A 72,089-nucleotide genomic window follows, 5' to 3' on the forward strand; every position below is an offset into this window, starting at 1 on the left:
TGGCAAGTATTGACGTTCAATACTTGTCGTCGGTTGGTGTTTTCCAATTCAAGGGAGTAGTGGTATAGAAAAGTCGTAGAATTTTGCGCTGAAATAAACATTTGAATTCCTCATCTGGCATCTTATGATCTACACTTTGTAAAATAATGGGTTTGACTTTGACAAAGTGATTACATTGCTTTATTTATTTGCCCAATAAAGACCACACTGCGATAGGTTGTAATTGTGCTATCAGAATCATCACATCATCTCATATATTCGTGTCATAGGGGCAGTCTTCTCATCCGGATGATAGTTATATAAAATGAGAAACCAATGCTCTTATCTTTTATTCTATGTCCAGTTGGAGTTGCATCTGTAAGCTACTGACTCAACAGCCGGTTCTGATAAGTATCAAGGAAATATTCGTTCGATTGAGGTATTTTTCCATAACCTATGCTAAATTATATTTTGGTTTGTCGGGAACTATTCTCGAACATGATTATTTTTATTGTAAACTCATAGATACAGTCGCTAACCTAAGGACTTTTTAATTGCTTTGTTTAATATGAAATGTTGTAACTTTTCCCCGTAAAGAATTGTGTTGATTCGTTGATGGAAACCGATAGGAATCCAACTGGATGCAACTCCAACTGCAATCAAATTGTATTGTCTCCCGCTTTGTTTCTTTTTTTGTTTTCCCTTTTGATTAATATGTCATTGTTCACAGAGCGCGATATTAGCGCGAAAACAGTCGTTTTTATCAAATCCACACGGTCGAACAAGTGGTCACTGTTTCTTCAAGTTGCAAGTTTCACACAGTTTTTTGTTGTGTTAATAGTGGCATATAAAAACATTCTGTCCATTTGATGTTCCGTTTGAAGTATCGCCATACACACCCCACTGTACAAGACCATGTTGTGTTGTGCCTTGTACAGTAATTGGGCAATTACTAAAACAAAAAATAAACATTTAAAAAACTGCAAGGAGAATTTTTGGAAGTAAATTATCGTGGAGTATGTGAGGGCTCGAAACATGCTCAATTTTTTTCGCCATAAACGACGAAGAATTTTAATATCACCTTAACCTCCAAAGATGCATCTGTTATGAAAACTTCTGAAAGTTTTTACATTGAAATATTATCACAGGAATTACTTAAGATTTCCACCCTCAGCTATTTCGCCTCGAGTTAAACATGAAGTTTAGGAACGTATTTGAAGGTGTTTCGGGTACTGTTGCTGCATTTTAGACGCCTACATCGAAAATGCAGCAAAGTTTTACTTTGCCCGTACCGAACTGGAACACTTTGAAGAGGCTCTAAGCTCTGATTCACAGTGTTCATATTGAGTGTTCACAAATCAAATGGTCCTTTAATTTTCAGTTCCGCTAAATAATCCAAAGAGAGATTAGAACGCGCCTCGGGGACAGATATTCGGACTCTCGAGTTTCTACATTTCTTTTATAATTCACCACTTGTGGGGGCCTCATTTTGAAGTTATTAGAGAAAGAAAAACTTTCACAGTTCTAGTTCCAAAAATCGAAGATTAATTTTCTCTGATAAATTTAGCACAGGGATGGAGACCATTTTGAATTTCAAATATCGCAAAACGTTGATTTCAAACTTTGCACCGTGACCCCTGACTTTTATTGCTATGTTGGTAAGAGAATCGTTGAAAATGTGTAAGTTAGGAAAGTTTGAGCAAAGTTTAAGTCTTTCACTTTCGAGGCGCATACTACCTTAAAATATTAGATCGAACGCGTTTGTATTTGTCACTGCGATGCATTCACGCGACCTGACGTCACGTTCGCAACATTGTGAACACTAGCTAAACTGCCGACCAACTATTTTACCGCAAATTTTATGTCTACATTTAATCCTCCTACAAGTCTATCTATAAGTGTATCCATTATTGTGAAGTGCTTGATTGTGCAATGGTTTAAATGAAATTGGACGGGGCAAAATGCTTGATGTACGACAATATACACACATATACTAATTCGTAGACAATTGTCAAATACGTGAAGTATACACGAAAATACACGTATGTATACAAATAAAATGTACAAGTACAGTGTGCAGTTTGTCAGCGATGATCTGCGTTACGTATACGCTTCTTTCGCAAAACCTTTTTGCAAAGGTATACGTTACGTATATGGACGTATTGACGTATATCAACGTATTGATGTTCCATATACAAAGATATACGTTACGTACACCACTGGTGTGATGTTCTATATACGTGTACAGATCACCTGAACAAGCATTTTACCTGGTGTTGTCTGGAAGAAAAATGTGAATATCGTTGGGAAAAAAACATGAAGTCAGCAAACATTTTCTTGAGAGAAGCCCACGCAGAAAATCGCTGCTTTCACTTTAGCGCGTTCCCGATACGTCTTATCGCGAGTCTCAGCTAAACTAAGCGCAGCCAGACGCATGATGGCGCTATTGCATGATATCTGTAGATGAGTTGAGCACGGCAGTTTTTCATTGGGCAATTGTAATCCTAAGTCATCTTGTTCCTATTTGGATAAAGTCCCTCTGACTGAAACATGTAATTGCAGTGCCTGTAACTGACCTTTAAACTTTGACCTCTATGACTTGATAATCTTTAGTACAGAGATCGGTCTGGACCTTTCGTAGGGACAGCTTAATTATGATTATCAATAGCCGATGAAGTGTTTGACAATATGAAGGCACTGCATATAGTAGCATCAAACCATTTTGAAGTTACCTTCTACCAATATCGAATACCAAAAAGCCTACTTTTCCCCTGAATAAATGAAGTAATTCAACATTTCTATCCAAATGTGATAACCTATAAATAGGTGTATCACGGCAATAAAAGTAGGAAACTAAGAAATAAAGAAAGACAAAAAGGAATAAAGGTATAACATACTTGAAAGTGTTCCCTTTTGGAGACCTTGAAGGGCTTATAACATGCTGACATTCCAACGAAATGTCACAACTCTAGCTCTTGCTTGATATTCGCCGAATGTTTTACCGAAAATCTTAAGATAAGTAGCGTATAGCGGTATCTAGAACTGTAACATAAGTCGCGGCTTACTACGTATTTTGTTTGTAGAATTTCACGCGGCAATTTTAACCCACATGTGGGCCGGGACAAACTCACTATGAGTGAAACATACAATTGCAGTGATATGTACGTGACTTGACCTTTGGTACAGAGATTTTTCGGAACTTTCAGGTAGTTTGCTCATTGAAACTTCAAACACTTTTGTTAAACGATAGAGAATAGGAATTATGGGGACAACGTGCAAAAATTGGTACTATAGCAACAAATTACTCAATGCTTACCGACACTTAAAAGTCAAAATGTTTTACTGTGAAAGCAATGCAACCTGTTCGTTACGAGCAGGGGAAGTGCGTCGCCCAGTCTTCGTTCATCATCGGAGTTACCATTAAATTGTGAATTTCTTGCGTAATAGAAGACGAACATGCAGGCAGAGACGAAGTTGACGGCTTTTGCAAGTAATAATTCTTACAAGCTTTGCCTTAACTGCCTGGACGATTTCTTGAACGCGGTGGAGAGTTCAGCATTTAAGTAAGATTTCCCAGTCGTTCTTTAAGGTATGACATAGTGTTAGCTGTTTTCATTGGTGTTACATGTATGTGGAATGCAGTCAACAGTATCTGTCATATACAATTATCATCTTCATCATGGTGTGTTGACGTCTACTAATATTATCTTGAGTAACGATTTAATGCCAAAATATGCAGAATTTTGGATGAATGTTTTATATTTGCATCATTGTGATCAATATCCATTCCTGACAAATATGGGAATTGGCTTAACTGCCGACCAATTGTTTACTGCATATTTTTACCTTCAGTTCTTAAGAGGCACTTTAATTTTATTGCTTGCCGTGCTCGAAATTTTCATCAGTCCTACCCTCCTTCAAGGTAAACAAAAATAGACACTGAAATAAAGGACTTTGTGAAGACACATACTAATTTTTCAATGTATTCCATGTGTAGGATTAAGAAAGTACTATTGCTGTGTCTGTTTTTTCAACGTTTTGCATGTAAACCTACCCTCCGTGGACGGCAAACGAAGAATTGTTATCTGACTATCCAAAAGTGTACCGACTGAGACCATTAAAGAGATATTGATTGTGCAATTATGGTTGAATGTCACAGAAACTTTTTTTTGCTGAGCTTTGTTAAGAAGTATCCATACGGTGAATCTCAAAAGTTACATGACATAGGTAAAATCGTTTTAGTCTTGTCTTGCAAAGCTAGTCGTAGCCAGCCGCATGGTGGCGCCATTACCTAAAATCGGAGTAGCGCACAGCAGTATTTGAAATTCGTAACGTATTTTGTTTGTTGAATTTCAAGCGGCAATTCCGGGAAAAACTCACTCTGTGTGTCTGTAGCAGTGTATGCAAGTGACTTGATCTTCCGTACAGAAATTGGTTCGCAACTTTCAGGTAGTTCGTTCATTGAAAGATTCAAAACTTTTGTTAAACCATTTCTTTCCTCAGCCTGGAGAGAATAAAAGTAATGGAGCACCATGCCAAAATAGGTACTAGAGAAACAAATTACTGAATGCTTTATACCGGTACTTTAAATTCAAAATGGCCGCAATCCCTATAATGTTAACTCTATGGAGAAATATCCACAAAAATAAGCTGGTGTAAAATATTTTTACTTATTGAGCTTCAAAATGAGCCCTAACGAGTGCTAGATCAAAAGGTATTTTAAACGTTTTAGAGTACAAATGTCTGTCACCCAGCACCAATTTTCAAACAGAAACATCAGAGTACAGCCTGTGTTTTTATTGAGAAAACCCTTGTTTTCTCTCGACAGTACGATTGCACAAAGAGCGTATTCAAACTTTTGCTCTGCTCTGAAACTGTGAAGGTTTCCTAAACTGAAAACAGTGATCGTTAAACGTTATACTCTAAAGATTGACTGAACATCGTCTGACGTCCTATCCTGTGATAATGACCAACGTGACGGTACCCGTTAATTCGCTGTTGTTTCTATTGATATCGTCCACCAGAAAAGTAAAAACACGTCTATCATTCTGCTTCGATGACGTATGTGATGTGGAGTGTACGCACCAAAAATGAAAGAACAAACATACAAAAACAACACCACAACCTAGCAAATGATGCTATGTGGTTTGGTCTCCATGAACACTTGTGCAATTGAAAGCAGCACTGGAAACTGTAATATATGAATAGTGGAATGACGCGTTCTCTAAGGGAACGAGCACAATTAACGGCAGGGGGGAGGGCTGGAAGAGAAAATATGTGGTGCATATATTTTTACAGGCCCCCTAACACCAGGAAAATTTTAGTGCCCCCCCCCCCCATCACCGGCAACAAAATTTTTGTGGCCCCCCTCCCCAAAAAAGAAAGATTACATAGGTACAAAGTTGTACACATATATATAGTCCTTATAACTTTTAATATATGCTTTAGTGAAAACAACTTTCTTACATTCTTGAAATAAATAATAACAAATAAATATATATAATAAACAAACAAAATAACATATGTTCAAGCTTTATTACTTGTAACACCTACAGCTACTTTTCAGTATTGTGTTGTGCTATTTTAATCTCAAAGAATGGTGAAATTACCAAATACCTTATAAACAATCTACAATTCATTCAGTGCTGTTATAGTTGTTACAGTTGAAGCATTTATTTCGACATGAATTATTTTTAATGATGACAGTGTTCACCGCACATCTCCAAGTTAGTCTAACAAGCTCAATTGTGCATTCATCATACTCTGAGTAAAATAAGAACTTCAATTACACATAGAACACAAAATACTAAAAAAATAGCCAAATTATGTACAGCTACTGATGCATAATCCAAGGCAGGAGATCAAAATAGAACACACTTTGAACAAAAAGAGCAACAATTGTCACTAAAGCAAATATAAACATGAATGGTCTGGAAGAGGTACACAGCATAAAGCAGATACCAAGTACAATGGTCTTTTGTTTACTATGACATAATAAGTATGTATGTCTATGCTTTACTTCAACTGAGTATCTGTATGATATTTTCAGATGTTGGTGATTTCAATGCACTTTCAAAAACCCAGTGTCTGCCTTTCTATGACTACCCAAGATATTCAATGTTACTCCACTGTAATGACAGTCTGCCATTGGAATAGTCCTTCATGGGCTAACTATAAAAGACCCATTAATGCCATTTTTCTCCTTTTTTCAGTATTTTTTTCCTGTATGTCCACTACGTATTCTAGCTCTTCCTATAGCATGATGAAATAACCAGTTTCAACCTAGCCTCTGTATCATTACCAACCATTATTATTGTTTTCAATAATAATATTGCTCATTTTACACACAACTGCATTGTGAGTTTAAGACTTGGTATTTCATCATGCTAGAAGAAGTTTAACAAGGAACTCCAGCTTCAACAAGGAACAAAAATGCTGAAAAATATTCTCTTTCTGTCATGGTGTAAAAAATTTTGGTGGCCCATCCCCTACCTTCCCTGGAATTTTCATGGCCCACCCCAAGAACACTCTTTTTTTTCGTGTCCCCCCCCACCCATTTTCTCTTCCGGCCCCCATGCCGTTAATTGTGCTCGGTCCCTAAGAGTTAAAGTCTGCCCTTTACTTTGATGAATAGGACACAATTCGCTTTTTTCCATGAACGCAAAGAAAAAACAAAAAAACCTTCCAAATACTGAAATACTACCCAAAAGAATACCCTGTATTGGAAAGTCATCATGCGTACGCACTGATTGAATGAATGAATGTAAAAGAACATTGTATTTTGCTCAGCTTCTTAGAGAGCTATTCACTCGATGAATGGTATTCGAAAAACAACGGTGAAATTGACAAAATGTTTTTGTTTAACCATGGCTATTCAGGCACTGTGCCGGAGGCCAGGCCACGCGCAGCCAGACTGGCCGTATGGTGGCGCTGTTACATAAAATCTACCGATGTGCGTAACTGCATCGTGACTGAAGCAGACGAACGAGTAGTCTTCATTTGTTTGTGAGGTTTTTGATGAGAAAATATTCCACGATTTTACGTGACGGTTCATTCTTTGAAAAGAAAAGAAAATCTTACCTTGAAAATGTTGCTTTTAGAAGAGCACCTTCAAGACTCTTTGAAAGTGATGCTAGTGTCACCAAACTGCCATTGCGTCACAGACGGATTGGAGAATTCGTAATGAAACCTTTAATGAATGTACACCCAGCCTATTGGTGGCACTCACAGGAAACGCTGGGTACCTTTGCTTGTTCCGAAAATTTCAAAACACCCCTTATCTGAGATTTTCGAACAAGAAAGACACCTTCATTATGAGAAAATTGGAGGTAAATAAACCAGAACCGCGTGACGCCCGCGCAAATTTATAAAATCTATACTACCGGTATATGCATAATTTATCTATATTCCGGTGAATGTTATTGGAAAAGTAACAATGGAATTGACCAGGTTTTTTAACATGGCAATAATATTTCCGCTAGAGTGCTATATACGGACAACATTCATCTTGGATTTGGAGAAATGATTGAAAATACAGTTCGTACAACCACTATCTTTCAGCTTGTATAGAACAATAAGATTGTCTTGACACATTATTGTACCTGTAGTCTAATGTCGTCGTCTGTAAAAGCTTACCTCCATTACAGTTTGGAGCATTATGATAACTTTTGGGAAGAGAGTGTACGTGATGACGCCCTTAGAAATCTAATTTTCAATTCAGAGCTGACATGACTGAACATCTAAGAAATCAGTTACCAAATTTCTAAGGGGCGTTCTATTCCTTTCAAGGGCCAGTTCTTCCAAAAACTCACCCATTTTCGTGCTTTCACAGACCTAGATAATGAACCCAAAACTCCCCGTTTTTCATGATTTAGCGTTAACGCGTTGGTAGCCTACCAATTTTCCCTGAAAGCGCCTTTACCAGGATATACAGAGAGTTGAGACACTGCGTCCGTCGAAGTTACAGCACACGGCACAGTGTTGAGGTTTAGGGCAAATGTAAAGCATTCATCCGTAAACCTACGCATGTTTTCATATTAAGGTAGAACGCACCTCGGGGACAGACATTCGGACTCTCAAACTTTTACAATTCTCTTCTGATATACCACATGTAGGGGTTCATTTTAAGCTCTTGGTGAAAGAAAACTTTTCGTAGGCTTAATTTTTCGAAATTCGAAAATTTTTATTTTTCTCCATATAGTTAACACTGGGATGGCGGCCATTTTGAATTTCTAATATCGGTAAATCTTGGGTAATTTGTTTCTCTAGTACCAAAATTAGCACGGTGAACCCTTTTTTATTCTTGATTTTGAAAGAGATGGTTGAAAGATCCCATGAGGAAAGTTAGAGCAAAAGTTTAAGTCTTTCATTTTCGAGGTGCATACTACCTTAACTGACAACTCAGAGGTGAAAACGAAGTAAATCGCACACTCGCCGTTGTGAATATGAAGATTGTATTTGACGGATTAATGTTGTTATCGACAATCCCCATTTTACACCTATCTATAAATAGCTCACCCTATGTGTCCCACGGTATCGTTATTCAACATGAAAAAAACTAATCGAAGAATGTAATTAAACTCTCTGCTTTCACAATTTCGTCTGACCGAACTCATAGTCAAAATCATAGCTCGGGGCAGCGTTCACATTCCATAAAAATCCACAAACCTCCATTAGTACATGCCCGTCTTCAGTTACGGTAGCGACTATCGAATTGTGTCTATGGACAAAAAATGCTTGCCGACACGATGATCGTGTGGATAACGTGGTTTTTCTTACCTATCCTCACGATGGTTGTGTCAATAAGCTTGTCCTTTTTACTTATTGACACGATGATCGTGTCTATAAGACGCATTTTCGGCTTATTTGCACGATGATCGTGCAAATAAACGGGAGAATCTTACAATCGACAAGTTCATATGAACCTGCTTTTTACGATCATCAAACACAGCAAGAACCCGTAATGTTAATGTCTCATCGGTCAAGCAAATTTACTTTAATATGTATCGGCGCACTTGTCTTCCTTTTAGCCAAAGGCATGATATATACTTTGTAATATTTAAAGTTCTGAATCTCCGTCAAAGATCAGCGGAGATTGTCAAATGCAATGAATGTAGCGAGAAAAGAGAAAAATGGGAAAGAAGAGTGGGGAGAGAAAAATTACAGAATAACAGACAGAATGAAAGAGAAAAAAGAAAAAAAATGTACGTCCAGAGTGGGATTCGAACTCACTCGCTATAGAAGACCACTATTGTCCGCACCCCTCGTATGACCTATAAGCTTACACCACATTAGAAGCTGCATTAGAGGCAGCAAGTTTTATAATTAAAACAAATCTTGTTGTATGTGTGAAGCTGCAATTTTGTTTGTTATGCTCACTAATTCATTTTTGGGGACAGTTTGAGTCTCGAACACGATTTCATTGGTTGTTTGTTATGAAACGGCGATTGGATTTTAGCAAGCAATGTCAGCAATTCAATTGTCAATTGAACACGTGGGCCTAAGGCTAAATATGGAGAACACACTTTTTGCCACTCGAGGAAACTTTATTTCAACTCGAAAGCCGTACATTTGAGACCATTTGATAAAGGAAAATGGTGACATAAGTGTACAATGTGCTTTTAATCGCAAGTTATCATGATCGTGTCGATAAGGTGCCTTTTCTTGCTTACTGACAAGATGATCGTGTCGGTAGCCACAACACTTCAGTTACACATTGCATTTTAATTCCATTGACCGATGGTGTCTGTTCTGACGGATGATGACTACGTGACTGTTCACAACAAAAGATTTGAGGAATTCCGCAGTAAACCACAGTTACGAGTGTAGTGATACATAGCGGCCGCCGCGTAGTATGCATAGAATATATTCTATGCATATATTCTATGTTCACTCATTTTTGTAAACCTTCAAGAAACGTAAAGAAAACTGCTGAGTAGTTCCCCACTTACTCGCCATGTTACCTTGCACTCTGTGTAATTGACGGCATGCACGAATACGCTGGTAGTATCTAGATTGCAACAACATTTTTTTATTTGCTATTGTGTACTCTGACAGAGCTGTAACTTCAACTCGTTTTGCCAGTTCAACAAATCTATGAGTGAAAGGTGCAGTTTTTTTCCAGTGCTCCGCGAAGCATGGGCACGTAAATTGGGGTCACTGCTAAAGGTCAGGATGCTACCTTTGTTATGGAAAATCAAGATAGCGGGAGAGTGAACTTAACAACTACCGCTAAATGTCCAAGGTTGATCTGATGAGAATTCTTAAGACGATATGGCGTTGACTAGACTGTGATCGTAGAGATCCACTGTGATTGATAGTGATTTCGATTGGTGAACTTGATTGATAAGTTGGTACTGCAATCACCGTAAAAGATTGCTGAAAAGGCAAAGCTCAACAAGGTAATTGCATTTCTATTCTGGGTATGAATTGTCGGTACACAGCACAACAGCTGATCGTGATCTTAGCAAAGAAACGGGGCAGTAAACGTTTCTTTCAGGATTCGGCCATAATCACCTTCATTCGCTACATTTACATTGCCAGAGGCACGTGCTGACACGCGCCGTCAGCCTGTACGCGTGGATATTTCATTTAGTATGTGTAGGCCTGCTCTCAGTCAAGGACCTCCACTCAATGCGTCTAGATTTCTTTGACTTCGGTGTATGGACGAAAGCCGAAAGACGGATTCAAGGTCGTAGACTAGCCTGCTCTTCAAACGATTGGATGAATGATGTCTCAAGTTAAGTTCCCCCTTTATTTATCTGTCAAGCCCGTAGACGCCACTTGGATTGCTATGTTATCCACATTTTAGTTTGCTTTGATGGGAATAAAGGTGACAAGTTGCTTGTACAGTAATTAAAATGTCAACAAAACGTGGTTTTGAAACTTCGAAATAGCAAATCTAATATTTACAAGATGATTGGTAACTGACGTCACGTCGCCGTTGGGATGACTTTTTGATAAATTAAATGAACCAAATAGCACATGACAATATTTACTAAAGAAAGATACTTTTCTCGACAATTTTGTCGACATATCAATGTGAATACCTAAACTTATATGAATCTTTTGAAGTAGTTATAGTGATTACAGTAGTTATAGTGATTACAGTGTCTGATGTAGGGTGTTCATGTTGCACGTTATTTCGAAAAAAAAGAATGCTGAGATTCCTAATTAATCATTAAAAAAAAGATCAGGAAATATTGGACAGAGAGGGCGCTAAACTTAGTGATCTATAACTTGTGACGTCATGATGCATTTACGAGATGCTCCTGTTTGATTGGCTAACTATTGCTCCACTGAGAAAGCCCACTTCTTTTGAAGATCAAAACAGTGCGCAAGATCTGGAACTACTGCTGCTCTGGGAAATGGTCACGGGCATATCCTACCGATACTGGTAAAATGAATGAAGGTTACAGAAATGGAAGCATGATCGATTGATATACCATGGTAAGGGATGCAGTAGTTTTTCACAGTTTGTGCAAATGAAGTTCTGAAGGGTGCGTCGCGAAGTCACCGTTGACTAATGCACAGGCGCTTGGCACATTGCTGGATAGTAATCGTATTTAATATGTAGAATGTCTATATACGACTTGATTATTCAGAAAAAGAATCACCGTACGTGAGATATTAGTGTAGGCCTATAGGCCTACTAGCTGCAAAATTGTAGCGCTACGGTGAGGCGGTCGGTGATTTTTGGTTTTTGCGACTTCGCTCACCAGTAGCGCTACAAGCCGATGGCGCTGGGGAGTATCATATAAGCGCGTCGTACTCGACCAGGCGTTTTGATGTGGAATGCAACATATTTACTGCATTTGGTCGTACCGATTTATCACTACTGAAGACTAAACAGTATACTGCACTAACTTTGTCATTTATGGGGTTTGGAATTTGTTCAAACACGACGATCGCGTTCCGAAACATTTCTTGGAGCCGTCATTACCAACTTCCGGTAATGGCGGCTCCCACAAACACCGACGCCCCACGCTCAATGTTTTCAGAACGCGATCGTCGTGTTTGAACAAATTCCAAACCCCATAAATGACAAAGTTAGTGCAGTATACTGTTTAGTCTTCAGTAGTGATAAATCGGTACGACCAAATGCAGTAAATATGTTGCATTCCACATCAAAACGCCTGGTCGAGTACGACGCGCTTATATGATACTCCCCAGGGCCATCGGCCTTGTAGCGCTACTGGTGAGCGAAGTCGCAAAAACCAAAAATCACCGACCGCCTCACCGTAGCGCTACAATTTTGCAGCTAATAGGCCTACATGTTGACTGGCATTATACCGAGTGGCTATGGCTGCCTGGCTCGGGCCAGGCGAACGCACTGCATAATCATCAATGAGTAGAATGTCTACATGACTTGACTATTTAATAAAGAATAACGGTACGTGATATTACTGTACATATCGGCTAGCTTAATCGAGTGGCTGTAGAGCTCTGCAGGGCTTGGGCCCGTTGTCCACTGCTGCACAGACAAAATGAAAAGGCCAGAAAGCTTAATTTTCACCGCCCGATTTCATAAATCAGCGAATTCACGAACTCTGAGCGTTTCCGGTGATAAAAACTGGTCAACGGTCAGATGGTTGCATAAACAATCGATCGACTGGTCTCTTTTGCCTAAAATCATACCTTACCCTATGCTACTGGCGAGAAATCGTCCTGAAATCGGCTGGGCACACCAACCCAGCGCCGGCCATTTTGAATTGAAGTCTGCAAAGTGCGCGCATGCGCATACAACCCTTGGCAAATGACGTATTTCTTTCCAGTTGCCTTCTCTTGCTGGAATATTTTGATTTGCGCATGCGCGAGCTGTAACTTCCCTCCAATAGGGTAATAAATGTATGTAATCACATGTAAACTAAGTATAGAATGATCAATCCGAGGAAATGGACGGAATTCAGAAATATGCCGTTGAAAAAGCCATTTTTGGTCATAGTTTTCTCTTGGCTGGTCAAGCAGGTACTGGTAAAACAAGAACACTGTATGAAATAATACGAAGTCTGAAGAAGCTGCAGAATGTTCAGGTGACTGCAAGCACTGGCATAGCTGCCACACAATTTGCAGATTTTCAAGCTACAACAATCCACCAATTTGCTGGACTGTTAGATGGTCGTTTCACAGATGAAGAGCTGGTCAACCGGGTAACAAGAAGTGATGAGATGACAACAGTAAGACAAAAGATAGAACGTATGGATACGCTGGTAATAGATGAAGTCTCCATGGTTTCTGCATCTATATTTCATCAGCTAGATCTTGTTATTAGAACTGTGAGAAATAGCAATTTGCCTTTTGGCGGCGTACAATGTATCGTGTCTGGTGACTTTAATCAACTGCCTCCAGTACCAAATGCAGCCTATGGAGATAAGGGCCATATGCTTTTGAAACTGAACTGTGGGAGAAGGCTATACCACATGTGATAACTTTGACAAAAATTCATCGACAGAGGGATGATGATCTGATTACAGCAGTTCATGAAATAGCTGCAGGAAATGCATCACAGTCTACAATCAATTTGATGTACAGACTTTCAAGGCCACTGCCACCTGGAGAGCGACCTACACTACTCTATGCGCTGAATTATGATGTTGACAAGACAAATTCAGAACTATTGTTGGATATGCCTGGTGAGTACCTCTTGTATAGCTCCAAAATAGAGTGAAAAAAGAGCATTGAATCTAATTTTAATTGAAACATCCATCTTAAAAATACAACATACTTATTTCTTACTACATGTATTTACTGCAAATGACAACTTTTACTGCCAAGATGAAAATTAAGAACATTCATTTTGATTTGCACATAATAAATCACTGAAACAAAAATATTTGTAAGATTTAATGAAGCAGTAGTAACATGTATGATAAATAATTCCTGATTAGCACACTTTAAGCTACATGCATAAAATTCATTTAAACAGTCGGGCTAAAATACTATTCAGTGATATCATCCAAGCTAAAAAAATGAATTCACTGAAATATTTTGAAAATTATGTGTAATTTATGAGCAACAACAGATTATGCTAAGGTAAGTATCCAAACAATATGCAATCATAGACAAAGAGCATTAAGATGCAATTCATCAGACAAAAAATGAATGGTAAAAAATTCTTTGAATTCTCCTCTTCATGGATTTAATGATGATTACTTGTACAGTAATATGATGCAATACATTTGATTGATAAACAGGATGCTGGACACATTTAAGAGCATGCTATTTGGAGTAGAACAATGAAATGTAGGTGATAAGCAGAACCAGAATATTGAAAAAATGCTTAAAGTCAAAGCTTATTCATTTTTACTGATATCTAATTTAAGACAAGTTCCTGGTTTTTCAAGGTTCATCTCTTCATCTATTGACAGGCTGTAGTGCCCTTTTCTTCTTTGCAAGTGTCTCTGCAGGGCATTGTATATCAGTGACACTCTTCCGTGGTCTTTTCTTCTGTACAAGGGGCTTTCTACAACTTTGTGAATATAATGGCACTGTTGAACCCCTTGTGTTTGATTTCCTAGACTTTGTTGTTTGGCAGAGTATGGTACTGGTAACAGTCTTTGCATAAGCAGAATAGGTAGGGTTTGTTGTGTTCCCATTGAATAGCCCTCTCTCTTGACAGAAGTGATTTTCTACAATATCACTATTGAATCGAGATGGAACCAAACCCCAACCAGGATATTCACATGTGAAGGATTTGCAAACTGCTACAAATCCCAAAATGCATGATGATATGTCCTCTCTGCATTGTGAAGACATCAGCATTTTAGGTTTGATGACATTTTCTTCATCTGAGGTTTGGACAGCCACTTCCCATTCCTTGAACCAGGAGTGGACATCTTGTAACTTTGCAAGACGTTGATCATCAGTGCTGATAACTGGGCGGCTGTCCCTGAAGACTTCAATGAAACATGCGGTTGTTCTAATAATGATATGGCTCCATTTAGATGATCATCCTTGATAAGGCTTGACTGGTAGCACTGCATAAGGTGTAGCATGTTTCTATCAAGCATTTCTTCTGCTAAGTGGTTTCTCATTTTTTCAGGCTGTGTTGGATATAGATGGTTGTTAGTAAGTTTATGGTGTATTGGCCTGGAATTGTTTTTCCAGTCCCATTCAGCAGCATCAACCCACATCTTCCATGTTATGTTCTGTCCTCTGTATTGAAGGTTTCTCTTTTGATGGTTCTCATTGCCACTTGATAATACTGCATTGCGGATCTTTTTCATGACATGTGAGAAGTCCTGGCAATGAGCAATAGACCTGGAAGGATCAACCAAATTAGAGCTGAGGAAGCTATTGTCTATAGGAGACTCTTTGAAACACATATGGGTGAAACTCCTGTTTTGATCACCTCCATCTTGACAGATATCATCTACAGTGAACCCCCAGTCTTGCAACTTAGAAATAATCTTCCAAATGTTGATGTAAATATCACATGCTCTTACGCCATTGGTGGGGAAGTGAGCTAATGGAAAACGAAATCCAGTGTGACCAAGAAATATGATTTGCCATGCATCTGTGGCCAGTTTGCGTGTGACACCCTTGTTTCTTATCACAGACAAATTGAATGATTCCTCGCCCAGGTCAACCAATCCAATCAATTAACTTCACTGCCTTTCCTTTCAAGCACCAAGTCATCTTGTATCTTGCATTCATCATGAATTAATCCTCCATGCATTCCTGGAGGTGCAATGTTTGTTTCCTTGGCAGATTTGTACATCCACTCATACATCTCATCATTAATTCCACTGGTCTGTGGTACACAATTTTTATAGTACTGTAAGAGTCTTCCAGATGGTAAAATCAACATTCTGCTGTCAATTAAATCTTGATAGGCATTAGGACTTCTTGCCCACAGTGTCAGACAAATTCTGATGATTTTTGGATCCCATCGCCGAGCTTTTGGACTCTTACATGTGAGCGCCTGGTGTTGATTTATCAATAAGGCCTTCATCTCTCCTGATGCATTTGGGAAAACTGTTGCTAGCATTTCTTCCATGTCTTTATGATCTTCTTTTACTAATAACACTTTTGCATCTTCTTCTGCTAAGGTAGCTGTTTCAGTCTTATCATAATGTTTGGAAGATGCAGTGAACTTTGAAACAGCAAACTGGCATTTGCGACAAGCAAAACTTATAGATGTAAACGGTAACACCTGTTGGCAGTTTGTAGTCCGCATCCGACACTCATCATGCTGCATCCCATCAGTAGTATTGTAGAATTCTGGTATCACTGTGGTTGTAGCATGTGCCTTTTCCTTATCAATGACAACACCAGTGCAGAGTTTGATTTTGCACACCGTCTTCAACACAACTTGTACTTGATGTTTGGTGGGTCTAAAGGTATTGGAAATAAGGAAGTTGTTGAGGGGAATATCCTCACTGCAAACTTGAAGTTTCCAATCTTTGTCAGAAAATGTGAATGTTTTCATGACTTGATTACCATTGCAAAGGATATTGGATAGTACACCAAACTTTACAACATCCACTGAATCTGTTGGTATCTGAACTACATTTGTTGGAAGCACCTTTGCAATATCAGCCAGGGGTAGCAGATCTGCCTTGGTTCATTAACACCAGTGAACTTTAGGCCACTGTAAACATAATTTACTCTTCCAGTAGATCCATCAACAGTTCTGGCACTTTTAACAGCAAACAGTTCATTCAAAAGTTTTGGAAAAGTAATCTTGTTTACTTTTGTATCAGAGTTGGTGACAGCTGTCAGATAAGCATCCCATACATCCATTTTTTTCACCTTGCTTGATTCACTTTCTTCAAGGTTTCTTAAGCACCTGTTGCAATAAAAGAAGAAAAATTAAACTATTTCAATTTTACATAAAGAAACTGACCATTAAGGGACAGTGGCTATAACTTTTGATAATGTTTAAAGAGCTTTTGATCTATATGCTTACTCCATTTTCTTGTCCATGCTCAAAAACATATTTAATTTATCAACACATATCATAAAGAACATTGTTATTGTTGACAGAAGAGCTTTATTTCAAGAATAACATTCAAATGTAAACACTACCAGTGTGCTCTACCCCCAGACATGCCATATTCAAAAGCTGAACTCTGAGTAACTCAACATGCTCTTGGGAGTTAAATTTAAGTTAAGTAAAGAGAGTAAAAGGCAGAAAAATAATTATCAATAATTACAGCTAATGTTCCCTTAATAAAGTAGGTGATGGGGACAGGTTATCGCAATTTTCAAATACATAAAATTCTCTCTTTATGATATTAAAAGTATTATCATACACTCTGCACCCTATTTCATTGCTTCTTATGATAACAGTTTTAAAACCGTTTCATTTCCATTTGCTATTACAATCATCTATCTGTTAAGCCAGTATGTTTCATTATCATAATGATCGATTCTATGACTGATCAAACTGTCAAATAACTCTTCCTTATCATCTTTTACTTTTTCTCTCAACAGGGGAAATGAAAAGTTATAAAGCTGTTGACAATGGTGAACAGAGATACATTGATAACTTTCAAGCTCCAGGAACTTTATACTTGAAGAAAGATGCACCTGTGATGCTGATAGTCAACTTGACGGATACATTGGTCAATGGACTCACGTGTAAAGTTGTTGATTTTGTAAATGAAGGACCAAGAGTGCACTTCCCTTCTATAAAGAAAACTGTTGTCATCACACCATACTTATTTTGAAATATAAACCTGACATCAAGAAAAATGTGGCAAGCCGCTGTCAAATCCCACTGAAACTGGCCTTTGCATTGACTGTGCATAAATCCCAGGGTTTGTCAATACCAAGAGTGTAGGTAGATTGCAGACATATGACAAAACCAGGGCAACTGGGTGTTGCAATAAGTCGTGCAACCGAGAAAAAAGGTCTCAGAATCCTTAATTTCAAACCAACCCTTCTTCGACCGCAGCCATTGACAGTGACCAATTTTAACAACAGAGTGTGCACATTGTTTGAGGCTGATGTCAGTTGCTGTACAATGACCTGCATGAGTACATCAGCAGCTGGAAAGGGCGATAAGGACATTATGTTTGATACTGACACTGACAGCGAGCTAGAGGAAGAACGTATGGCAGAATCTTTTGATAAAGCGTTAAACGCTGACATTGAAGCAGACCAATCATCTGATCAGCTGTTTGGTGAGAACACTGACACTGGACAATACAAATTACCTGATTACATAAGTTTGCAGGACATAACAACAGGGTTGCATTATAATAACCCCAAACTTGACAGCCAAAGGGACTTAAACTCTGCTTTTCATGAAATACAAAGCAGCAATAATTTGCAACGGTTCTGTTACATGGTATGGTACTCTTTTAACAACCTGATGAGAGAAAGACTCTTATGCCATGATAACCCACAGAATAAACACTTTACAGAACTTTATGCTGAGATCGACAACTTTTTAAGCAGTGAACAGTATTTGTCAGAAGTTTCCCTCTTATTTCAGAAGAAAACCCTGGGTAAACAAGAATACAATGCAGCGTGGAAAGTTGCTATTGTGATTAGGGAAAAAGTTGTAGAGGAAAGTGCTAAAGCATATCTGGAAAGGGGTGAACAAGATACTGGTCAAATGTACAGTAATTCTGAGGGAGGGAGAGGTAAAATCAGGTATATTGGAGGCTGGTGTATTGCAAAAATAAAGTACTTGAAAAAACAAGAAGTAAAAAGAAACTTGTATTCACAGAATGGCCGAAGTAAGGCAAACCATGCCGATAAATGTGTGAGATATATTGAACAATTGGAGGAAGATGAATATTTCTTACAACAGTTTTCAAAACATAAAGATTCATTGGAGGAAATCAATCGCAAACAAAATATTCAGAAAAGTCTAACAAATATCAGTGATGAGGCCTATGATTTCTTTTTGAAATTAGACTGTCAACTCCGCAAACTTGAGACTGAAAGAAATTTTCACACTCATGGTCAGAATTTCTATCAGTTTATTAAAGATGAAGTGACAGGGGACCAAACTCTGTATGGTACATGGACTAAATTGTTCCAAACGGTGTCAACGCACACAGAGACAAGCATTTCACTTGATTTAAACATACATGGTGTCCTTAGTAGTGTATGTGATGGGGCAGATATCATATACAACCTTTTCTATGAAACAGTTGCAAAATATCTGCGGATGTCGTCAGCTCAGTTCAGAAGAGATTACATGAGAAAACTAAATGTGTCAAAGAAAGAGGCACATCGAAAGCAAATAAAAATAAGAGGAGCAACAACAGCCAATAAGTCAGAATTCACATTTCAAACAATACAGAATGACAAAAGTGATAATAAACAATTGTCTCATCAGTCAGAGCTAGCATCAAACACAGATTTTCTTGAGGTAATGAAAATGAAAAAAAATGAGTTGGGATTTCTTTGCCAGGCTTACAATATTCCAAAGTCAGAGAAGAGAACCAAGTCACTAATGATAGCAGCATTAAAAACTGCAATAGCAATGAGCAAAAATGTACCATCTCCTGAGAAACTTGCCTCATCAGAACTGATGACATCACTCACAAATCATACAATCACTGAACATCAACCAGGGCCAAGTCATATGCCACAGACAGAAAAAACACAACATCCGTGCAACGACACAGACACTGACAAACACTGTGTTAGTGAACAACAGGAACTGGAAAACAAAATATGTGATAGCATTGAACATATCGGTATAGACACCACTAATCAAGGCAAGAGGAGAAGTTGTTCACAGAGTATGAAAAGAGTTAAAAGAAAGAAAGCAGTAAAGTGGCCTTGTGGTACATGCCAGTGCAATTGTCTCTCTAATGCTATATGTTGCGACGTTTGTCAAATTTGGTATCATTTCAGTTGTATTGGCATCACAGGAGAGAACATGGAAGAGGTTGACTGGATCTGCCAAACATGCTTGCTCAATTTATAATTTATACAGGGTATTTTTAATTTGTAAAATAATAAGTTAAATAAATGAAACATTGCAAGGTTGTTTGTACACTTGAAAGGATCAATTCACTTATATGTTTACCTATTGTTAAATATGTAGCTAGTATTTCCTCCTATATCAGCACCCACAAGCTCTGTGATAAATGTATGTGACTGGGGATTGTTATTTAAATTTAGCCTATTATCATACACTACCTCAGTGTGTTGTGGACCAATAAAATATTATTATTATTATTATTATTATTATTATTATTATTATTATAAGAAAAGCTCAAATTGTCAGCCTCAAATGCTAACCATGAAAACATGACACATTATAATCAACATGATATTGTACTGCATTTTTAAAAACATTTCTATGGTAAAATATTTTGAGGCTGATATTGTCACCATGGAAACATATAAAATTGAAATAGACCTGACTTTTTAGGTTGCTAAACTAAAAATACCCTTAAAGTAAAATGTTTGTGTTGATAAAGTTAATTCTTCAAAGTGGTAATGGTGTGATCATTTTTCCATAGCAATCAATAGTATTTTCAAAAGCATGAAAGGAATTAGGAAAAAGTAATATTTTCAGCCCCAAATTGGGTACTGTATGGCAATGCAAAATATTGAAATAAACATTTTTGTGCTTGCTGACCAAAAATACTCTCAAGACAGCATTTTTGTAGCTCAAACAAACTTACTTTCAATTGAATATGGAAATGCTGATATTTTCCACCATAAAATGTTTACAATGTATACAAGGAGTAGTGAAATGTATTTAGTTTGGTCTTTTCACTCCAAATTACACTTGTGATGAACTTTTCATTCCTATCATTCTCACTATGATCCTGTTTTTATGTTTTATAAACTCTGAGTTTAAAAATCATCATTGTGTCATTATTAGATCCATTGATAAGCTTTTCTTCAATCAGTATTTGTGAAAATTTGCAGGAATGACAATATTGCATCAGTCTGCACGACGACCGGGCTTTTCCGGTACCATTGCATGACGGGTAATATAGGCAAGAATGGCGTCTTTCAGTGGCGTCATTGAAAGTAAACAAAAGCCAGCAATATCGCCAAACAGAGACGCGGTTTTCTCATAAACTAAGGTATATTTTCACTGTTTTTGAGATGGTAAGTGTCGGCTATAGGTCTGAAGAATATTGTCGACAAATGTTTTGGCAATATACATATTTTAAAATATAATTTTATCAATTTTCAATTGGGTAGCTAAAATTACTTGATTTTGAACGAACTCAACTTTCAAAACTTGTAATTTTTGGTCTAAAGAGACAATCGCCAAACTATGCCGATTAAACGTACCCCATTGTCAATGTAAACGTAAAATAAAGTCATCTGGGTCACTAGACACGCGATCGTTGGCAGAAATGGAGCGAATTCACGTGTGTGAATATAGGGCAAAATACGAAAATTTTGTCAATTTTGTGGCATAATCCTGCTGTTGAGCACGAGGTTGCTTGAAAAAGGCTGCAAGTGTCACTTTTGGCATAGCTTCCACAATACGGTAAACGGGTTCTAAAGTCCGCCCGCTCGGCTGGTGACCTCACTGCACTAAGAAATGGAGGGTACATTTTCTATGGGGTTGACAGGACCTCTCTTTGAAACTTTGTAATTTTGGTCTAAAAATCATGTAGACAATTTAGTATGAAAAATAAGGCCTTTAGGTATTACTAATTGTTTAAAATGATTAATCGTTTCTGTGGTTCATTAAAATGTGTTCTCAGCACAGTTAACTTTTGAGCGAAACAATGAAAAACCCTAAAATTTTCAAGCCGATTATGTTCCACCTTAACACCGTCAGACTAATGCAAACCTCTCCAATCGGCAACGGTTTACTCCTGGCAACATACAGCTTCATGTTACTCATCGGGGGCTTGCCCCCTCGTCGGTAATTGCTCTGATTGACACGATTTCGAGTAACTTGCAGTGAAAACCATTGATTGACACATGTCAAATCCCAGTCGTAAGGGCGCGAAGCGCGGTACTAGCCAATCCCTTACCACTTTCTTGAATGCATGTTAGCTGATTATTATTGCCCTCAAAGTATGACTCATCAGCTATGCCTTAATAAGGTAAAATAGGCGTAGATAATCAAGAAAACACAGGCTAACGACGTGGCGGGAAAATCGCATATGTTGTAAACAAATGCTCATGAATAGTATCACATGACATCTCAAAGCTGCGCCTATTGGTTTAGAGGCTAGACATAATGAGGTCATGCATAATGAGCTGTCGTGTATTACTCACTCGTGCGTGCTCATTCATAGCTTCACCGGCGAGCCACTCGAAATGCACAAAACTTGCACAATACGGAATAACTCGTCGGCGTATGAGCACATTTTCTGTATTAATGTAATGTAGTAGAGGTTGCTAATTACAACTGCATCAGAGGTAACTTGTGGTAGCCCGTATTTGTTGAAAAAATCCCAACAACTAAAATTTCTGTCGATCTCACAACTGGTCTGCGATCGCAGGCAGTGTTGCAAGTGTTCGATCAAAGGGTCATACTGCTGCCCGTCACTGCCCTACAGGCAATTTACCTTCCAATATCTGTAATCAGTCGATATCTCTGTACCTGAGCCCATTACACTCTGTAAAACCAAACAAAATAATAGTCCCAGCCGTCGTTTTTCCAGCGAGTGTCAACGATCATCTGTGGTATGTTCATGCAACGATGATCGTATCCGCTATCCACACACTCAGTGACACTGCCCGTCAGGAAATTATATGGATGACAGTTTTGAGACAGGATTCAGTAATTGTGAGTAAAAACAGACGCATATTTTGTAGCTTTCTATAAATGTGGTAGTACTCTTTGGGGCTGGTACACATCAGCAGGGGCTAAACAGCAGCTCTTTGGTGTTTTAGACATCGAATCTTGACAGTACGGCAGTCGACGGGTAGTTGGACCGGTCGGGATGTTCATGTGATCGCTACATTTAGACCTTTCAATGTAGGTTCGTTCCAACAAAGCCATTTTTGTACGGTTTGTACCTATCTTTATTTCTACTCTAGAAACATCATTAGCTTTAAATTTGATCCGTAACTTTAAGAACCATGTGAGTTTCTTGTTCTAATGTTTTGATGTTATAGCATCGACAGCGGTCAACTCTCGTCGAAGTGTCAACCATTTATGCGGAGGGTGGGAAATTTAACTGTCATAGAACACGTGCATACTGAGGTTGTCAACGTCTTCAAATCATCAACAAAATAATTATTTCATTGAATAAATTACAAACAATATCAAATTATTGTAAAATATCTTCATATGATAACAAATATTAATTGTTATTTATACCTTAGCGATTGAACCCACCCATTAAAGAAAATGGTTTCTAACATAATGTCACACATGCCAATCACCCTACAATACCCAATCAAATCGCTGGTACCGGCCACACCTCAAAAGCCGGGTTATCGTGCAGACTGCATGTGCTGACAGAATATTCCACACACAAGGCATGGATCTGTTTTTGAAGAACATTTTCAAAATCGAATTTTTAAAAAGAATTTAATTAAATCTATTAAGGATTTAATTGGATCTATGCATTCAGATTTTCAACAAATTTATATACATACCAGGTAACAGGGGAAACGTTTGCAACCGCCATCTCCTTCATTTTCAAAATTGTCTTCATCAACTGTAGAAGCTGAGAGCAGAAAATTTGCATGACAATATCTTTGACCTGGATTCATCCATGAAATTTACATACTGGTAACGGCCGACAAGGGTTGTATGCGCATGCGCGCATATTGCATGTCTTCAATTCAAAATGGCCGGCGCTGGGTTCGTGTGCCCAGCCGATTTCAGGACGATTTCTCGCCAGTAGCATAGGGTAAGGTATGATTTTAGGTAAAAGGGCCAGTCGATCGATTGTTTATGCAACCACCTGACCGGTGACCAGTTTTTATCACCGAAAACGCTCTGAGATCCTGAATTTCGCTGATTTATGAAATCGGGCGGTGAAAAGCTTCTCGCCTTGACTTGAGTTTATGTCTGTGCAGCAGTGGCGGGCCCAAGCCGGGCCAAAGCCCAGCAGCTACAGACGCTCGGTTAAGCTAGCCGACATGTACAGTAATATCACGTACCGTTATTCTTTATTAAATAGTCAATTCATGTAGACATTCTACTCATTGATGATTATGCAGTGCGTTCGCCTGGCCCGAGCCAGGCAGCCATAGCCACTCGGTATAATGCCAGTCAACATGTAGGCCTATAGGCCTACACTAATATCTCACGTACGGTGATTCTTTTTCTGAATAATCAAGTCGTATATAGACATTCTACATATTAAATACGATTATTATCCCAGCAATGTGCCAAACGCCTGTGGACTAATGTACATTTCAATTGTTATTATCGTTGTCTTGGCTGAACTTAGTGACACAGCGCAGCGGAGACGTTGAGGTGAAAACGACACAGCGCACTGGATATGTTAATGGAAGCTAGATTACTTTGTGGATACATCGCGTGCAACTCCTGCGATATGAATACAACCCTATTAAGCTTAACGTTTATCTCGGGAGTGTTCGGTTGAACACACGGTGCGTCACGCTTCCAAGAAAATGCGATTGCTTGTGTGAAAAAAAAAATTGTTCTCTCGATGGCATGCGATTATGGTCAAATTTAGCAATACTTCGGAGTAGGTACAATGCTGTAAATGCACTGAATGCCTTCCATGCAAGATGATATTCAATACTCGTATAATCCTACTAGCTTTTACTATTGAGAATATAGGTAGCCTTTATATAATATGAAATTATTATGATAGATTTTTGCGATGTCCAGCACAAGTTTGTTTGCGATTGTGTATGTACGTATGTACGTAAGTATGTATGTATGTATGTATGTATGTATGTATGTATGTATGTATGTATGTCTGTCTGTCCGTCTGTCCGTCTGTCCGTCTGTATGTATGTATGTACGTTTGTATGTACATATGTCAGCATGCATGTTTTTACGTAAGTATGCATATATATGTATGTATGTATGTATGTGTGTGTGTCTATGCATGTATATGCATGTGTGTATAGAAATGCAAGGGTTGATGTGTTTATTAAATCATTTTGCAAATTTAAAAAAAATTTCAACACGGTTACTCAAAGATGTAATCGACATTCTGTTTTTATTTTTCTTTTCTCTTTATAGGGTCCTGCCTACTCAGTTATGTTTGCACGAGATTACAGAACAAATGAAAAAGGTGGGTTTTTACTTGATTCACAATAATTTTGTGAAAAATAATTATTCAAAACCTTTTATTATTATTGCATTCTCATTTTCCTTGATGCATCCTGACTTGACAGTTGTTGATTCACAGGATTTCACTGTGAACGCATTAGGAGCTCCCACAAACAGTAACTTACTGCACTTTTTTTTAAAAACATAATAAATCAAAAAATCTAATTATTATTTTCTGTTTTCATTTCTTTATTTCTGGACCCTGACTGGATAGAAGTTGCCAAAGAAGAATACAGACAATGCAGTTTCCTTTAAAAAACTCAAATTGTTTACTCAACTCATTCTTTATTTGTCAACAATAATGAATTATTCAAACATGTCATTAATATTCTAATTTATTTATTTGAGGCTGCTGACTGGAGAGAAAGGGCCACACAAGATGAACAGACATGAAATTGCCCTGAAAAATGAAAGTTGTTTACTCAATTCATGTTTATTTGTCAACAATAATGAATTATTCAAACATGTCATAATATTCTAATTTTATTTATTTGAGACTGCTGACTGAAGAGAAAGGGCCACACAAGATGAACAGACATGGAATTGCCCTGAAAAATGTAAGTTGTTTACTCAATTCATGTTTATTTGTCAACAATAATGAATTATTCAAACATGTCATTAATATTCTAATTTTATTTATTTAAAGCTGATGACTGAAGAGAAAGGGCCACACAGATGAACAGATATGAAATTGCCCTGAAAAATGTAAGTTGTTTACTCAATTCATGTTTATTTGTCAACAATAATGAATTATTCAAATATGTCATTAATATTCTAATTTTATTTATTTGAGGCTGCTGACTGAAGAGAAAGGGCCACACAAGATGAACAGACATGGAATTGCCCTGAAAAATGTAAGTTGTTTACTCAATTTATGTTTATTTGTCAACAATAATGAATTATTTAAACATGTCATTAATATTCGAATTTTATTTATTTGAGGCTGCTGACTGAAGAGAAAGGGCCACACAAGATGAACAGACATGAAACTGCCCTGAAAAATGTAAGTTGTTTACTCAATTCATGTTTATTAGTCAACAATAATGAATTATTCAAACATGTCATTAATATTCTAATTTTATTTATTTGAGGCTGCTGACTGAAGAGAAAGGGCCACACAAGATGAACAGACATGGAATTGCCCTGAAAAATGTAAGTTGTTTACTCAATTCATGTTTATTTGTCAACATAATGAATTATTCAAACATGTCATTAATATTCTAATTTTATTTATTTGAGGCTGCTGACTGAAGAGAAAGGGCCACACAAGATGAACAGACATGAAATTGCCCTGAACAATGTAAGTTGTTTACTCAATTCATGTTTATTTGTCAACAATAATGAATTATTCAAACATGTCATTAATATTCTAATTTTATTTATTTGAGGCTGCTGACTGGAGAGAAAGGGCCACACAAGATGAACAGACATGAAATTGCCCTGAAAAATGAAAGTTGTTTACTCAATTCATGTTTATTTGTCAACAATAATGAATTATTCAAACATGTCATTAATATTCTAATTTTATTTATTTAAAGCTGATGACTGAAGAGAAAGGGCCACACAAGATGAACAGACATGAAATTGCCCTGAAAATGTAAGTTGTTTACTCAATCATGTTTATTTGTCAACAATAATGAATTATTCAAACATGTCATTAATATTCTAATTTTATTTATTTGAGGCTGCTGACTGAAGAGAAAGGGCCACACAAGATGAACAGACATGGAATTGCCCTGAAAAATGTAAGTTGTTTACTCAATTCATGTTTATTTGTCAACAATAATGAATTATTCAAACACGTCATTCATATTCTAATTTTATCTATTTGAGGCTGCTGACTGAATAGAAAGGGCCACACAAGATGAACAGATATGGAATTGCCCTGAAAAAATGTAAGTTGTTTACTCAATTCATGTTTATTTGTCAACAATAATGAATTATTCAAACATGTCATTAATATTCCAATTTTATTTATTTGAGGCTGCTGACTGAAGAGAAAGGGCCACGAACAGACATGGAATTGCCCTGAAAAATGTAAGTTGTTTACTCAATTCATGTTTATTTGTCAACAATATTTCAATAATGAATTATTCAAACATCTCATTTATATTCTAATTTTATTTACTTAAAGCTGCTGACTGAAGAGAAAGGGCCACACAAGATGAACAGATATGGAATTGCCCTGAAAAATGTAAGTTGTTTACTCAATGTTTATTTGTCAACAATAATGATTTATTCAAACATGTCATTAATATTCTAATTTTATTTATTTGAGGCTGCTGACTGAAGAGAAAGGGCCACACAAGATGAACAGACATGTAATTGCCCTGAACAATGTAAGTTGTTTACTCAATTCATGTTTATTTGTCAACAATAATGAATTATTCAAACATGTCATTAATATTCTAATTTTATTTATTTGAGGCTGTTGACTGAAGAGAAAGGGCCACACAAGATGAACAGATAAGGAATTGCCCTTAAAAATGTAAGTTGTTTACTCAATTCATGTTTATTTGTCAACAATAATGAATTATTCAAACATGTCATTAATATTCTAATTTTATTTATTTGAGGCTGCTGACTGAAGAGAAAGGGCCACACAAGATGAGCAGACTTGGAAGTTCCATGCAATGTATAAGTTCTTTACTCCGATGCTTATTTGTTAACAATAGTTAATTATTTATGAATTATTATATTTGTTAACAATAGTTAATTATTTATGAATTATTATATTTGTTAACAATAGTTAATTATTTATGAATTATTCTATCTCATTAATGTTGTGAATATGTTTTTACTGATTTATGGATCCTTAATTTGATGTGTCTGTGTCTACAATTTGCTATCTCCTTTAACACATCTCTGCTGTTCATGTCTTGCACAAAAAAATTCATAGTCATTATGGTCATGTTGACAAAATGTTGCATCTATGCAAACTCTGGCACTGCGGTGATTTACACAAAATCCAACTTCACTTTCTTTTTTTACACATTACTTCTGTAAGAATTCTTATTTTAATTTCATTAAACTCAGTTTTTATAGAGAGATACAAGTTCCGCATGTTTGCCTGAAGATGATTGAATGTCTGCACACTGAAATACCAAGAAGGTATGAACTGATATTTCTTAGGGAGACATTGGTCCAAGATGTAAAGTCATGGAAACTCATTCTAAGATTTTTTCAGCAATACATGTCATGTGTTTATGTAGCAATGAGCATTCAACTCCATCGCTGTCCAGTGCAATGATTGTATTACGTTAAAATGAATTTTTAAGATTTGAAAATATATTACCATGGCTTTTTGCAACTTAAGAAACTTGGAGAGCATTGACTTGCTCTGTGTAGTTTGTAAAGCAATCTGTGTTTGATACAAAAATATCAAACCTAAGGAACTAAACCTTCAACAAATCTGTTTTCTGGTAGCCATGGTTACTGTATCTTCAAGGCCTCATTGAAATGGTTATCACTTTTACAATCATGTATTTACAAACTTTTAATAAATACAATATATTGTCTACATCATGTGTGCTGTAGATATATTATTTTACATTAAAAATATTATTAAAAGGTAGTTTATATTTGATTTTGAAAATGATATGGCATTTTAATTTGAGATGATGAATTACAAGCAGTTTTAACAATTTACCCAATGAATGCTGATTTTACTGGTACAGTTAATTACAAACTCTCACAGACACTGCTGTTTGCTGTTGGAATGTTCAAAGGTACCCATACTATTGTGTAAATGGATGTATTTGTCATGTTGTCATGGTGATATGAAAACAATGGAGCTGGTAAAGTAGTCTCCTTGCAACACCATCTGTACATCTGTTGCACTGCTGAGATTTTTCAGAAATATTCAAAAAACATGTCAGAGTTGGTGTTCATCTAAGCACCCCTGGATTTGGAACAGATGCACCCTGAAGAATTCAAACTTTTCAACAGTAAGTACAAACACTACTATTATTCATTCAATATGACTCAAAAGTCTACATTTTGGGAAAATCCGTGGGTCATAACCATAATTTTAAAGTTTGTCTATAAGTGTTCAAATTGATGGGTCAAATTGTGGTCAAGTTTTTTAAGTCATAGAGAAGGGGTCCAATATCTACATTTTATCAAAAATGTTCTGATCGTTAACACTCTCAGCAAGACTGGCAATTTATACCTGTACTTCACCACGTCGTGTACTACAGTCGGAAATTTCAAAATGGCAAATTTAACAACTCTGCTTGCCACATCTTTATCATTCAGAATCCTATACAATGACCATTTGTTGAACTGCAGTCTGTAAAAAGATAATAAATCGACTTTTTCAAACTGTGTGTGTCTCTCTCTCTCTCTCTCTCTCTCTCTCTCTCTCTCTCTCTCTCTCTCTCTCTCTCTCTCTCTCTCTCTCTCTCTCTCTCTCTCTCTCAGTGAGGCTGGTTTCTTTTATTCTCACCAATATAATAATAATACAGAACAATAATACAAAAATCAAAAACAGCTGCCTGAATGATTTTAATTCCACTTCTATTTCCCGGTTAGGGCTCACGTTGGCACTTGGATGTTGGCCCCTATTGGTATTGTTTGAATTCTTCTCATTTCATTTCTTTTTCAACCTAAAACCACAGCGTTAACCTTTCAAACTGTTTATCTGACCTTGAAATTCCATCTAGTCATGTGACCTGAAGTTCGTGTTGAATTATATGAAAAATCAACAAATGGCTATTCAAAAACCACAGATCAAGTCTTCTTCAAATTTCCCATGTATAATGCTTGTATCTAATCCACTTATGTCTGCCAATAAGCAGTCACATGGATTTTGAAACACCCAATTTTATAATGAAAATGTTTTCTAGAACAGACACACTATTTTGACAATTTTTTACTAATATTATCATTTGTGTTAATACTTTCAGTTTGAGAAAGGTCATGTGGTTAGGCAAACATATTGCCATTTATTAAAAAACCTACAATAGCCACAAAAAATCTTTCCAAAAAACCAACATACTCTTAAAACTAAAGTTTTATTAAAATCATCATCAGTGTGTGTACTTTCTAGTTTGCAAAATGCATGAAATGCGTAAATACGATAAACATTACGTATAAAAAATCATTTTCACCAGAGGTATCTTCAGCTCTAATGAACAAGTAGTGAAATTTTTTGCATAATTTTGAGATGACCTTTGACCAACTTTCACATATCTCGGAAACTACAAGAGCTAGATACTTTAATTTGGTCGCATATTTACCAGTAGAGCACAAAATAATTTCTCAAAAGTGTGTTATGACCTTTGACCTACTTTCTTGTACCTCGGCACCTGCAAGAGCAAGGTATTAGGTGTCTATTGAATATTGACCAGTATGGAACAAACATTTTTTTTTCAAAACGGCCACCATCCTTAGAATTATTCAATAATAAAAGGTCTGCCTTTCGAAAAACTGAGACAATGAAAAGTTTTCATACTCCAAAATGAGCTGTCACAACGTGGTGCAGAAAGGTATGTATGTTCCTGAGGCTAATTTAACCCCTGAACTTGCTAACCTTACAATCGCTTCACAATATCACCTGTCTGTCAAAGTAGTACAACTTCATAAATGTTCCCTGTGTATGTCAACCCGCTCTGCAGTAATGCACTAATATGCAACTACTTTATAAACACCCGGTTTGAATTGATTATACTCACTTTAATTTTTTTTTTATGTAGGCACTTGGAAAACTCTACTGATGAATTTTCGGATTATAAGCAAGTCTTTGTAAACACAAGTTTTTGTCAAAGTGAAATGTGTAATTAATTTTTTGTTATCTTCCACAACTAAAGAAAGAATAAAATTACATTAATACAGATCCCTAATCAGTATCATTCAAGGTAAATAATTTACTTGTTCCCAGAAAGCAAATGAAAAACTTGTAATACCAATATGTCACCTCGATCCTCTGTCAAATCACCGTCCCTCCACCATGGGTGGAGGGACGGTGGTCAAATAGAGGCGACAACAAAAACAATAGCAATCGAAGTAGCTATCAATAGAGGGCGCCATGTATATTCGACCGTACTTGGCCAACCAAGGCAAGGTCAACGTCAGCCAAGGTAACGCTATCCTGGGACGCGTGTCTCTCCGGGGCTGCAAATGGACACTGAAAAAATCACGAGAGTTCTAACTGGACGTTGTCACAAGCGGTTGGTGAACTCTAAATAAACGTATTCCCTATTTGGTCAACGTCTTTTAAGGCTACACATTGGAATTAATTTGATGACAAAATTGTTCAACTTTTCAAATAAATGGATGAATAAATGCGAAAATTCAGTTATTACATCAACATCGAATATTAGTTAGAGTCCAGAAAATGTCTTGTTATAATTGCAAATTTTGTGCTGATGGTGTCATTGACCCGTGCGTAGAGACCCGTATGATATTGTTACGATATAATTTTCTGATATAATAGTATTATTTGGGTAAAATATTTCATAAAACATAATGCGTAATGTGAAACAAGTCAATTTAGTTGGCAACGATACATTTGCGTAGACTTCGTGCAACAGTGTACGCAACAATGTACTAACCATTGAACGTCGCTGACCATCACCCCATCACCCCCCCCCCCGCTACAAATTATGGTTTTCCTTACAAGTGCCACGGGGCACTTTTCTTCAAAGCTGCTCTGGAAGGCCTAAACGGGGTGAATTTCGAGGTAAAGACAAACGATCAGCAAATGTTTTTTTTTTTTGAAAACACAAGGTCGGATATAAAACCTACAAAGCACTACACGAACTCTGAATTGCTTTTATTGTGGTGTCTGTAACTAGACGTATGACAGAGAAGTATCCTCTTTTATGATTTCCCTTGCAAAGTTGCTGAAATTTGACTTTTATTCGGCAAAATCTGACCAAAATATCCTGCCGCTGGTGGCGCTTTTTACGGCCCGGCGCCTAATTAGAATACAGGCAATGGCCTTTCAAAAACGCGCGGAGGGTACAAACATATGATCGAATTCGACGGGTTGCTTTTAAATCTGAGAAGCATAATTTACACAAAAGATATCGTTAATGGATTTTATCGTATTTAAAGCGCAGTGGTCGTCGCGCTGCGCGTGCGCGATTTTTTTGTTGATAAACATAAATGTTTGTAAACATAAGTCTTCTCAACTTCAATCGGAGTGAGATGGGAGCGGTCCCTCACTTTGTTAACGCCTTTGTAAGACTCAACATCATGCAATAGTAAAATATTAAGATCGGAAACGAACTTCAGTGGTGTATTTCTATCTGTAAACTCATGTAGCCCTAAGGCTACGAACATTGAGACACTCTGCACATTATGTCGCTGAGTTTACTGCATGCAGTCACAGTGAACAAATGGGTTTGATCGCGCGCGGTCACGCTGGTTGTACACAATGCTATGTACAGCACAGTAAAAATACATCACTGAAATGATCAACATTGTATATATATATGTAGACCAGCAACAAGCACAATGCCTAACACAAAAATTACACTCAAGACCATGATCGGCAAGCCAGAGCAGGACACGGGAGATGCTGTTGCTTCGATAAGGGAGAAGGTCACCACGTTGACGTACACGGATATAATCGTCCCACAACCAGCGGCACAACCTACCGGCCCCGCTACGACTTGGCCCACGACCCACTGTTGATCACCATTTCTTACTTCTTCTATTAATACGTGGCAAGAAATAGTCAAATGACAGGACACAATAGACAAAACGAGCGGGTTTTCGCGGCATTTGGCAGGAAAATTGCACGGCTACACGTAGGGACGTTATGAGAGATCCTATGCACGGTCATGGCAGAGATCCAACGGCTTGCTAGTGTGGGCGTACCGGTACGGTGCTACGCAAACTTCGTTGTTGTACCTCCTGATTGCCGGGTAGGTCTGAATCCTCTTTCAAATGAGATAACCCCCACATAACAAGAAGACCTATGAAAGGTCCTTCGCTTGACTTGATACCTGTACTCGGAATTCTCGTTTGCACCCCCCAACGGGGTAAACTTCGTAGTGGAGTTGGATTCTCCACAGCCGAGTGTAGCGTGCCATATACCCGGTTCTCTTGACACCGACGTTCATGCAGACTACCGAACAGATGCTCGTGCTGCAGCGGGCATTGCTCTGCGAGCTGTAGATTTCTGTAGCTTGCGTTTTTGTCAATTGTACTCCTGTTGGGCCTCTTGAAATGAAAGTTCTCGTCCTTGCTAGCGATGTCGTAGACCAGAGCCCGGTCATTGATAGTCTGTTGGCATATACACGCGTACGGGTAAGTGTTTAGCTCCATGGCTCGAGCGAGCCCCATTCAACTGATTCAAGAAAATCATGATCAAATGTGATCTCAATCCAGTGTGTAATTACTGTTCAATATTAAGCTGATATTTAATGGATGATTATGTGACATTTTTATTGCGTGTTAGATTAGCAAGTTGGTATGCTTGTGACAAATCAGCCGCCATATCAGCGGTAATATCGCAAACATAATAATCAACCTGTAACCTCATGCGGAATTCTCGGATATGTTGTCAACAAGGGGGGGACCCCCTCAGGAGCATGCGCAGCGCGACGATCACTGCGCTTTAATCGACGGCAAATAACGTTGGAGGAATCAAATTGGAGAGTAATACATGAGAATTGTTAATTAACCAGGTGAAGCTAGTCAGTATCAATCATACAGAGCTAAACTAACTTTATTTTAGTGGTCAACTTTTTGTCTTTTGGGTAGAAGATGGACCGCGTCATATTGTTTTTACCGCTTTTAAAGCCTGTTCAAATGCAAAGCTTGAATTGGCAATGAAGGAATAAAAATTACATTTTGCGTAACTTGCAATGGCTGAGCCGACGCTGTTCTCACATGCTGATTATGGATGTGCTTTTGATCTTTGTGTTACTAGTACATATCTTTGAATAACATTTTGGAATGTGATGTGTCACAGTTGTACCATTGCAATGTGTAGTAGGCGTTATCGCGAGTTAGCAGCTTTTACCCCGCACATGCGCAGATGCTATTTTGATATACAGATCGGCAATGACAGCTTACGTTCGTATATGGTGTTCCACACAGGGGAAGGTTTTTTATAAAAATGTAACAATACTGTATAATAATAACTTGCTGAATGACTTTACAAAATCAGCGACTTGAACGAAGTCTGGGTCTTAGGGAAGGACCATTAGATATTTGGAGGGGGTGGTCAGAACATGATCTTATCATGATTAGCCCATCAAGTTCAACCAAAAAGCACGTCTACAATTTTAAAGCATTGTCTCGATAATAAAACAACATAATCAAATAATAAACACAGAACAATTGTTATCCACTGACTACAGACCGTACTGCCAGCAGAGTACGGCCCTATCTTGCGTCATGAGCATCGCGTCTAAAAGATCACATTATAATGGAGACTGTGGTCAGACGTTATTTGAAGTCGATGATTTGTCTGAATGATTCACTCGTAAAAATTACAAATTGGTTCCGTGCTAGTTGGTATCTAGCTAGTTGGTATGATGCGAGTTTGTATCTTGCGAGTTTGTTTTGTGGTAGGTTGAATTGTGAATACGACTGAATTTGAGCACGGTTACACCACACCAAGTGACTCGTAATATCAGTAAAATGGTCAAATGCTTAATATAATTGATTGTTTTAAACTGGAAAATTTCCATTTTCACACAAGGATGACTTGATCTAAAGTTCACAAACTTACGGTATCGACTTTCATGGATGCCGGCGTTATATACCCTTTATAGTACAAGCGTCCCGCATTGGTTAACTCCACAGTTCGATCACCTTTATTAGTCCGATCGGCTTATCGATCGAGTTCCTGAGGTCAAAGGTGTCTTCATGTAGTAGTGTAGACAGTGTTTATGCAATTCTCTATTTTTATGAAGTCTTCGGGTAATTTGCTCTGTCAAAACTGACACTTAATGCATTGTCGTTCAGTGGTCGATCTTTTTGTTTTTGCCTTTCAATAACTTTGATTAGTCTTGAAGAGGTCATTCAGTATCTGCTATACACAAACCGGAAGTTCAACCACTGTGTGTTGTGGCTTTGGAAAACTAAAGTAACGATAGTGTTACGATTGTTATTTTTAAGTAAAAGTATTATAGGAAATATGTACAATTTTGTTGAACTCATAACGAACGTTCACTGGGATAAACAATGTCACACGGTACAACGTGGAGGGTTTTTTCTTTTGTTTACTGGAGTATATTACTGGTAGTTCTTTTATTACCTCAAGTATCATTGCCAATGTCTTAATTAACGAACAATGCCACTACCGGTCGGATGAATACGAACAAAAGATGTTTACTGACATTGACATTGATACTGGTACTCGAACGGACAATTAAGCTAAAACAATGAAGTATGACACCGATGTGGCTACATCGCGGTGGTCATCATTTAATTGACTTCGGCATGAAACAATGGCTCATACATACATAATCAAATTCTGGCTCCACAAGTCTTGACCATGGAGCGGTAGTTACTATTATTTTTAGAAGTCGGCATTTGTCAAAAGAACATTATAAATATTAAAAAGCGTTAGTTGAGATGCCAACTCAGCAGAATAATTCTGAATATTTTAGAAACTTCTTTCCAATCAAGTACTTGTATTTTTATCTTTTACCCAATCAAGTTTCTTTAATACTTTTTAGCCAATGTACAGTCACTTCCTGTAATGTATTTTACATGTTCAGGTTACGCCCTGAAAAATTGTCTATTTAATGTGAAGTTTTGAGAAATAAGAGCATGACTTTCTGGTCGGTCAAGCTGACAGCGTTTGCAATAAACAACATCCACTTCAACTTGCGGCGTCACTGAGTAGTTGTATCGTAGTGGTACCTCTCGCTGAGCTAATTCCCTAGCTGAAGTCATCAACCGTTAAAATAGCCGGCAACACGTGGTGGAGAACGACCGGGCACTACACAAGCACCGTAGAAACTTGCATGACAACGAGAAGTGGACAGAGATATAATCCAATGGCTGAAGAACAAGTTCACGACCTTCCTGAAGTACCTGTCGTCGAGGACGACATGCCAGAACTGCAATTAGAAGAGGTTCCCGACGATTACCCAGCAGAATCATCTCAACAAAACGCCGACCAAGAGTGGCAAAGGAAAGTGGACCTCCAGTTGGAGTCCACTTTGAGCGTCTTAGAAAAATTGAGACAACTCAACGAGGAGGTCAAGGACGAAACTGGCACCAATGGTATCGGGCCGGGAAAATTTTCCGGCCGCGAGAACGAAAACGCTCATCGATGGTGGCGGCGATACAAAGACTTCGCTGACTTTAAGAAATGGAACCAAGAACGTCAGGTAAGAGGCGTTAGCTTGTATCTGACGGGGGAAGCAGAAAGATGGTTTCAAAACCAACCGAAAGAAGGGGACACTCGCCAAGACCTGAAGGTATTTGAGAAAAAGTTCATTGAGCGGTTTGGGAAGACGGGACCTTTGTGGCTCCATGATCAAATGTTGCATAATCATCGGCAACAAGTGGGCCAGACCGTGGAGCAGTACGCAATTTCGTTGAAAGAACTCGGAGAGAAGGCCAGCCGAAATGAAAAGGAACTGCTTTCGTTTTTCATCAATGGGCTCTTGCCACCGATTAAAACCTTTGTCGTGAGTAGGTCCCCACAGGACTATACTTCTGCTACCACCATGCAAAGACGGCAGAAGTGGTTTCCCGAATTACACCTGATAACAACGAGGCTATGGAGGCAAGTAATCGAGCTTTGAAGGACAATATAGCGACTCTGACGGAGCAGATGGTCGCCATGAACAAGGAACTGAGAACTCTAAAAGAATCAGGAAAACAAGGCAAAGACACTACTCGAAGGCCCCCACCAGTCTATGGAGGAAGAACAGTTCAGGATGCGAAGGTACAGTGTACTAGATGTTTTAGAATTGGCCACAGCGCCGCTAATTGTCGAACTGTACGAACTCAAAGAGTTGATGAACGAACTTGTTATTCATGCGGCCGTATAGGTCATATAGCACGAAATTGTAGGAATATACGTGGCAATCAAAGGCCTAATTTAAACGCCTAAGGCCGAGTCGTAATTTTGTAAGAGAGCCACGTTACGGCAAGGGCAAAATGAATGGTGACAAAATATTATTTAAGGCTCAACAATATGGGAATAATTACGGAAAACAAGACACTGTTGAAATTTTGGTTCTTCGTTCGAATGACGAATTAATTGATAATAATATTATTTCAGTGTCTATCCATGATCGAAAAGTACAGGGGTTGATTGACACAGGGGCTCATTTGACCGTCGGGTCGGAAGAATTATTTAATTTGATTCCTGAATTGCATAAAGTAAAATTTCAGAAATCGGAGGTGTCTAAAATTTTAACAGCGGGGAATGAAAAATTAGACGTAATTGGGGTATTGGAGGTACCAGCACTTATTGCTGATAAATATGTCAAGTTGCGTATTTATATTGTTAAGGGTTTACAACGAAATTTGATATTGGGTATGGATTTCTTGAAACGATATCAAGTAGTAATTGATTTCAGTTCTCGGAGGATAAAATTGCGAGGTGAGGTAACTTTAAGAGTAGCTAAAAATATAACAGTGCCACCAAAATGTGAATTTATCGCTCCAGTTAGGGTGCCGTATAATTATCCAGAGGGTATTGTTGGCTGTACTAATCAAAGGAAATCACGGGTAACGCCTGGTATCTTGGTAGCGAGGGGTTTAGTACATTCTAACCGTAAAATAATACCGATGAGAATAGCTAATACTTTAGATTCTGAAGTTAAAATTAGGCGAAATACAACTATAGGTGCATTTTCTCCTCTATCGAATGATTGTCATATTTTAAATTTATCTGAGTTGTCGGGTACTCACATTCCAAATTACTGTCCTAAAGTTGAACAAGAAAACTATTTGATTGAGCAACTAAAGATCAATGAGCTTGATTTGAATAACAAAGAAAAGAGTCAATTACAGCAGGTATTGTTACAACATATTGATGCCTTTGTGGATTCTTCAGGTCAATTAGGCCATTGTGATTTAATTAAACACCAAATTAAGTTAAAAGATGGGGCGATTCCATTTCGTAGAGCACCGTATAGGGTAACCCCCGAGAAGAGGGAGGAAATAAAGAGACAGGTTGATGACTTACAGAGACAAGGTGTAATCGAACCTTCGGTGTCACCCTTCGCTAGTCCTGTGGTTCTCGTAAAAAAGCCAGATCAAAGTTGGAGATTCTGCACAGACTTTAGATTTTTGAATAATATAACAGAGCCCGACTCATTTCCATTGCCAAGAACTGATGAGTCCCTAGAAATGCTTGGTAGGAATAAACCGCAGTATTTTTCAACACTGGACTTACAATCAGGATTCTTCCAATTAGAGTTAGATGAAGAAAGTCGACCTAAGACTGCATTTGTTACACATCAGGGGTTGTTTCAATATCGACGGCTGGCACAGGGTTTGAGGAATTCACCAAGTTGCTTTCAGCGAACTATGCAATTTGTTTTACGTAATATCTTGTGGGAATTTGCTTTATGTTATATTGATGATATAATTATTTATAGTAATACTTTTGAAGATCACTTAGCTCACCTGAATATTATTCTAGAACGATTGAAACAGGCGGGACTAAAATTGAAGCCCAGTAAATGTCAATTTGTTCGTAGAAGTGTGAAATTCCTGGGACACATAACATTGTTTATCCCAGTGAACGTTCGTTATGAGTTCAACAAAATTGTACATATTTCCTATAATACTTTTACTTAAAAATAACAATCGTAACAATAGCCAGGTGTGTTTGATTCTAGGCGTTCTTTGTTACGAGCTAAATAATTACCTTGAAGCGCACACACTTTTAAATTTGAAACAAAATATTGAAGATATTATTTTTCGACACTCGCTCACAAATTAATTTTATAAGAATGTTGTACCTTCTTGTTGTATGGCCGTTACAATATCTATCGATCATTCAGAATAACATGACAGCAATTTGATGCCCCATTTTACGTTTAATTGTACACTGATGCTGTGTTCAAAGAATACCAATGGGGATTAGGAGTATCCGGCCCTGCAACGCATAAGGAAGAGAGTCATCGCAAAGTTACAGCTAATGTCCCTATATGCTATCACAGACAGACAGTTTTCCTGCATGTTTACGTGAACAAGCCTGTTAATTGTGAAAGTCAGGGCGCGAGCATCTTTGGTATCTGAATATTTGGTAAAGTTTACGTCAGTAATAGAAGTGCTATCTATGCTTTCCGATATCAACACAACATATTGTAGTCTCAACCCATTTTTAGTGGACGTTTCGACAAAGATTTCGCTTAACTTCGCAGTACCTCTATATAACTCTCTTGAGGAAAGCGATTAATGTTACTGTAACAAATGTGATTGAAGCTCGTAGATTCACAGGAAAGGCGCAAACATCATTATCAGATATCTGAATTTGAACTGTTTGCTATACAGCATAATATGGTAGTAATGACATAATAGTAGCTTTTCGACATATTCTCACTCCACTCTTGGCATTTACTCGGTATTCGTATAATTCTACAATGGAAACCAACTAGTTTAATGCAACATGGAGGAAAGGACATGACAGGGTTTTTTTCCCATTATAGTGACCACCTTCGTTTTGGTGTTTTCCACCCTGCTTAAAATTATTTTCCATATGCAGGATAATGTATTTTTTCCCTCAGTAAGAAATTTTGATATTCGGTTTATATTTCTGAATACATGCACTTCAAATTTTACTGTCGAAAATTTATATGGAGAAATGTTTAGCAAAATGTTTCCTAAAGTTGCCTCCGATCCGAACACCTATTTTTTATTATCAATCACGGTAGTCTGCTCTGAATACAGGGTTTGTTTCCGATGTTTACACGTTGTTTGTTTGTTGTTTGTTTGTTTATACCTACTAGGTAGAGCAATTAAAATACAGCATAGGCATAACGATGTATGTTTGTTTATATAAAACAAGAAATAAAGAATAAAATGTAAACTGAAAGCCAGAACAGATTATACACTCTGCCCAACTATACCCTCTGACCTGACAAATACGTTCAAGGAGAAAAATACACTTGAATGTATTGTCAGGGCTGAGTGATATTTAGGGCAAAGTGTTAGTGTTGTTTTGGCTTTCATTTTACATTTAATGCTCTATTTCAGTATGCTCTATTCAGTATTACTTTATTTCAAACAAACATAAGTTGTCATGTTCCAGCAATGTTTTATTTACGCTACGTATGTATTTGTAAACAAACAACCAACATCGAGAAATGCACGTTTGTGCAGTAAACATGAGCTTGTTTTACCGCCATCACGTGATCCCTAGGGTGTACCAAGAAGCCACAGATCTTGGGCAACACTATAGAGATGAAGTAGTGAGGAATCAAAGTCACTCGTTACCGGCCAGCGGTATCTTACTGTGTCTATCTCTGTAGTATGGTAGCATGTGTTTAAAGTAATTATTATCATCTTGGAGATGAAAGGAAAAACTTTAAATTGCAAAACAAATCGCCTTTTTGTGGTTACAAATAATTGGTGTCCGTTGAAAAACCTCACTTCTCTGTGTTGCTTGGAATAAGTACCCGCGCTCTTATTTTCCCGAATTTGAAGATCTTGCATGGGCGGACTACCTGGTGACCTCCAAGTTGCAGGGCGGACTACCAAATATGCTTTCAGGGCTACATGTTTCTGAAAATGGTTGTTCTATGGGAATGCCAAAGAAAAAGCTAGAGTAAATTTTGAGCCCTGTTCTCAAAATGAAATATATCGTCATGAGCAGTCTGCCGAGGCGATGGGCTGCAGCACTTTCCACTTTCTTTCCCAATATGTGTCAGAATACGTGTTAGGGTGACCTCTTCTGGGAAAGAAAGCCCGAAAACTAGAAAAGAATTGGAAACTGGGTGAATTTACCTCATCTGCTAAAACAGCAGCAGCAGCAGCAGCAGCAACAACAACTAAAACAATTACATACAAATGCATGCAAACACGGTAGCACAGTATTTGATGTAAGTAAATTATTGGTTCGGACAGAAATTGGCAGGATGGCATCCCTTCATGAATGAGTAAATGTTTGAACATAAAACACCATTTGGCGAAATTTCATTAATTCCATAAAACCATAAAACATGAGGAAGGCAACTTTCTTTACATAATTTGAACATGTTACGAATTGTCATGAAGGTACAGGCCATGCGCAATACCAGACTTTCAAAAGTATGACGGAATAGAAATATACAGCCAAGGAGACTAAAAGTGAACCATCACACGTATTGCAGTCTGACTATAGGCGGTTATGGAATAGCGAATCCAAAAACCACCAGCTATATTTTTAGACGGCGGGTTCGTTGTCCCGGCAACCGGCTTCACATGAACTAGCTTGAATGTTATCTTAGCAGAAATATTCACCAGGTATTTGGGCATATTATGTTTATGTCTTAGGCCTACTCGCAATTGGCTTGCTACTGAGTCTCACAAAAATGTCATCTGCATCTTCCAAACCACAACAGAGAATTGTCGTCGGTGATTCAGATCACGATAGTTCTCGGAAGTAGTGTGCGCAGACCTAGGGAACTATACCGGTATTTCGAGCTAAATACCAGTACATCATGGAATAGCGAATCACTATGTGTATACGAGGCTGTTCCACACATGCGTAGTTACTAAGTTGCCAAAAGTGGTGTCTCAGAACGGGGTCTTAGGCAGGAATGTCGTGGGTTGTCAGCATGGATAAAAGAATGATTTTACAGTTAGATCATTTATCAAACGCACAAAGTACAGCACGAGGAATTACGAATGATTAAGGGCCGTGTCAGCATAATGATCACGATATTTCAATTGTCATGACAACAACTCAACCTACATGTACATTCTCCTCAATTCTTTGTGCTCTTTTACTATTTCTAATTATAGCAAAGCCCTCCCTGGCAATAAAAAACCCCAAAATAGTATGAAAAATAATGTTTGATACTAAACGTTACAATGTCTTTTGTAAAACACTCAAATTATGTTATAGAGCCCGCGACTTGGAAATGATGGTCACTATCCCTACGATGTAACTGTACTTATTTTAATAAAATATCATTTCCTTCAACATAAACTTCTCATTACGGTAACGGCTTACAAAGTGACTTCGATATCCAGGAAATGTTATGTAAATATTGAGAAGAAGCTATTATTCCACAATCTGAGAAATATGACATGACTGTCACGAAATCGAATGTATGCCTTTTCGGCTTCATTTACACCGTAATCTAGGAAATCGTTTGTTCAAAACTGAACGGAGAAACAAAGACAGGGTTCCGGAAGTCTGCCAAAGGAATTGTACGTGTTTCATACCTGTCCACTAGAGGGCGCCATTGCACATGATCTTCCGAACGGTAATTGGTATATGGATTGTTTGAAATATATGATTAACATAGCGAGGCTAGAGGTACTGTGATTACCCTTACTGGACGAAAGAAAAAGCTATTAAGCTGTGCTATAGTTAACATTTTGAGAAACAATTGGTTTAAAAACATTCGGTTTCGATCAGTTAACTCTGAGAGCATCCAAGAAAACCCTTGTCCGATGACTGATATCAGAAGTGGTTGCTTCGTTTCCAATTTGCAATCCCAGGGTACCGGTTCTATCTACCTAAATCCTCTGGTTAAGTCTACTCATTGGAATTAATTTAAAATAAGATAACAGCATTGTTTATCTTGTCAAATAATTAGTTGTAATTTGTAAGGGTCAATGCTTGTCCATCTGTTGTCTCCGATAACTCAACTATCCGGACAAACCTGTATTTCAAGTGTATTCATGTAAGATAAACAACCAAGGCTGACATGTAGGTTGCTACATTCCTTCATAATGGTAAGTAATCGTATCAGTGATTTGCAATTCATGAAATGAACACATATTGAATATTATTAATGAAAAAATAGAGACTCGATAACGAACAAATGCCCAGCACTGCGTATTTATTTGGGCGGTGGAGTCCTCTGTACATCCGGTGCCGTTAAAGGTAGACCTGGAGAAAAAATAATGCACAATATCACTTTATATGGTGGATCATAATGATAATTGATATCAAACTGTTTACAAAGACAAAGCCGGTACTAAATATATAAATGGCAAAAGAAGCGGACGCTATTCTGTATTGCCTTCACAAGCCTTACAAAGAATGACCCGTCGTTGAACTTCTCTGACACTCACTCACCGATGGTATTGTGAACATCTGTTTATGAAATTTGCATAAGCATTGTTTTGCAAACTGTGATTGATTTGATCTGAATAGAAACAGTTTTTGAATTTGAGAGAATATTTCTCTTCTTTGCTTTGGCGCTTTCACTTCTTGACAACAGCAAAACAATTTTCAAAATTCGAATACAGTGAGGTGGTTGTTTAGTTTCTTTGCAACCCTGGTACACCAGTTCTATCTACCCACAACCTCTGGTTAAGTCAATCATCGGAATTAATTTGATAGTCAACGTTGTTAGTCTTTTCAAATAATTGGATATAATAATTAAAATGCGAAAAATGAGTTGCTAAATTAACATCAAGCAGTGGATACAAAGTGCCGGAATATATCCTCTTATTGCAATTTTTTCTCTAATGGTTTCATTGACCTTCAAGTAGAAACACGTATGATTATGTCTCGATGTAATTTTCTGAAATGACAGCGTTTGTTGGCAAAATTTCATAAAACATAGAGAGTAATGTGAAACAATTTAATTTATTTGGCCACGAGATATTTGCGTAGGCTCTGCTGAATTGTGTGAGCAACAATGTACTAACCATTGAACTTGGCAGATTATCACACCCCAGCAACAAATTATGATTTTCCCTTAGTAGTGTCTGGGGTAAGGTTTATCTCGAAAACTGGTCTGAAAGGCCTGAACGGGATGAATTTTGTGGTAAAGACAAACGATCAGCAAAATGTTGATTTTACAAAACGCAAGGTCAGATTTAAAGCCTACAAAGCACCGCACAAACTTTTGCTTACTTTTACTCTCATGCCTGACACTACATGTGTGATCTAGAAATGTCGTCTTTCGAGATTTCCCTCACAAAGTTGATGAAATTTGGTTTTTAACGGCAAAATTTGACCAAATATCGGGCCACTGGCGGCGCATTTCCAGCCCCGACGCACAAATTAGCATACAGGCAGAGGCCTTCACAAATCAACGGGCGGGTACAAACAGTAACCATTCAATCTTCAAGTTCTGCGGGTTTCTCTCAAATGTGAGAGGCATCATTTTACAAAATGGTTATTGTTAGTTTATATCAACGTCAGGACGCGCACATATTGTCGTTTTCTTTCGGCAGGAACTAATATTTGAGAAGTTGCAATGAACGTGTATTTGTGTATTTACTACAAGGATGACTTTTACTTGATTTGGCTTGTCAGTTTCATTGCAATATCACGATATCCGTTGTACTTTTACAAAAGCAGCGAAATTTTAAATGCTGACTCTGAACTTATATTCGAAACCTTATTTCATTCCGGTTCGAATGCTTACCCATCTGTTGCAATTTATCTGCTCAGTAGGAGGAGAATTGACATGTACCTTCGTTAACTCAACTATCCGGACAAATCTGTATTTCAATACATTCATGTTAGATAAACAACCGGGCTCACATGTAGGGTGCCGCATTATATTATAAAGGTAAAGAATCGTATCAGTTGCAATCCATGAAATGAACACGCATATTTTATGAAAAAGATATAGACTCGATAACAAACAAATGACCAGCACAATGCTACAAGTCTATGATGGAGTCCTTCGTAAATTTGATGAAATATGGTAAGGCCAAAGTAAGTAAATTCTTTGTTTTGCGTCCACTCAAAATCCAAAAGGTACACGGGTAAGCGGTTAAAAAACACACACAGAAAATTTAACACAAAATCAGTTTGCCTTTATAGGACAATTTTTCTCAAACAACATGAATACTCCTGTCATAGTGTGACACACTGTATGATCGCTGTATGCATTTTCATGACAAATGGATCAAAATAAAGTCATTCTTCGACGTTTGCTTTTCTCTTATTAGTTTTAGATTTCTTTCTTGTGCATTCAAAGTGTCCACATGTCAATACCATTGCACAGCACCTTGACAGCCTCATCAAATTACTTAAATCTGGACAGTTTGAGGAATGGTACACCATAACAGTATACAGTAGCAGTCTTTTGTCCTCAAGTTCTTACACGTTTCTTTCAAGTTTCTTGGGTAATGTTTATGCTCTGATGGAATGTCATAGTTTTGCTGAAAGGTGTCTTTGTTTTGAAAGAAAACACCAAACAGATTGGGTAACTTGTAGCCTCTGCATTCAATTTTAGAAAGATGGGTCATCAGAGAGAACAAGACACTGGCGATATTATCGACAAAAGTCTTCCCTGTAGCTTCCTCGGGACCATCCGTAAAACCAGCACCTTTCCTTTCCATCAAATCAATGAAACATTTCGCAATTGCCAGTCTCCAAGCACAGATTCATCAGACCCAAATTTAGGTGGACGCTTCACATCTATATTCCTTGCACTTTCAAAGTACCACACCCAGATTGATTGAAAAGATGAAGTATCATGGCATAAATGGAAATATTCTACAGTGGTCAAAGCTTGATTGACAAATATAAAACAGCAAGTAGTCATAAATGGAGCATCATCTGAATGGAGAATACGTCACAAGAGATGTCCTACAGGGTTCCAGTTCTTGGACCAGTATTTTTTCAAATCTACATCAATCCCACTGGCGGTGAAATTAGTTCTGAACTCAAAAATTCACAGACAATACCAAGACATATCACCCTTGCGAAATTGTAGTGATCCTGAAATTCTACAAGCTGATTTTGACAAGCTACAAAAAATGAGTGAACACTGGCGGACGCATATTGGCTACAGCAGCCCCTTCCATAAATACTCAATGAACAACATTTCACTGGGACGTACAACTGAAGAAAATGACTTGGGGGATCTCCTTCATTCTACCTTAAAACCTTCAAGCCATTGTGAGTTTGCAAAAAAGACAAACAGAATGCTTGATCTCATCAAACGATCATTGTCAATCAAATCAAAAGATTGTCATTCTTCATCTTTACAAGCAACTTGTGAGACAGCTCAAATATGCGGTGCAAGCTTGGTCACCATGACTACAAAAGGACATAAACATTTTAGAAAAAGTGTACAGAGGGCAAAAAATAATACCTGAACTCCAACACTACAATTATCAAAATAGACTTAAACAGCTTGGTTTAATAACACTTGAACAAAGAATGATTAATTCACGGCGACATGATTCAACTCTAGAAAGTTATCAAAGGCCATGACCACTGTAACCTTTCACTTGAGTTAGCAGCAGACTCGAGAACTCGCGGACACTGTGCCAAACTTCATAAACTAACCGTTCTACTTAACCCAAGGAAGTACTTTTTCAGTAAGAGTTGTGGACACCATGAATAAATTACCAGCCGATGTCATTAATGCAGAAAGTGTGATCTCCTTCAAGAGCAGCTACGACCGCCTACTAAAAGTTTGAGTTTCACAGAGGGATTCTAATATACTTTCCCATACCCAAGCTGAACAAAAATCACGTAAAGGCATTTCGTTTACAGGACTGATCACTGGTTTGTTTTGTTTCAAGTTAAATTGATGGATGAACCAAATTTTGGCAAATATGAAAGACCAATAAACTAGGATAGGCTTCAACACTTTCCGATTTTCCTCCTGCCATACTTTCTGAGTCGTGCCAGTCCAATCGGCCGACTGAATCTCTCTCTGTTCAAGTCACGATTGCTCGCAATGACCATTATGCCTTCAAGTTGCCGCGCAAAGGTTTCCAGGTTTTTAACTTGATTACTTCCCTGGTTTCATCCATTTTTATCGTGACGGCAAAGCCACAACAGGCAAAGCCACAACAGACAGCGAGAACGTGAGACAGGGGTAAATATGTAGAGAGTACTGGTTTACGTCACCGCATAGACCATTAGTGAAATCCAGCTGCCGTAAAGGAGTGTTTCGTCGCAAAGTTAAAAGCCATGCAGAAAATCAGCTGTTACATGAACATCGAAATGTATTTAGATAGAGCCAGGAAAGTACCTTGTTATTGCAAAGGTTATGCAGGTTTGTGGTTTCCCTACACTTTCTGCATTGAATCCTTAAACTATTATTTAATGACAAGTATTTAGCATATCAACACAACCTTATGAGTATAATCTCCATTGTTATTGTTGAAAATTGTATTCAAGTCCGGACTTGTAAACAGTAAACAATGATCACTACACACATACAAGCTACGTTGACAAAAAGAATACTTGAAATTTCAGCATGACAAACAGATTAGAGACAGACACGGTGGTTGATATACAGGAGCAGAATACTGAAAAACTTGCCACAAGTTACAGCATATGTCGCTTTAATAACACTTTTAAATAGGATATTTGTAGTAGAATAAATTTCAAACTCGTTTATTATTGGCATGACTGTGATTACATTATCAGGACGTGGTCGAGCTGTAGTCTGATTCGTGTGACGTTGCTGAAAGCCGTGTGGTGACGCATGTTTCGTTGCTATAGGGACAGAGGCAATTGCTATCATTCAATGGTACTTGACTCTATTCAATATCATCTTGAAATGCGCCATGTAATTCCTTTAAGAAAACAAAATAATTTTAAAATTATGGAATAGTCCAAACATACGACGGGATGCGATGGGGCAGACACGGTTGTGACTGAGCGTTTGACTTTGTGTCAAAAGAGTGAAATAAATCACAAATTGCATTATTGTGCTGAGTGTTTTATGTTTCTTAACTTCTCACTCTCTTCAATTCTTCACATCATTGCCAGTAAGCATATTTAGCTACTTTCTCTTTCGCCACTTTAATCATAATATTGAAACAAAGATGAACAGTAAACGTGTCTTGATCATAAGCTATTACCGTGCTAATGTTACACTACTCAACGGTTTAATTTTCAAAACACGAACAAGCGAGAGAGAGAGAGAGACATTATTGAAACAATAATGACATGGCACCTACTTTGTATTTATCTTACCCAAAACGTACAAGCTGAAGAGACATATTCATATATCAGATCCAGGCAGGTAGAGAGAGTAACATACAGCGGGGGTTCCATGTAGTTTGAGCTGTCAGACGATATTTTTTTCCGGTGATGTTGAAGCACAGTTCCCTCTTTGTGTATAGCGACTGTGGTTGAACAGATTCTTATCATGTGTAAAAATACACCAGGCCTTGTATGATTGTTACTAATGGTAACGATTAAACAGTCAGACACCATTTAAACAAAATGTCATGGAGCCCTGCCAACCGTACAATCCATAAAAGTACAATGATCGGAGCGTTGAACATCGTATGATAGGGTAAACGCGTGAGTCACTACGTAATGTGTATAATTCCTTCCAATATTTCTCGAATACAATAAAACCGAAAATGGTTGTTTTTGGTGTTACTCTTCAAGGCATGCAACAATAATGTCACAGTGTTATTTGGCACAAGGGGATAATGTAAAAACATCGAAAAGCACAGAAAAACGCACCCCACCGTGCCTCGAGTATCTTGCAACTCACAAGGCATATCAAAACATTTTGAATTCATGACAACCTTGACGTTTCTTCCTGTCAGAGTAGAGTAGTTGTGATAAATTTGAAAACAAGTGAATGTATAAAACACGTAGAGATGTGGTTTTATTTATTTATTTGTTTATTTATTAATTTATTTATTTATTTATTTATTTATTTATTTATTTATTTATTTATTTATTTATTTATTTACTTATTTTTGCTGTACCTCCATTCATTCATCTATTCATCTTTCTATCTGCCTGTCTGTCAGTGTGTCTCTCTATACGTATGTCTGTTACCGAACAAGCAGTGATGACTTCTTTAAAATACTTGAATGTCAATCATGAAAGATGTGCATTTGTAGTTTGTTGCGCTGAATTGCATATTGATAATTTGCTTCAATGCTTTTCACCTAAAACATAATGGCCCCGTCACACCTTGACGATTTAGCAAGCGTATGAAAAATTTGGCGAATACGCTTGCGTACGTGAGTCATAACGAGCTTATTCTTGCCAAATAAACTGTCAGATTTATAATTGTTTTTGATTAAGTTTGACAAAGTCTGTTTAAAGTACTTTTTCGTTCGTTACATCCATATAAATAAATAAAGATTGTACACCATAACTCAAACATACATATGGCTAAGTGATTAGCTGATGGTATCGCTAAGTGCTGCACATCATTTGCAGTCTGCTATCAAAACACACAAGGTGTTAGCTAGGGATTTATTTGGCTATATAGTTACAGGAAGATTTCCAACATTTCCTGGAGTGGTGAAATTGATGTGTGAGTGTTTATACCCACCGTTATCCACTGAGTCCTTCCCATTAACAGTTCTACTTATTTTATTATTACATAAAGCAAAAATGACAAGCGATATACATTTTGTTCATCTTTAAGTTTTCACAGTCCTTGTCCCTGCAGCTGTTCAACCCATCGTAATAGAGCCATTCATGTATAATGCAGTGTTGTCCTTAGTATTAAAAGTAGGCGGGTAAATAAAAAAGTAGTCGAGTATTGGTACAAGCGAGTGAGCGCAGCGAACGAGGAGGGGAGAGCGCGAGAGGGGGTATCCGGCGAAAATTGAAATTTACAAGTGGAAATGGAGTTTTCTGGTGACATCTGAGTGTAAATTTTACTGAGACTCAGTGGGAATTTCTGCTCTGGTAATGAGAATGCACAAAGTACCTGAAGACTAAACTCATAGACCAAATTACAGCCAGTTTCATGTCTGTTTGGTTTTTGTTATAGAACAGTTCAACACCAACAAACTACTGCACCATGTAATAAGTTTCACAATGCGTACGTGTATTCAACATCTGAAAGCAGCAAATTTATGTCATTTTCATTACTGCTATATGACAGAACATGATCTTATCATGATTATTCCGATCAAGTTCAACCTAACGGCACGCCTACAATTTTAAAGCATTGTCTCGATAATAAAACATATACACAAAGATACAATTGTTATTCGGTGACTACGGACCGTACTGCCAGCAGAGTACGGCCCTATCTTGCGTCGTGAATATCGCGTCTAAAAGATCACATTATAATGGAGACTTTGGTCAGACGTTATTTGGAGTCGATGATTTGTCAGGATGATTCACTCGTAAAAATTACAAATTGGTTCCGGGCTAGTTGGTATCAGGCAAGTAGGTATGGTATCTTGTTTGTATCTTGTTTGTATCTTGCGAGTTGGTTTTGGGTAGGTTGGAACTGTGAATGCGACTGAATTTGAGCACGGTTACATCACACCCAGTGACTGGTAATATCAGTAAAATGGTCAAATGATTGATATAATTGATTTTTAAATTGAGAGATTTCCATTTTCACACAAGATGTACTTGATCTAGAGTTCACAAACTTACGGTAACGATTTTCATGGATGCCGGCGTTATATACCCTTTATAGAACAAGGGTCCCGCATTGGTTAACTCCACAGTTCGATCACCTCGAAATTAGTCCGATGAAAACTAATCCATCAAGTTCCTGAGGTCAAAGGTGTCTTCATGTAGTAGTGTAAACAGTGTTTATGCAATATTCTATTTTTATGAAGTTTTCAAGTAATTTGCTCAGTCAAATCCGACACTGAATATTTTGATTGCTTTTTTAGAAAATCGTCATTCAGTATTTGCTGCACACAAGATATGGTTGATTTTTTGTTTTTGTCAATTACTTTGATTAGTCTTGCAGATTCATTCAGTATCTGCTATACACAACCTGAAGTTCATCCCTTTTGTGTGTTTTTGTGTCGTGTTTCGCTGGATAGATGGCATTTACATATTGTATTGTTATTATAACAAAGTTTTTTGCGAACTGAAAATGCCTTTTGATTTGTTGTTCAATCATTATGGGCATATTTCTACTACTTGTTCACCATTGTTGCCTTCATTGTTGCAAGAAAATACTGAGAAAATGAATGAATTGCTTCATTTGGCCTGTATCTGTACACGTAGATCTTAAAAGCAAACCATAACTTTCTTGACAACCATGCTATAGTTCCAGTGGTTTACCTGGTTTACCTGCTACATTCTAGATTATGTATGTAGGAAACGAATAGAAAACTGACTTTATAATTTTATAATTTTCAAGTGATCAGGGATAAAATTCATGAAAAAAATGAGGTGATCGCAACTTTCAGTTGAAGGGGTTCATGATGCAATACCGATGGCCGCTTCCTGCTGGTAAAATCTCAAAAAATTCAAGATTTTAAAGAATTTTGCAGATATTATTTTACATGTTTGCATTCTGATTTTATTTTTTTTTATTTTGCAAACTAGTACTGAAGTTTTTTTCCCAAACTTTTTGGTTTGAATTTTTTTTTCCGTTTTTGACCCCCCCCCCCCTCCCAAGATATAATGATCCATACCATAGTGTGGATCATTTTTGGAACTTCCTTCATGTATGTTGAAATATGTTGCGACGACCAAAATGTTCATATGACTACTACTACGTTTTTTACGGATATTACTATCGTTAGAAAGTTGGCACAGGGGAAATACAGCAATACATCGATCGATATGGACACGAGGTGATTAATTCCGAGACTCTTGAAGACGTTGACGTCAGAGATCACGATATTGGTCGATAACGTATCCTAAAACAGGTATGGATGGAACAAAATATATCACTGTGTTTTGCAGAATATGTAGTCACATGTGTTCTCAAAAGCAATAATGGAAAAGCTGCCCTTTGTACGACTATGTAGACAGGAAGTTGTGAAGAGTTTCCTTGTGGTGAAATTTAATACACCGGTAAATAGGACGTAACTTTTTCATGATCTGTGAAAAGTGTTCCTATGTCTGCATATTCTGAAGATTTGCTCAAACCATGCCACAAATTTATCACTTTTTGTTACGGCAATGCATATCAACTACTATTACTGTGATATTCTTCAAGAGCTGTCGATGAAAATCCTTCTGGTCATCTTTCTACTTTCACCGTGGTGTTTGATCGACCACCCTTCACAGTTTACGATTTCAACGTAAATGCGCCTGCCTTAACTTGTGATCGTTTTACCCTGAACTCTACAAATATTCTCACTGTGATCTTGAAATAATATCTGACTACTTTGATTGCAGTTGTTGTCGTCGACCTTGAATGAATATAATATGCGATGCAGGTATGATATCCACAACGATTCAAAAATACAATGACGTATTTCACACAGTTAATACAATATCATACATACAAGCATTCAGCATTCTCTTCAAACGTTCACTCCTTCCCAGGAAGATCATGGACGGCGGAAATAATAAATCAGTGCAGTAGTGGCAGAAAATAACCTCCTGTTCAATCCAGAATTGTCCCTTCCTGGTCGGAAACCACTTCACGAGGAGTTCACTGACAAGACTTCTCCGCGTACTTTTGTGACCCATCTACAGGGAGAATGTCTACCATTCAAACTGTTGCAGAAAAACGTGAAGGTAGGATAATGTGCGATAACATCCGGTATCCACACGCTAGTCGACATTAAACTTGGTATTGCAGCTTCAGCATATTACTGACTCAAATACATAGGGTGTTTCAGGAAGACCATTATTTATCAAAATTGGTGTAAGGTATGAGTAATAATGCATCATCCATTGGCAATCAATTCTGTATAAGCGACCATAACAACACACATGATATGTGTATTGTTTTGACATGTCTTCGTTGTAAACAGCTGACGTCAAAAATGCGCATTTCACAAATTTCTAGTGCCACGGATATTTATTTGTATTAAAAATGAACTTCGGTTACGTTAATACGAATAAGATTTTAATTGTGGTAAAAGTTTAATATCCATTTTATACAGCATCATACATTTAAAGTTTGATAGTTCGGCTTCATGTCGATCGATGTAATTTCTTTATTACAGTATGTGACAGTTCTTTCTTCCCCGTCACAATAAATTAGCAGCAGTAGCTGTAACTCTTGATGGTTTTTCCACAAATTTTGTTTCAATGTCAACTGCAGTTTTTTGTCCTAATCCCGAAAGGTGTCGAGGTGCACATGTATTGAGTTTGTGAGTTACATCAGTGTATTTTCATACTTTAAAATCAAACGTTAGCACAGATAGTGTCAAATCGTCAAACAACCAAATTTCTTACATTTTTCGTTCGATTGTCGAAACTTTTGTAACAAATATTCACCATACTGGTCACCACATTTCAAGTACGTTTGTACTAACGACCGTCGGACTGCATATAATATCAGAGAGCTTTAGACAACATACTTTACTGTCGACTTGTACAAAAATATGAATATGAACTAAAATATGATTTTAGTGTTGTCCGCTAGAAATCGCAAGTCCTGCATTTTCATGGAATGAATCAGTTAGAGTAGATCATTAACAAACAAATGACCAGCACTATTTATTTAGTTTGATCTGTGTAGTCCTCCGTACATTCGGTGCCGTCACATAAAAAGTACATGTAGACCTTGAGAAAAAATAATGCACCATATCCTCTCTCTCTTTCCTGAAAGTATCAGAGATTAGTTCTTGGTGGATCATAAGTGATTTTCAAAAACTTTATAAGGACAATGTCGTCACTAAATATATAGAAAAGGGAAAAAGAAGCGGACGCTATATTCTGTATCTACTTCAAAAACTTTACAAAGACTGACCCTTCGTTGAACTTCTCTGACAATAACTCACCGGCAGTGTTATGAGCACCTGTTAAATGAAATCAGCATAAGCATTGTTTTACAAACTATTTTTGATCTGATCTGAATAGAAACAGTTTTTGAATTTGAGAGAATGTTTCCCTTCTTTCTTTTGGCAAGTTTACTTCTTGGAAACAGTAAAACCATTTTCCAAATCCGAATACAGTGAGGTGGTTGTTCCGTTGCTTAGGCCTACTCATTAATTTGCTATTAGATGACACCATTCTTAATATTTTGAAATACTTGGATGTAATATTGCAAATCCCAGAAATCAGTTGTTACATCAGCATCGTAGTGTTATTAGATAGAGCCGGTAAAATACCGTGTTTTTGTAAATTTTACGCTTATGGATTCCTCAACCTTCACATAGAAACTCGGATTATCATATCCCGTTATGGTTTTCTGATATAATAGCGTTACTGGCTAAAATATTTTATAAAACATACAGCGTAATGTGAAACAACTTAATTTAGTTAGCCACGAGACTTTTGCGTAGACTCTGCAGAATTGTGTGAGCAACAATGTACTAACCATTGAACTTGACGGATCATCAAACCCCGGCTACAAATTATGATTTTCCCTAACAAGTGTCTCGAGTACACTTTTTTCTCGGAAGCTGCTCTGAAGGCCTAAACGGGGCTAATTTTGAGGAAAAGACAAACGATCAGCAAAATCTTGATTTTTCAAATCGCAAGGACGGATATAAAGCCTACAAAGAACCGCACAAACTTTGGCTTACTTTTAATGTCATGCCTGACACTATACATATGATCTAGAAATATCGTCTTTTATGATTTCCCTTACAAAGTTGACGAAATTTGATTTTTTTACAGCAAAATCTGTCCTAAATATCCAGCCGCTGGTGGCGCATTTCCACGCCGGTGCATAAATTAAAATACAGGCAGTGGCCTTACAAAGCCACTGGCGGGTGCAAACAGTAACAAATCGATCTTCAAATTCTACGGGATGATTTCAAATCTGAGAGGCATTATTTTACAAAATGGATATGGTTAATTGATATTAACATCACGACACCAAACTATTGTCGTATTCTTTCGGCAGAAACTAATGTTGAGATTTGCAGTGCAAGTGTTACATATTACAACGAGGATGTCTTTTCCACTTGATTGGCTAGTCAGTTTCATTACAATTAAGCGCCGGATATATACGTTGTACTTTACGAAAACAGCGAATTCTGCAATGTTGACTCAGAAGTTACATTCGAAACCTTATTTCTTCCCGGTTAGAATGCATCCTCAACTCTCGCAATTTATGTAGTAAGTAGGTGAATTGACAGGTATCTTCATTAACTCAACTGTCGGGACAAATCTGTATTTCAAATATATTCAAATATATTGTTAGGTAAACAATCAAGGCTGATATATAAGTTGTCAGATTCAGTGAAATGAACACAGATCCCATGTTTTATGAGAAAAAAGATATAGACTCGATATTTGTAAAGGTTTCAATGTATAATGAACAATCCATCCCTTTGTATTACAGACCGCTTGGCTGTTGACTCAGCTCGGACTATACGCTCTCTCCAAAATAACGTAGCAGACACCATCGTCCACTCGCATGGATCCGATACTTCGACTACAGTCTCCCTCTAACTTCGGAGAGAATTAAGCTTCCCGGCCATGTGACATGGGCGAGAGAATATGAGTATTAGATCAGCTACCAGTTCGAGGTGAACGGCGCGGGTCACCGCACATGTGAACAAAAATGCTTAGGCTTTTAGAGGGAGGGGTGTCGTTAACGTTTTACGTTTGCATTAGAGCTTGTATCGTCACTTGATGAGGTTTGCCGCTCGTTTACTGACAGGTGACATATTTTCTCCGCAACTTTTCACGATCTGGCGAATCTTGACTATCCATCAGAAGCAGCGTCGTATGTTAGTCGAGAGTGAAGTGCGCTTCACATTATTGTGCATGTGTGGTTTCAAAGCACAAGATCGGAAGACCGGTGACAAGGTTGGTAGTAGAATAGGGATTTTTACTCCAACCCCAATAACGCAAAATGCCGTTATTATATTGGTGAAAAGTTCGAGTTGTCTGCTTCGTAACGTCTTGCTTTTGTACTTCCGCGTAGCATGCTCCCGAAAGGTGCGCCGGAAACTGCAAATGAATGATGCAAATTGTGGCTAGTGTGATGCTTTGTAAAACGGACTTAAAATTTGTAAACGTCAGATATCTCTGATATAATATATCTCTGATATATTACAGTTACAAGCCCCAAAGGGCGCCTCGAACACTGCAAATGAATGATGTAGGCCCTAATTCGTTAATGGTACGATGCATTTTATGCCAGTATGAGCGGTGTCTTAATTCAAAAACACACTGAACCCTCTTGAACTCCATCCATCCCATTCAGCATATCAAAAACATGATGAACCCATCACCAAAGTCTAAAACAGCGTGAACCTCCATGGATCCGCCCCCTCCTTTAGGCGCATGAAACTGACCAGTCCCTTATCAGTCTAGCTGGTTTTGAGCGATGCTTTATTTCTACGTTCCAGATACAGCGTACGACGAGCACGGTAACGCGAAGTAATCTGATGAGATCGCTGCATGTTTATCTGTTGACGTCTGTGATTAATTGAATTCGGCGATTAGTACAGATGTCATCTATCATCACTAGGCTTACTGTAATCTTCACTGAGGGTACCGACATCCTCCTCATGATATGTTGAGCGACCGGTGTGGCCCTTGCCACTATATAGATATTGGATTTCTCTAACTCACTGAATTATCCTTCATTTTATCTAGGATCCTCATTCCGTCTTTTCGGGACAAAGGCTAACAGACGAAGTGAATATTCTAGACAATCCTTCGTGACAATATTTGATCGTGCACGGTACGTTTCTAATTTCTTTGACACGGTTTTCAACGAATATCAGAATTTTACTGTCCGTTCTTGTTATCCAGTGAATATAGCAATGATATTCAACCACAGCGTATAATCTGTGTTATTGACTTCGTCTTTCAAGACGTCGTGAATGAAGCGTAATAACGTAAAGCCGATTAAAGCTGCCAAAGTACGAGATGTGTATGGATGATGATACTATCGAGTCTGTGTATGTCTTCATAAGTTATTCCACTCTTGCCAGTATCATTCTGAGTACGAACAGTTGTTCGGGGTCATTCTTATTAAATGTAGACATTGTGGCTTCAGCTTTCTTGAGTTGGGTCGTTACTTCTCAGCGGTAAACTTCTTATGATCTCGTTAGGTTGGTCGTAGCTCTCTGAACTGACATTGCCTTTTCCTCTGCCTGCGCTGACTTCGACTTTGTTTTCTTCTTTATACCATCCTGGTCTCTGCACCAAAATCAATCAGGCTCTTTTGGAGGTCAAATAATGGAGACAGAGGCGACTCTATTTCTGCATAACATTTCTCAACGAATGTCCTTGGTTAGACAAGAGTGTACTTTTTACGTAATTTGAACGTAATAGTGAAATAAACCTCTCTATTATCATACCTATGATGTAATCTACTTACAGTACGCACGGTATTCAGTATTGTACAGGTATTTAAAATAACTATTGTGAATGTGTGTAAATATATCATTTTTAAAGTTCGTAATTATCTAGCATTTTAGAGTATTGTCAACCGCTGCGGTTTGCGGAATGTCTGTCAACACGTAAGATCATTTTATTCGTTCATTAAAAAGTTCAACACGAAATTGTTCGCTCATGAATTTGACTATTGATGAGATGTCAATACGATGAAATAAGTGAAACTTAAGTATACTAAAAAAGCCATAACAGTCAAAATTATTGGCTGTCGTCCAAATTCCTTGTAAACCTTTACCATCTGGCGGTGAAAAGCAAAGCGCAGAATATTGTCAATGATTCTGATCACCCTCTTCATGGTTACTTCCAGAAGCTCCCGTCAGGGAGACGTTTTCGGGTTCCTCGTGCAAAGAAAAACCTCTTCAAAAAGTCATTTCTTCCATCAGCAGTTTCAATTTTAAACTCAAACTCGATGTAGTTGTTTTAAACCTCCAGTTGGTCCTTAGTTGTTTCCGTCTGTGTTTCAATTTTTGTATCTATGTCGCTACCATGTGTGTGTTTTTAAGCATTTCAATGTGTAATAGCGTCCCTTTTTATAGAATGCTCTTGCCAGTTGTACTATTTTAATTTGTATATGATGAACCTGAAGGCAAATTTCTACATTTATTGTGGATAATAAAGTAATTGAATTGAATTGAATTGAATTGAAATGGGGAACACTTGTGGCCAGTTTATTCACATTGTTGAGGAAATATTCTCACAGGTTACCTTTACGTGGATGGCATTTCAAAATTGAATGTCCCATACCTGTGACTTTTGTATCAAGCACACAGTCAATCTTTGATCGCATTACTATACTCACTGTCGCATATCAACTTGAACCATGGTGATGTTAGGGTTAAAGGTCACGATTCTTATGCGTTCCCCTTGTCAGTTTAAATCTAGAATGTCGCAACAATGGGAAATACATAGTGTATGTTATGCTATCTAAAGGAAATTGTATCGTGTTGGCCGGGCCCCTTTACGCCACCTTTAAACTAGTAGAAGTTGTAGATCCAGACAAACAAGGCATAAGAGACTATCAGCCGTCGAGATGCGAATTTACTGACCACAGAGTAAGTACGGACACCGTCGTGATTGACAACCAATTTTAAGAAGGCTGAAGAAGGTGTATTCTAAATGCGCCATACACCCTGCCCCGTAATTGAGTAATATAGCACATTGAAACTTAAGTACTGAATAGAGATTTTTATCGTGTAAAATCACGAACCGCATCTACTGAAAAGTGTAAAGGGACTTCTGTTCAACCAGAATTGAACATTGAAGGGATGGATAAGGAACGATAGCAGTTCCAATATAACAATAGACGAACGGTGCGGCAAATCTCAGGATGAGCTTTTGGTGATTGGTTACATATGCCTATCCATAACTTTCACAAAACAATGTAATTCTTAGAGTATAGTTTTCATCACTACCCCAGACCCTACACCTTGCATGGTGAAGTGTCAAAATGAAACTTTGTGGCGACGACATCAGATTTGCTGTGTTAAAGGGACACTAGCTGTAACTGTTGTCTAATTTTTCACTACTCTGTTTCAATGTATCACCTACAGAATTTTACTATAATCCGAACATCATGACCAATGCCCGGTGTCCTGCTTGCCAACACAGCCTGTGTATGTGAAATGACCATTGTTATTGTTGATAAATGTATTCTAGTCCGGACTTTAAACAATAACAATGCAGATTATACTCCTACAGGGTATATTTATGAGCTAAATATTAGGAATTTCTCCATGGTTTAGGAATTCAAACCAGAAACTGCAGATGATACACAGAACAAACAAAATAAAACAATGACCACAGCTAATGGATCTTTAAGAGAAGTACTACTTGATAATTATATTCCTGTGAGGACTTTTGGAAATTGAAAAAAAAATTCTGGCTTGTAAGCGGGAAATTTTACCAAAGTTGCATTTCATTTCTGATAGTGACAGAATTGTTACAGGTCACTTTGAGGTCAACTTTGCTATCATACACTTGTTTACTTTTGCCAAGTGACCAAAACAGTTGAGAAGTCATAAACAACACCGTAATGATAATAATATTGACGTAGCAGTGTGATAGGGTCTGATAGTGACACGAATGATATCCACATTATGATGTACAGGCGATGATATGATGAGGAACGTTTTCATTGCACGTAAATAAACACTGTATATAAAAGGTCTTTACGAACACAAGGGAGCAGGCAGAAGAAAGAAAGGACAAAACTTGTATGTAATGGTGTTATCGTTGAATACTTTGAGCCGCTTAACTGTTTCTGTTCCCGGCCCCGACGACCTCTCGCTAGCTATTCCCGAAGGGAGACAGTGAACTATAATACACGTTTGCAGAATCTGAACACACTAAGAAAGCTTTGGAAAAGTTAACACGGCGCGGAAGAACGTGCAGCACGATGGATGCAGCCCAGAATGGACAAGGCAGAAGTCCTTCTAATGTGCAGCATCTCGGAAGCCGTTATCCAATTAGTTCAAGTAATTGTACCGTTATCATTGAATTTTACGCAATGGACTCCCTAACTTGCTGTGAATAGTGACATTCGACCAACCAGATATAACCTTCCGAGCCAGCTGCACATCAAGATTCCGTGAACTCGTTTACATGTTAAAAATCCACCTAGTAACTTATCTTTCCATTTAGGAAATCTACACTGCCTCCATGTTCTCAATACATTACAATCAGTTGTCATATTGAGTTCTTAAACATCGTTTTATATTTATTTGTGGCCAAGGTGTGAAGCAATATAATTGTATCAAACCTCACAGGGAGAAGTGTAAAGTGATGTAAGTTCAAAGTCGCGCTATTGTGAACATGCAGCTTTAGGTAACCACAAATATAGATAGCTAAAAATTTCAACCTTATGAGATCACCATTACTTTCACTGCGACTGTTATCCTAGCTCCATAGTTGATACTGACTCACTTGTACTTCACGACCGCCAGAAGCGTGCACACTCGTCCATGATGCATAATGAAAGTTGCAGTTCAACTGGTAGAAACAAATGTTGGCCCTGGTGCCGTTCCTCAAAATTCTGCACCTTCTAAGTCCCTGTAATTCCCAGCGAAAAACAAATCCGAATCAGTTTCAGAGTTTGACAGAGGACCTTCTGCCCTACAAACTGCAGAAATCTTTACAACACTACAAAACATTAAATACTCGTCATAAAACTGTAGCGTCGCACTGCGTCTATAACTGCAGCTGATAAATACATTGTTGTATTTTTTTCTGTGGGTTCATCCTTAACCATGTTTACCAGCGGTCCATCCCCGAGATAAATTCACAAAAATTGGCGTAAACTACCTCACTTCGGCAAATTAATTGACCGAACTAGTATTCAACTATCTGCCGTTGCTCAATAAACAATTCCAATACGCAACAAGTCACAGAATCGATGAGATAAACAATTAAACCAGTGAGATAGCAGAGTAACTTCGAGCCAATGGAATAAAAATGTGAAACCGTCAACAAATCACAGGAAACTGGCTCATTTGATAAAAGCAACTCTCTCTCTCTCTCTCTCTCTCTCTCTCTCTCTCTCTCTCTCTCTCTCTCTTCTCTCTCTCTCTGCTAGTAAGGATCGTCATAGTGTATCTGTGATCGGACGCGGCCCTGAAAGGCATCCAATCGATGAAAAGCCATTTTCATGTGATCAAAAGTCGATGCAGCTAAGTTGTTCGTCTTTTCGAATAGCTTTTTCCTCATTTTTTATAATTTCAGCAAAGCACACGGCTGAAAGCTGTTAGAAATATTGGACGGTGATTTTTCTGATTTTTGTGTCCTCTGTGTAGAGTAGACAAGATAATTCAATCTTGCGTCTTGAAGTGCATGTATATGCATCTTATAGAGATATGCTTAACTGTCAACCCTGAAACATGTAGGGACATGATTGAGACTAAGATATTACTATTTACTGCAGTTACCTACTGTAACAGAAAATTTCTTACAAATGACTGTCAGATTGTTAGAGGAAAATAGGTCACGGCGTTGCTGACTAGTTGATGACGTTACACGACGATAAGTTTATCAAAAACACAGAGAAAAACTGCTGACTCCGAGAGTCAGCATTTTTCCGCAGGTTATAATTAGTTGTATAGAGATAAAAAATATCTTAGCATTTGTCTTGAAATATACCACGGTAACACAACGTTTTCATTATAATTTTCAAAATAACTTCTTATTCCAAGTCTTTTTGAAAGTTTCAAGAAAATGATAATATTGCGAAGATGTTTTTCTTTTTTCAGAAACAAATGAGAAAGGTTTGTTTATGGTTTCGCTGAGACATCATTTCTAAATGAACGACCTAGATTGCCTTTCCAGTGTAAGAGCAGTTTTAATGAATGTTGCATTCCCCACCTCTCTCACAAAACATTCTTTGCCATTTCGGTTTATACATTAGTCGCCTGTCTCTAGTAGTTATATGAATAATCTCATAGTGGAATAAGTAACCTTGACTGCACACCTTGAGTGCCAAATCAGAGAGTTAAAAACTTGCCACCAAACATCTAAAAAATCATGTTGCTGTAAATCTGAAAAGTGAAGCTGAAATGACATTTCAGAAAATCGGTATTGAATACATTTTCCTCCGAAACGCTTCTTTGAAGGCTTTCGTCGCGATGTTGTGCCTCAACGGAAAATTTCTTTAGACATTGGGTAAACGTACCGAAATGAGGAAGCATGTAAAGAGTTCATCTTTAGTCAGCTATTATTGTGGTTAACAAACAAACAAACAAACAACAAACAAACAAACAAACAAACAGGAAATGAAATGGAAAGCTAAAGGGTCATCTTCATCATGGTTGATACACTGTAAAGTTAAGTGTTAAAGGATAGAACACCAATTAAACGCCTTTTTGTAATACTTTTGAACGCGTCTAGACGTTCAGAAATTTAACACTACGTGTTCAACCAATGTTCAATTTTTAAACACACGTGTGCAGATTTTGAACACTCCGTGTTCATCAGACATTATATTGAACACCATGTGTTCCATATCTGAACACACGTTGCACATGAAATGCGTTCAAAACATTGAACGCATTTACGCGTTCAAAGGGCTGTAACACTTTTTGAACGCATGGACGCCGTTCAACGATAAGTGTGTTAAAGGTTAGAACACATGATATGCACTTGTTGAACACCTTTAATTTTGCGCGTTCATTGGGTGTTCAAGCCTGGAAATAACAAAACAGACCACTTATATTCAGTAAAATTATTTTATTTAAAAATACACAAAAATTCCTTTAGTAAAATACAATTATTTAGTGTCAATTGGGCACATAAACACCGTTGGTGTTTTCCTCTGACAAACTTTACAAAGTGGCCATATGGCCACTTTGTAAAGTTTATCAGAGGAAAACACCAACGCTAATTAACACCTTCCTATCAAAACATAAACAAAAGAAAATCCCTATAAACACTGTAGATCGTTTTCAAACAATATGAACAAAGTAGTGACAAAACAGGTTTTACTTATTGTGGATTACGTTATATGTTCATACTTGCAAAAACGTACGAAAACATCTGTTTGAAAAAGCTAAAAATTTGGCTTACTTGAATATATCACATTTTGATAATTCCTTATGTCTTAAAAATGTCTGAAATGTCTTTAATGTCTCAAAAATACAATTTTGTGTATTTCATCATAACTTGTACATATATGATTAGGAAAATCCCCGAAACCTGTACTCCAAATATTAAATGAATCGTACTTGCCGTTTTGAAGAAAACGCTTGGGATGTAAACATTTGAGGATGATGCCACACATTCACCTATGATATAAGGTCTACGTCCTTAACAGCAAAGCTAAAATCAGTAACAAACCGAGAACAAAAGACGTCTTGATCTAAAATATAAAATAATCAAAGATTTGGTAGCAGGCTATGATCAACTAAATGTTACTGGCATAAGCCTTCAAAGACGTGAAGTCTCCTTCATCAGATGCCAGGGTGCAATGAAGATTTGAAGCAGAAAGCGACAGAAAATTCAGAGTGGAAATTTCAGAAAATTCCGAAATTTAGAGTGTACATTTTTCACTGTGAATTTTCTGTGGCTTTCTGCTTTAATTCTTCATTCCATCATTGCATCTGATAAGGGCGACTACAAGTATTTGAAAGCTTATTCTCCAGTAACATTTAGTTAATCATAGCGTTCTGGACATAGCTCAGATAAATTCAGAACAAAAATACAGAAACTTATCAATTCAGTTACTAACCCTCGAAAGTTCAAATCTACATCAGAGATGAACTGAGGTTCTCAAGCTTGTTTCCAGACAGCTATCTGTACACTCATATTCTTCAATTTCTGTACCAATAGCTTCTGTAATAACTTTCGATTTCACGTTCATCCAACTTTTCACATCCTGAAAATAATGCAACAATAGATAATATGGCGACATGAGACTTCAAATGAAAGACAATTTGGCCTTATTAGGTCAAGGAAAAGGGGTGACTTTTGTATACAGTGCCTCTTTTCGTCAATATTACAAAATATTGGCTTCTTCGTGTCATCAACTGATGAAAAGTAAAGCAAAGCCAACTCTCATATGCTAAAACAATATTCTTCGATGTTTAACTAAAGTTTTAAATTTACATGCGATTGTGGTTACTAAAAGACATGTGTTAGCTGTGATTACGCAGCGGTAATGTGGCATATCGATCGCGCTCGGGTCAAGGGTCATCGCTTCAGTGATGACCCTTGACCAGAGTGCGATCGATACCCCATGGCCCAAAACACTGCTGCGTATTCACAGCTAGTGTATGGTCCACCAGCCACTGAAAGAAATAAAGGTTTCTTCACGTAGTTAAGCTTTTTCAAAGTACAATACAATTAATTTCGAAGGATAATAATACAGATGCTTCAAAATCCAATACCTTTTAATATTTTGGAGAGAAAACTTACCCTTTCTGGTCTTGCTTTCGCACGATCACGACTTCAGCGTGCGCTTACAAGAAAATGTCGCAACTTCCGTTTTGATGCATCATGGGATAAGAAAAGGCACCAAACTTGAACACCAAGTGTTAAGAAGTAGAACGCCTCTTGCACGCCGATGTTAAAATTAAAACGTTCATGGTGGTTTTTTTTATTTTCTTTCAAAATTTCAAAATTTCAACCCGTAATAAACGTGTAAAATTATTTTTTATACTTCCTTTTTTAGAAAAAAACTTGCTTTCAGCAATTGTAGACCGGAAATATTTCCACTTATTGTGAAATTCGTTACACCGAAATCCGTGTACGTATGCCGGACAGCGAGGCAGTAGTAAAGTAATATAGCCATTGTAAAGTAAAAAACACAAAAGATTGTTAATTGTTTCACAGTATTGTAAAATTTCTGTGATGCTGAGTTTTTGAACACTTGAAGGAGATAGTTGTTAACACTACGTGTTCAGGTTTAGAACATCATTGTTAATAATATGAACACTAGTGTTAACAATATGAACACTAGCCGTTCAAATTTGAACACCGACATGTACATTTTGAACGCGTAAAGACGCGTCTAGCGTCCGCTATTTTTACAGTGTAGCTCCACATATGTTTCTGTTACAGGGAACTGTGACATGCATAGATCAGAGTCAGATCATCTTACCATGTGTTACACAAAAATATAATTATTGTATTTATTACTTTTCTTTGTATTGTTTGCATCAAAATGAAAAGTTTAAAATAAACAACTATGTAATCGTCTCCATCCGTTAATTCAATGAATTAGTCAAGTTGTATTAATTGTTTACAAGTATTCATCAAAGTATGATCCAAAAGGCTTTGAATGCAATTTTTCACCACTTATCTCAAATACTCTTAGTCTGAAGGGCCAACGCTTTTCATAAAATTAAGGACCTGGAGTTTTTCTGTACTAAGGCGCTTGGCTTCTGACCAGAAGCTTTTCTCTCCTAAGTTCCGTACATTCAGTGTGATAAACATTTTCCCGACGATGGTGTATGGTCAAACATTCGCCAGTGTCATTTTGTCATGTTGTCAGCGTTCAAATTCGAACGTTACGTTTCCGACATTGAATTATCGTCACATTTCTGTAAAAACGTCATCAAAAAGCAATATATTATATGATCATCCTACAGAGTTCTCTTTTGCCTACCATGCCGATGATGGTTTTTAGTGTCTCATCAAAGTATTTGCATTTGATAAAAAACAATATCAGGCATAATTGTTATACCCTCAATTAGAACCACACAACTTTGTGTAATGTTAGCAGATTTATCTAACAATCCTGCTGATAATGTTGATTACACTGACTTAACTTTACTTGAGAGAGTGGGAGATTTCGACTATGAGTAACGATCTTCTGTGACTCATTCTGATAGCATGCATTGGATGCCAAGCCAACAGTTCATGATTCGATATTGACCGTAGTCATATTTACAAAAGTGTTCACAATTAACTGATAAAAGAGTTACCAAGCGACATCTTGCTAGCTTGACTGATTTACTATACAGACAAAAGTACTCGAGATACTTTATCATGTTTCTTTACTAGATGCTGGTTCAAATAATAATATATTTTATTCCATCATCGATATTCCGTTGATGTGACGTCATAATGAGAGTTCAGTTATTTCTACCAAATCACCGTACTATATTGTTTTATAAGTTGACGTTGCCAATATAGTTCTGATTGGCTGTGGTGAAAGAATTGGAGTGCAATATATCTGCGATATTCTTTACCATCAATCACGTGACCTGGACATGCGATCCACCACACATTGCAATTGCCAAGAGACAGACAAAACAACATGGTACCAGATGCTGACAGGGTGACAGGCCTTTTTTCACGTCGAAGTCTACTCAATTTTCTTGATTTTTCACTCTAGTGTACAATTTCCTTCGGTATCCTAAAAGTGTCTTTAAAACCTCCCTATTTAATCGATTATTACAGCCATACACGTAACATATGTCAGGCATGGCATGGCATTGTCATCTTCACTGTAGTACTACATACTGACGTGGAATGCGCACGTTGCCCGTCAGCTTGAAATTCGAAATACGCCCATGACATCATTTGATAGAAAAGAATAGTTCAGCTTGAAGACACGCGAGCTCTCACTCGCGGAAAATATATTTCTCAATGTTTCACGCCAGAATTTAAATAACTGTTATAATTTGATATAAAAGCAATCATATAGCAAAGAGAGGGAGACAACTTTCACAAATAAACAAAACTCAGCTCTCCAATGCAAAAGTAAAACGATGGAGAGTTGAAAAGGTTTCAATCTGTAGATAAGTTAGAAACTTTAAAAAAATACAGAATTGGAAATTTACATGAAGGAGAGGGCATGTAGGATTTGTAATCTACAGTCATCTGATGGTAGCAGCGGTTTCTGTCTGTTACCATGTTCTGGGCTGGACATCGAAAATCTGTCCGAGTCTACTTGTTTTGGGATGGGGATGAGGGACGTTGTAGGTTTTGTGTCCGTAAAGCAAACATACCTTTGCAAATATTTCTCAGTATTAAAGTAATCATCTGCATTGTCTAAGAATTCATGAACACGACACTTACTCCGACTAATCTCCGTTCGTTGTCGAGCTCTCTCACTCTCTCATTCTCATACTCAATAACACAATCGCAATCACACCAACAGCGTAAAACACATGTTTCCTTATTGGTATTAGCATTATCCCGGGCGACATCATTGTACAAAAATCAAACTTTTCGTTGTAATGTTATAGAAAACACGATTGGAACTAAATTGGGATAATTGGATTGGCAAAATTTCTCAAGAATTTTAGAAATTTGACTAATATTACACCATTTGCTTACCATCTTTAAAATTTTATTCACAATTTACGAAGTTGTTGAAATTTGTGAGTAAGAATCAGTGAATGATAGTATATAATGCAATATTGTTCAAACCTTATCAACAATATTCATATTTGAATGAAACTATGTGAGTTTGTCTGTAGTTTCTTCATTACTAAAAACACTAGCAATGATCTTAGTTTGTCACTTTTCCTCGACCAAAATGACGCTTTTTGATTGATTTACAGTTAAGTCAGTCACGCATTAAAAATGTGCCCTGACTCAATTTAATGTTTATGAAGCTGTAGATTCACAAAAATGTCAGGGGCATTTAAAAGTGCCCTGACTCAAAAGTCGTCAATTAGAGAAATTTTGAGCATTTTGTCTCATCTCTTTAGTAAATGTACACAAAAATGGACGTTTTTCACGAAAATGAATCCGGTTAAAGAGGTATGAAATAATCGTTGTGTTTTCGTAGTTTTGCTCGATGAGAACAATATTTCAAATTTACACTATTCTATCATTTTGTAAAATTTCGGCTGTAAAAATTTCGATTTCGTTACATTTTCCTAATAATTACTCTCATCCAATTTTCCCAAATTAGTTCCAATTGTGTTAGAAAAATATTTTCACACGAAATAATAATCTACAATTTGTAAGTGTTGAAATTTTGTGACAATGTAAGATTGTGATAATTCTATACATGTATGCGACAGAGAGTATTGCTATGCGACCAAAGAGATTGACTGTTTGCTAGACATACAAACTAAGTTACCACCATTTTTGATCTGCAAAGTCCATAAGGTAACCCGGTAGAATTTTACCTAAAAGGTGAATAACTGGCCATGAATATCCCGATTTTTAACCGTTATGGCGATGTCGGTGACTACATACGACGTTTACTCATTTGTGACATTTACATCTCATCGACATTTAAATTTATGAGCGACCAGTTTAGTATTGAACTTGTAACGTTGTTAGATATGGCCGTTGGCGGCACCCTTGTAGTCAATGTAGATTATTGGGGGCGGAGGGGGCAACTGGCGGTTCAAAATCTGTCTTTCATCGATATCAAACATTATCACGAAATTCCGCACTGGGCATTTGCTTTGGTAAACATGCATATTATATCAATGGGCGTGACATTTTATTGAGATGTTTTATCTCAGTATTCACTCCATGAAGTCACGTTCGTGCATGTGTAAACCTGCTAACATTGTAGTCAGCATATGACTTTGGTGTTTAAAAGTTAACATTGCTGATGTTCCCTGCGAATACTTTTTTACTGGAACAAACCTGCAAAATATCCTGATATACAAGATTTTTGCTGCTTTAACGTGACTCTTTAGGAGGCTGCTTGCCTAATTCACGAAATAAATCAAGAAAAAAATGTTACACGCCGTATTTATGACTATGCGTGTAAGTGTAGTCTGCCGTCTTGCGAGGTCTTGTTATCACGTGACAACATCGTCACGCGTACTGATTGACTGCACTTATGTATACATACCTAAACCTCTCCAGTGCTTTACTAAGACTAAAATTCCTATAAAATGAACATGTTTGAACGTGTCTATGTTTAGATGAGACGACTAAAGTCTTTGCAAAGGTATGTCTTCCACGTCAAAGCACCTGTGTGTTTCAATACATGGAGATATTCATGAATGATCAGTGTGATCGACAGAACTTTGAAAAAAAACTGTCATTACGACTCATGATGATACAAATACCAGTTACAATTACAAAACCATTCACATTTATTCGATTAAAGACTAGATTGATTAAGCGTCTTCATGCTCAGTAGACTGGTTTCTACATCGTCTTCTATTTGTTGAAATACGTGACTACAGTATACCAGATATATTGTTTTTCTTAAATTATCGATAAATTCAGATATATTAATCCAATTTTGAAAACTTATTTGATGCACGGTTTTAATAGCAACTTATGAAAACAGAGTTTAGAGATTCGGGACCAAAACGTCGTGTATGTTTACTTAACATAATAATAAGACTTATCTCTTACAATTTTCAGAAAGTTGGCGATGAAAGACATGCATTCGTTTGGCATGCACTTGAAATAAACCAATGCTTGTGTGGTCATTCACTCACTACAGATTTCATCTATAAATTGTTCGACGTACCAATAAATATTTTCGTTTGACCGACAAATGTAACTCTTCCTGACTAAAACGGTGAAGATGAATATGAAGATGAATGCGATGAATATAACACCCACAAATCAATTACAGAAATACGTTCCTGTTAAAGAAGTGAAACTGCTTCAGGCTGTAAGATTTGTCTCTGCTAAATTCAAACGTATTAAACTGTTCACAGTTTTTATCGTAGAATTTCCAAAAACACTAGAATATTAGATGTGATATGGGCAATCGACATACGTACTGGCAAAATGTCCGATAAAAAATGCAAGCTTTTTACAATCTAAGAGAGATGGTAAAATGCACAAAAATATGCATGGAATAATATTTTCATGAAATATCTGAAAGGGTCTTGTTAGACTAAGTGATAGAAACCTAAGATATGATTCATTACGCCTTGACTCATGCACAGTGGATAGAGGGGTTCTGACTGAATTCAATTATGTAAAGGTACACACTCCGCTAACGTGTTTTGGGATGGCGTTGGCGAGGTTCTCGACGAAGGAGCCGTGGAGTTGGCAAACTATCCCTACATGATTGAATCTTCAGTCTACGTATTTTTGCGACAAATTTAAAGGAAATCAAGATAAACTTTTACCACAAGCAGGTATGGTTGTTTATTTACGTGTTATTAGCGAAGTATGATGCCCATGATTAGATCAGGTTGTTATTTTATGTAGAATATCGCACACGTGTCATAAAACGGTGGTCGATTGTCAGGTTGTGATCGAAAGTAATAATGATATTTAAACCTCTCTATTGTAATACCAGGCATGTTACGTCAATCACGGTCCCTCTGGGTAGAGGGACTGTGCGTCAATATGTGATACTTACCATGTCATCACATTACTATAAATAAAGCTATTAAATCTGTTTACCACGAATTGTAAATAGTCAAAAAATTAGTTACAGTAGAAGGAATCTCACCTGTACTCCTAGGCTAAACATGTGTGAAATTGTCAAATGTTGACATAAGAGGCATAATTAGTTAACATGCAAATATAAGCCAATACGGAATCTAACTGCAAAGAACGCCACCAGCGCTATAACAGTTTAAAATGAAAGGCGCATAGTTTTCTATATCTGCCTAAATTTATTGACATCTTATCAGCAGGTCAAAAATCACGCAATCGTTCAATCAATCACCATTTATGAAATATGCTTTCTAGTGTGTAGTCACCGAATTCGCGATATTTGTCAAAATTGGTCTTCTCATATCCAGTTCATAATTGTGTAGGGAATATTCGTACAGGTTTGCTATTCAAAACGGTGGTCATATAGTTTATATATCTAACCAACAGTCAATCTATAATTTGTAGGCTACCTAACAGTAAATCTATTTTAAACACGATTGGAACTAATTTGGGATAATTGGATATTAATATTTTCAATTTCTCAAAAGTGTTAGGTGTCTTATAGCTGAATGTTGCAATATTACAAATTACTCATAAAAACAAGTGTATAACTTAAAAAGAAAAGCAGATGAGCTTACATTTGCAGGTTGAAACGACCTTAATTCACCATCCAATTATCCCAAATTAGTTCCAATCGTGTTTTTATCGCGGTACAATATACTCGCTGTCACAATGAAACAAAATTTTGATCCTATTTTATTACATTTGTTTAGATTTAGATTATCATTATTTTGTGTTAACTTGTTATTAATTGTGTAAAAACGCTGATTTGTATTTATTATTCAGTTGGGTGGATGTCGAAACCGATAAAGAAACACATGTTATCTAAAGTTGGTGTTTGTTTCAATGGGGTTACTGATGTATCAGGATGTGAATGAGTGTGTACAACTGACTCGGAGTTTTGTTATATTAGCGGCTAAAGACGCTCCCGGCGAGTAGTTTTGTAGGTCAAACCAAGAAAAAACAAACATGCCTTTTTTGTCAAAAAACTCCCGATCATGCTCTCCCCCTTCAATAGCGCATGTGAGATAGCACAACATAAGAATGCAACATTTCTGTCGGAACACATGCAAACGTCATAAACGATGGCATTACACATTCTTGTCAAACGATGGTGTATACATGACAACGTGTACCAACTTCTGTGAGCCCGCGCGTCTGGACGGTCAGCTCTCTCTCTCTCTCTCTCTCTCTCTCTCTCTCTCTCTCTCTCTCTCTCTCTCTCTCTCTCAATGTAAGAGCGTTTCCATTTGTTTACTTGCAAACAATCATGATCAAAACTTACAACTGCAGTAAAACGTGTGTAAAGAATCAGTCGGAAGCAGCTTTGTGTGACAATGTGTGTACTTTTGAGACCAAGGACAAGGAAATAGAACGTTAGCAATGCCCTCATCGTGGTCAGCGTCACTGTGTTCCAAAGTCGATATGCATCACACGCTGGATTAATGTGCTGACATTGCTTAATTGTAACGCATTATCGTTTCAAATGAGTCAGAAACTTGACCTCATCGTACAACTGTATTGATGTCATGTGAAAATATTTTCTCTATGCCGAGAGATGGTACTATATGGCTCTTTTTTCTTTTGGAAAGTAAACTTGTCATTGAAATGACATTTCGTTATGTGTTTATATATGTATGCTGTGGAATAAGTTTAATGGAAATATTTATGATGGTGTTCGACTGGCCGGGAATTCCGAGTCGCGATGCACGGATGACACTAAAGGTTGACATTTTTGCCACCACGTCAACACTTTAAAGCCCCAATAGCTGCGAATTTTATGCATTATTTTCATGATTTTATTTTCAAAGCAAATTGGCTCGTGTAAATGTGCTAACTGAAGGACATGATTAGATCTGAAGTATCACTGCTCAATGA

General features: G+C 37.4%; 1 protein-coding gene across 2 annotated transcripts; it reads left to right on the top strand.

The window, feature by feature from the left end:
• Window positions 1-35,332: 35,332 nt before the first annotated feature.
• On the top strand, window positions 35,333-59,062 carry LOC139132887 (uncharacterized). 2 transcript variants are annotated; one of them, XM_070699240.1, is made up of 4 exons: window positions 35,333-37,007; window positions 51,653-51,778; window positions 52,404-52,598; window positions 55,324-59,062. In XM_070699240.1, the coding sequence occupies exon 1, from the start codon at window positions 36,076-36,078 to the stop codon at window positions 36,862-36,864; it is 789 nt and encodes a 262-aa protein (XP_070555341.1). In that variant the 5' UTR covers window positions 35,333-36,075; the 3' UTR covers window positions 36,865-37,007; window positions 51,653-51,778; window positions 52,404-52,598; window positions 55,324-59,062. The 2 variants fall into 2 exon arrangements, with proteins under 2 accessions (XP_070555341.1, XP_070555342.1); XM_070699241.1 differs by lacking the exons at window positions 51,653-51,778; window positions 52,404-52,598 and having other exon boundaries at window positions 55,324-59,061.
• The last annotated feature ends 13,027 nt before the right edge of the window (window positions 59,063-72,089 follow it).

This window comes from Ptychodera flava, chromosome 5 (assembly GCF_041260155.1).
Source record: "Ptychodera flava strain L36383 chromosome 5, AS_Pfla_20210202, whole genome shotgun sequence".
NCBI lineage: Eukaryota > Metazoa > Hemichordata > Enteropneusta > Ptychoderidae > Ptychodera > Ptychodera flava.

Bases quoted from the DNA above. Each gene is read 5' to 3' on its own strand.
- LOC139132887 (XM_070699240.1), top strand. From the start codon at position 36,076: ATGACAACGAGAAGTGGACAGAGATATAATCCAATGGCTGAAGAACAA.